Below are 70,648 nucleotides of genomic sequence, written 5' to 3'. Positions count from 1 at the left end.
GCAGCAGACAGGGAGAAGCAGGCTCCCCGTTGAGCAAGGAGCCCAGTGCTTTGTTCAATCCCAGGATCCTGGGACTATGACCAGAGCTGAAGGCAGCCGCTTAACAGACTGAGCCACCCAGGCGCCTGCGCACCTGTTTTTTTAAGTGTTTTTAGCTCAGAAACAGTGGTTACACCAAAGTGGTGTATTCTGGGGTGGCATATTGTTCCCTTGTTCCCTTGTTCACCTTGTTCCCTTCTCTTAGTGATTAGCATGTGACTTAAAACTAGTGAGACTGTAGTGTCTATCATTTCCTTATGGACTTCTTAAACTTATAAACTTGGTGTTTAAAAGTATAATTTGCCTAAAGGCAGAGTGAATTCTGTCAGGTGAACTTCGGCATTGTTAGTTGTAGGAAACTGTTTACATCAGTCATTTTTCCTGTGTGAATAATTGAAATATTCTGACCCATAAACATACCATATGCATGTCACTTAAAAAAAATTGAAAACCAGTTTCCTCTTCATCCCTAGGAGCAACCATTTTAATTGTCTTGTGGTGATTGCATTTTTTTCCTTTTTTTTTTTTTTAAATTTTTATTTGACAGAGAGAGGGATCACAAGTAGGCAGAGAGGCAGGCAGAGAGAGGGGGAAGCAGGCTCCCTGCTGAGCAGAGAGCCCAATGCGGGGCTCGATCCCAGGACCCTGAGATCATGACCCGAGCTGAAGGCAGAGGCTTTAACCCACTGAGCCACCCAGGCGCCCCTCCCTTATTTTTAAAGTAATATGCTATACAGCTGTTTCTTGATAAATTAATTTTAGATATTTCCTATTGCCCATTTTGTCACTGGCCTGACCCCCTGAACTCAGGACTGACCTCCTGAACTCAAGAACTAATAGAAACTTTGAGTTTTAGAATGCATAATTTTTACAAGCACTTGCCTTTAAACTTAATAGAGTTCTTTAATAAATGACTTTTTGCATACCATCCAAATGTCAAAAATACCACCTAGACAGACACGCACACACACAAAACACCTTATTGTTATGATTTGTACTTATCCTTGACAACAAGTAACTTTATGGAAGCTGAAGGCCAGGTTTTGAACAGGGGTGTTTAATCTTGGCCCATTTCACAGGTCAAAGGCTCCAGAAATCATTTGGTCTCTTCTTTTCCTGAGACTCCCTTATGTTACATTTCTACTGGAAAGGCTACCATTCTGGGTGTTCCATAGAGGAAAGGTGGTTCCTGTCTCAAGGAGATTCAACTGGCTCTTCTCCTACTGCTAAGGCCACAGGGGCTCCTCAGGGGAGATGAGGATCTGGTTTTCTACAAGGGGCACTGGAGTGATTTGGTTTTGCCACCCCACTTCCCTTTCCCAGGCAGTCAGAGCAATCTGATTTCCAGTGCCCCTTTTGCTTACAGTATGTGAACTGATTGTAACCCAGTTTTGTGTCCAGTCTCTTGGTCCCAGAATTGGGGCTGGGGACACTTACCCATGGGGACTTCCTTTCTTCCCCTGGATTACCTCATGCAGACTAGAGCTACTGTCAGAAGGGCCGCCTGCCTTTTCATTTTCTTGTCTTCTTTTTCATCCTCTGTCCCATCTGTTATTGAATACCCTAAAAGCTGTCTTTGCTGAGTGGAGTTAGTGTTGGGACCTGTTGCTAATTTTTGAAGCTTTCTGCGGATATCTGGAGCACTTTGAGATATGATATAGGTATTAAGGACCATTTGACTAACTTGGGCCTTGGGGTCCCAATTTGTATGCCTTTTCAGACAGTCCCACAGGCTTTCTGGGAAGGCTGATGGGTTTGTTTTTTTTTTAAGATTTTTTATTTTATTTATTTGACAGACAGAGATCACAAGGGGGCAGAGAGAGAGGAGAAAGCAGGCTCCCCCCTGAGCAGAGAGCCCGATGTAGGGCTCGATCCTAGGACCCTGAGATCATGATCTGAGCTGAAGTCAGAGGCTTTAACCCACTGAGCCACCCAGGTGCCCCCAAGGCTGATGGGTTTTTAAACAACACAACATCAGGTGCCCCTGACAAGTGGACCAAACAACCAGGTACCCAGGCTCTACTCAATTAAGTCCTTTGCCGGTGGAGGTGGAGGGTGTCCCTGCTCAGCAGGGAGTCTGTTTCTCCCTCTCCTTCTGCCCCTCCCCCTCTCATGTTCTTTCTCTCTCTCTCTCTCTCTCTCTCAAATCGATAAAATCTTTTTAAAAAGAAAAAAATAAATTAAGATCTCTAAGCATTAAGAATTCTAATGTAATTAGGACTACTGGGAATAATATAGGAAACAGCTGTATATGCAAGGAAAGAAAGATGGGTGTTTTTGGTAAGCAAGGTATGAGAAATAGAAATACGCTTTTGTTGGGGGAAAAGAAAGTAACTTTGTCCTAAAATGAGACTGGTTGTATGGGATATGGGAAACTTAGGACAAAATCTGAATGTAAAAAGAGAGCTGTAGAAAGTAAGAAAAAGGAATCTCTGGAAAGGAGTTTTATATTTTATATGTAATTGAGACTGAGATGGGAATGAATGAGCTTTTTTTTTTTAATATATTTATTTATTTGACAGAGGGAGGGACTACAATTAGGCAGAGAGGCAGACAGAGAGAGGGGGAAAGCAGGCTCCCTGGTGGGCAGTGAGCCCGATACAGGGCTCGATCCTAGGACCCTGAGATCATGAGCTGAGCTGAAGGCAGAGGCCTAATTCACTGAGCCACCCAGGTGCCCTGGGAATGAATGAGTTTTAAGAGTACACTGCTAAAGGGACCCCTGGCTGGCTCAGTCAGAGGAGCATGTGACTCTTGATCTTGGGGTCATGAGTTCAAGCCCCATCTTAGGTATAAAGTTTACTAAAAAAATAAACTTAAAAAAACACACTGGTATAGGTTGGAATTTGGTTTACTTTTGATAAGAAATTGTAAACCAAGTTTTTTCTTTATCTGCCCAGGAAAAATAGTTTCTGTGCTTTATCAGGTCTTTGATTACTTAAGAAAATCCAATCTTCTTACTATTAAAAGAGCTAAGTTTGTTTAGCAACAATAAACCCCTATAGAATCTCTTATTGCCAACTTGGTTAAAAGTTTTGTAATGATCCGCAATCCCACTTAGATGTGTACTTTAAAAGCTTCTGATATTTTTGACAACTTCTCCAAAAAATGAAAACTTTTTGACTAGTTAGGCTTATTTATTTGGTATGGAATGCATTATCAACTAAGCGATGATAAATCTTCTTAGGTTATATTGTGTGGGTAAATGCTCTGGCTGTTCCAGAAATTATCTAAAATCCCTGAAGTTCTAGTATGTCCCGGTATAATGTCATCACTTGTAATTCTGATTATGAGGTGTTGTGTGTCACAAAAATACTATAGCTAGCAAGGGCTACATAAGGTATCAAAAGAAAAGGAAGGTGTAAAATACTTGGAGTTTATTATGTCTGAGGGGCAATGAGGTAGGTCTTCTTCAGAAAGGAAGATAGCAGTATGTCAGCTCGCCCCACCAAGGACCCACAAATAGTTGTGTAGGTTTTGGGGAGTGACCGATTTTTGTCACATCTGGATTCCTAACTTTGCCAATTACAAAACCCTCTAAGATAAGCTTTGTGGACCTGAGACAGACCTGTTTGAGTGAGATTAAAGCATGTGATCCAGTTTACTGCAGTCACAAAGATCTTGGAAGTGAACCCCTGTTTGATGCAGAAGTATGGATAAATATGTTTCCATTTTAGGCGGGGGGGTGAAGTGGGGGGTGGGCAGGCCTCACTGAAAAGATAATACTTGAGTGAAAGTTGTAAAGGAAGTGAGGGAGCTGGCCATATGGATATTCGAGGCAAGAACATTTTAAGCTGAAGGCAGTGGTAAATAGGAAAACCAGGAGGTGGGCCATGCCTGGCCTGTTAACATATGAGAAGTGGCCTCCCTGATAGCCCCCAAGGATTCTCACCCCGGGTAGTCTCACCTGTGTATCATGTGCCCTCATGCTGAGTTCATGCTGGCCGGGTGTGATGAAGGAACACAACAGAAGTGACTGTGTGCAGTGTCGGAGGCCAAGGCATCAAGGGCACTATGGCTTCCCCTCTCCTGCTTGGATAGCTCGCTCTGAGGGAAACCAGCTCCTAATAAGGACCCCCTGGTGGCTGGAAGGAAGGTCCCAGGCCCTAGCCAGGGCTGACTTGCCAGCCTGTTAGTAGGCCACCTCGAACATGGGTCCCCAGCCCCAGGGTTGCCTTCAGAGATACCTGCAGCCCCAGAGGATGTCTTGACTGCACGTCTCTTGAATAACTCTGAGTGGGAAGTGCTTCTCAATCCCTTTCTGAATTCTTGACCAACGGAAAGCATGGCTTTGGTTGTGTTAAGCTGTCAGATTTGGGGATGCTTAGTGATGTGGCCCTGGAGTCCTAATGCCTTAGGAAACACTGAAGAGCACAAATAATAAGGGAGTGAGTGTGGGGCAAGGAGCAGGGGATAAATTCAGAGACAGAGAGAGGGCCCAGATTATGTGGGACTTTGTAGGTTCGTGTCCAATGGGACGTCATTAGAGACATGAACAAAGGGGTGAACTTGATCTGGCTTAGGTTTTGTGGGCTCTCAGGCTGCTGTGCTGAGGCGCCGACAGCAGAGGGGTGGAAGCAGAGGAAGCAGGTGAGGAGGTCCTTGCCATAATCAGGTCAGAGGTGGTGAGGGCGGCGACCCGGGCAGAGGAGTGGCAGTGAGTGTGGTGAGAAGGGGTAGAATTTTAGAAGTATTTTGAAGGGAGAAATGATAAGATTTGCTGAAAACAGTTTAAAAGATTGGATAGAACATAAAAAGCCACCTCTTCAAGGCATCCTAGAGCCAACATGTAGTGAAGAATCACCTAGGCAAGACCCGGGAAAGGCATAGAGCTCCGAAGGAGAAGCGGGAGGCGCTCTGTCCCAGAGGTCATTGTGGAACTCAGAGTGGGCAGCTGAGAGCGAGAGGGGACCTTCAAATGGGGCTAAGAAGGGTCAGTCGGGTGCTGCCACATGCTTCCAGGAGCTACCCTGAAGGACAGAAGGGGCTCACCGAACCCCGAAAAAGACCCATGAAACCCAGACTATTACCAGGAGCTCCCACTAGGATAGGAGCTGCCCCAAAGCCTTAAACTAAAACTCAACTCCTTTGAGATGACCCAGGGGAGGTCTTTCCTCCAGGCTCTACTCCCCACCGCCCAACGCAGAGGTTTCTCGGGTTTGAAGCACACAGTGGACCTTGACCAGGTGGTGGAGCTGTCTGCCTACCTCCCACACCCCTCACTGAAATCAGTCTCCACCATGCGAACCTGGGGTGGGGTGTACCTCAAGACGGGGGAAAACCGGTCGCCACAGGCCCAGTTACACCCAGTATAGACAGGACCCCACCTCTTGCAGTGAGCCACACATCTCTAAAATTAGAGGGGGTCCCGCCCCGGACCCACCGCTGCGGGGTGGAAAGGCCACTGCCCCTCCCCAGAACCTCAGGATGCAGTGCTCCCACGACGGAGGACGACAAACACGCCCACGAGCCACCGGCACGGTGGACACTTCTGTCCGTCTCATCCTCGAGGTAAGTGAAGCCCCCAGGGGTAGAGGCGCTCAGTCTAAAGGATCCTGGCCCTGCTGCTCTGGTTTCTGCAGTCCTGTCTGCCGCCAGCCCCTGAGTGGCCTGCAGCGTTTTCTCGGACTGTTCAGTCATGAGCGGCACAGGTCATTGCTAGCACCTGGTAGAACGGAGAGTTTTCTGGCTGCCTTCGCTTTGCTCCTCAGCTTCTAGAGATGGGCTATGATGCTCTGAGCCTTCTGATCTTGAAATGAACCCTGTCCTGATAGGAGTCGTTGTCCCCGTTGTTCTAGGATATCTGAAACTAGCAAACTCCAGACACCGGAGTGCCCTGGGGAGTGCAGTTCCCTGGGGAATATAAGTAGGCGATGATAGACTGGCTCTGCACCACCTGCTAGTGGGAGGGGGTCCGGGCAGTACTTAATACTTCGTGTTGTGCCTGTAGTCAAAGTCAATATTAAGAAAATCTTTGATGGGACGCCTGGGTGGCTCAGTCAGTTAGGCGTTCACCTTGGGCTCAGGTCATGATCCCAGAGCCTTTGGGATCAAGTCCGGCATGGGGCCTCTTGCTCAGCGGAGAGCCTTCCTCTCCTTCTGCCCCTCCCCCTGCTCATGCTTGTGTGAGTGCACTCCCTCGCTCTCCCTCTGACAAGAAAATTAATAAATAAAATATTTTTTTAAAGATTTTTATTTATTTATTTATTTGACAGAGATCACAAGTAGACAGAGAGGCAGGCAGAGGGAGAGAGGGAAGCAGGCTCCCTGCCGAGCAGAGAGCTCGGTTACGGGGCTCCATCCCAGGACCCTGAGATCATGACCTGAGCAGAAGGCAGAGGTTTTAACCCACTGAGCCACCCAGGAGCTACAATAAATAAAATCTTTTTAAAAAATAAAAGGAAATCTTTGATCAGGCAGCTTGGCTGCCTACCCTCGAACAAAGAGGAGGAGGCTTTCCTGAGGGGGACAGGGAGGCCGTCAGAAGGGCCCTACCCAGCGTCATGTGGTTCCTCTCCTTCCTGGGTCCCCTGGTAATCCTGCTCGGCTTACTACTCTTTGGAACCTGTATACTCAACTATTCGGTGCAGTCTGTGGCCAAGCGTAGAGAGGGTTGGGAGTAACACGAGGGGGGGAACAGCTAGGGGTAAAATCTGGTGACACACAGATCTCACACGAGGGGGCAAACAGTTCTGCTCCTTTCTGAATCCCTGTGAGGACACGCCATGTCTGACAGGAAGTAGCTACAGAAGATGGCCCTCCACCCTCGGCCCCTCCAGAAGGAGGAGCAGAATAAAACCAGAGGAGGGATTTTGTCACCAGCCTGACCTCCTGAACTCAGGAAGCTCCTAGAAGCTTCCATCTGTCAGCGTTACCTTTAGAAACTAACAAACTGATGGAACAGAAAAAGAAATATTTGAGGAAAAGCCCTGAGCAGATGAATCAAAGTGCCAGAAATGTCTCAGCCTCATGATAATGTTAAGATGACCCTCTGAAAATTCGTCCCAAGTCCTAATAAAAGGGAGCCTTCGGTCTCTTGTTCAGGGAGGCATGGCTTTGGGAATTATTCCCTGTGAGAGCGGGAGAGGGAGAAGCGGGCTTCCCACTGAGCAGGGAGGCCAATGTGGGCCTCGATCCCAGGACCCTGGGATCATGACCTGAGCTGAAGGCAGTCGCTTAACGACTGAGCCTCCCAGGCACCCACTTGTTTGACCTTTTACCCTACAAACATGTGAGCTCTATGCTGGGATTGTGCTCAGTGTTTTTCAATCAAATCCACAATGCTTGGCCCATAGTAGGCGTTTAGTATTAGAATAAATTAATGAATAAGTGAGTGAATTCCAATGTATAATCTTGGCTTTTTGAAGGCAATTATGATCTAGAAAAGGAGCCAAGACAGGTAAAGAACTATTTCGTACAACATTAAGGGTCCTGCGGAGGAATATAAGAGTATTGTGAGGTTGTGGGGAGAGTGCTGGGAATCCAGGGAAGGAAAGCACCTGGCTGAGACCCAGGGAACATTCTGAGCTACTCTGAAAGGTGGGTACAAGCAAAGCACATGAATCAGTGCAACTGAAGCAGGAGAGCTTTTGGTCTTTAGAGAGCTGCAGATGAGGCAGAAGTCCTCAAAGTCTTATCTTTGGAAAATGACAAAATACATCATCGGAAAGTATAATATTTGTAATATATTTGGGACTCTGACTTTACTTTTGGCTTAGGATTAGTACCTTGCTGAAATGTAAGTTCAGTAAATGACATCTTCTCATCAAGGCTGTGTAATTCTATCTGTCGATGAAGTGTCTGTCTGCATTTTCCGCCCTGCACCCCTTACCCTGGATTTGTGAAAGCGGGAATATGGACAGAATGGTTGGGAAAGTACATAGAACAGAGCTTCTCCGACATTGGTGAGTGCACACATCATCTGGAAAATGCACATTCTGATTCGGTAGGTCTGGAGTGGGGCTTGAGAATTTCCATCTCTCGCTGACTCTCAAATGATGCCGAAGCTGCTGAACCCCGAGTATACTTGAAGTAGCAGAAGCTGGGGTGGAGGTCTCGCTCTGGACTAAAGAGACCCCCCACAGGTAGAGTTGAAGCAGGCTGGAGAAGGTAGTTTGGTTTAATGATTTTGCCCCCACCACACCCCACCCTGCCACCATGTGCCTTCATGCTTAATCCATTTACAGGTATTTGGTTTTAAGACTCCTTTCTTTTTATAATCCAGTCTAGAAGCATCCGGGTCAAGTTGTCAATCCACCCTGTGAACTGAAGGTGGCGCCACAATCTTAGTTATAAACCACACTTCCCTCTGAGGCTGTTGTGAGAGAGAAAAGCACACTCTGGGCCTCTCTAAATGTTACTTTTTTTTCTTTCTTTCTTTCTTTTTAAGATTTTATTTATTATTTATTTGACAGACAGAGATCACAAGTAGTCAGAGAGGCAGGCAGAGAGAGAGGAAGGGAAGCAGGCTCCCTGCTGAGCAAAGAGCCCAATGCGGGGTTCTATCCCAGGACCCCAGGACCATGACCCGAGCCGAAGGCAGAGGCTTTAACCCACTGAGCCACCCAGGCACCCTTAAATGTTACTTTTTTAATTCTCTAGTTTGGTGTATGCTCAGGGAACAAAAGTTACATTGCAGATGGAGCAGACTTTTTTGGTAGTTTTTGAAAAATCACATTGGAGAGACAATGTTATGTCAAGAACCTTTTCCTTAAAGCTTTTTTCTTAGAACCCTATTTAAAAGTTTATTAAATTTTGCACATTCAATGTGAGTTGCAATTTCTCACTTTCAAAATTCCTGGATTTTCTTTTCTTTTTTTTTTAGTATTTCTATTTCCCCACAGGAAAAGTGTTATTTTTAATTGTTCATTATTGAGGCTCTATTTAATGGTAATCATGTAACTGAGGCTAAAATGAGCTGAAGAGCTTTGGGCCAATTAGTGTACTTGACAAAAGAGAAACAGGCTTCCCAATTTCACTGAAGTTCTCTTGAGAGAGTTTCTGTTCCTTGCAATGGGAAAAGTACTGACAGACTCATCTGTGACAAACGTTCTCCTGGGCAGGGCACAGCCTGCGGAGGGAGGATCTTACCTGTGCTTTATTATTTTGATTTTGGCCTCACAGCAGGCTGCATTCTGACCTCTTCAAGGGCTAGACCATGTGGGTCTCTAGCTACTCTTATTGTAGTAAAAACGAAATTAAACCAGTGGTTCTCAAAATTTATTGGGCATTAAAATTACTTGGCTTCTCAGTGCAGCACGGATGGCTGAACCCTATCTTACACCACTCAGAAAAATTGACTCAGAATGGATTAAAAACTTCCATGTAAGATCTGAAACCATAAACCTCCTAGAAGAAAACAGGAATAAAGCTCCTTAGTCATGACTTTTTGGCAATCATACCCAAAGCACAAGCAACAAAATAAAAAATAAACAACTGGGACTACATCAAAATGTAAAGTTTCTCCACAACAAGGGAAACCATCAACAAGATGAAAAGAATGGGAAAAAATATTTTCAAACCATGTATCTGATGAGGGGTTAATATCCAAAATATATATAGAACTCATACAGAGCAACAGCAAACAAACAAACAAAAAACAACCCTGAAAAAAAAAATCCCAAAACAACAACAAAAACCCAAAACCAAAAACTAAAAAAATGGACAAAGAACCTGAATAGACATTCTTCCAAAGACATACAGATAATCAACAAGTACATGAAAAGATGCTCAACATGGCTAGTCATCAGGGAAATGCAAATTAAAATCACGATGGGATCTCCCCTCACACCTGTTAGAATGGCCATCATCAAGAAGACAAGGGATAGGAGCGCCTGCGTGGCTCAGTGGGTTAAGCCTCTGCCTTTGGCTCAGGTCATGATCTCAGGGTCCCGGATCGAGCCCCACGTCAGGCTCTCTGCTCAGCATGGAGCCTGCTTCTCCCCCCTCCTCTCTGCCTGCCTCTCTGCCTACTTGTGATCTCTGTCTGTCAAATAAATAAATAAAATCTTTAAAAAAAAAAAAAAAGAAGAAGACAAGGGATAAGAAATGCTGGCGTGCATGTGGAGAAAAGGGAGCCCTCGTGCACTGTTGATGGAAATGTAAATTGGTGCAGCTGCTATGGAAAGCAGTATGGAGGATTCTCCAAAGATTAAAAAAAAAAGGGATACCATATGATCCAGCAATTCCACTTCTGGGAATGTATCTAAAGGAAATAAAAGCAGTAACTCGAAAAAGATGTCTGCACCCCCCACATTCAGAGCAGGATTATTGACAATAGCCAAGACATAGAAACAAATTGTCCATTGACCACTGGTAGATGGGTAAAGAGGTTGTGGCACGATGAAATACTATTCAGCCATAAAAAAATAAAATTCTACCATTTGCAACAACATGGATATACCTTGAAAGCATTATGCTCAGTGGAGTAAGTCAGAGAAACACTAATACTGTATGATCTCATGTATATGTGAAATCTAACACCAGCACCATGGCCAGTATCGTAGAAAAAGAGGTCAGACTTGTGGTTACTTGAGGGTTGTTGGAGAGGGAGGGGGAATTGACAGAAGGTGGTCAAAAGGCACAGACTCCCAGTAAGTCAGAGGCAGCACTAGGCAGGGTGGGATTCATGACAGGTTGACTAGCTAGCACTCCGCATGATACACAAGAACCCTGTTAGGAGGGTCAGTCCTAAGAGTTCTCAGCACAAGGGGAAATTTCTTTTCTTTTTAAAAATATTTTTATTATTTATTTGAGAGAGAGAGAGAGGAGAGCAAACATGAGCAGTGGGGAGGGGTAGAGGGAGAAGCAGGCTCCCCACTGAGCAGGGAGCCCGATGTGGGGCTCGATCCCAGGACCCTGGGTTCATGACCTGAGCCGAAGGTGAATGCTTAAACTACTGAGACACCCAGGTGCCTCACTTCCATATACTCTTAACCCATATTCATCTATTGTGAAGCAGTCCTTTTAAATTGTTAACTTTCTCCTTGATAAGTATTTTTGAGCTTCTGTGTATATCTCATATACACTCAAATATGTGATATTTCATTAAATTTAATATTTTTAAACATTGTGAATTCATAATATGGAACAGTTTTATTTGAAAGACAACACATTGCTCTAACTTGCTACTAAAGTTTACATTATAAATTGATTGTGCTTTTTCCTTTTTGCTTCTTCAAAAGAGGTTTAGATTCATCTATTTCTGCTTTTAAAAAAGTCTGAAAGAGACTCATTCTGGTCCTTAATGTACATTTTAGTATCCTTTACGTCTTTTTGGCTTATTTGTTAGCAGTGGCTAAAGACTTTGGAGTATGGGCAAATTTTAATAGGACAGACTTCTTCTTCAAGGTAGACACTGGAAATTCCATGATATGAAGGCAAATCCTTCCTACCTTGTTACTGTTATAATGTAATTATAAAGGTATATTTTATTTCCAGCCTTCTGCCAACAGGCATTTTAAAATCATTTTAAAATCACGAAATCATCTTTTATAAAGATCCTTACGTGTTTTAGAAGTAATATGATATAAACTGTAAAATTACTCTTTATTATTATTTTTCTTTTGCAGCAGAATAATAAGCAGAAATAAGGCTTTATTCAAGAAACCATTTTTTAAATTTATAGCTGCCACTCCAATGGTAAACCGTTGCTGAATGATAGCATGTGCTTCACCAAGCTTTATAATCTTGTGTGTTTCACAGCTTGGGCAGCACTAAAGCACTTTGGTTTTATGTGAAGTTTGGTTCAAACAATTTTAATCTAAACGTCTAAACTTTTTGTACTGTCTTAAGTGCTCTTGTTTTTAATATTCTGATTTCTAGAAACATCATTTTTATGTGGTTCAGTTTTAGTTTTCTTTTTAAGCTCAACTTAAACTTTAAAAACAATGTTTAGCAGTTCTATCAAAATTGGACTACAAATTTTTCTGTCTAAAGTAGCATTTTCCAAAGTATGTTCCAAGGAATGCCAGCCATGACAGAGGAAATGATACCTGCTATAAAGCCCTTTCAGAGAGTTTGAATGCACAGGTTTTATGTTATGTTAAGATCTTTGAGGTCTTTGAAAAAGACATTTGTTAGTTTTGTTTAGCCCAGGTTTTCTCAAATTTATTTGACCATGCACCTTTTTCGCTCTAAAACACCAGCTAACATTACTTGGCATTATTCCCCTACTCCCTCATAAAAATCAGATTATTTCTATCATATACCATATCATTTTTTTTCTATGTAGAGCTAGGTTTAAATCATTTAGCGCAGTATTTTTCAAAATACATTTTACTACATTTGGGGATATTAGTAAACATTCATTGAAAAAAGAGTACGTGATCGGGGTGCCTGGGTGGCTCAGTAGGTTAAGCCTCTGCCTTTGGCTCAGGTCATAATCTCAGGGTCCTGGGATCGAGCCCCGCATCGGGGCTCTCTGCTCAGCAGGGAGCCTGCTTCCCCCTCTCTTTCTGCCTGCCTCTCTGCCTACTTGTGATCTCGATCTCTCTCTGTGTCAAATAAATGAATAAATAAATAAATAAATAAATAAAATTTTCTTAAAAAAGAGTATGTGATCAAGTAAGTTGTATCTTTTTAAAGATCCTGGATATATGGTACTCAGAGATCCTTATATTATATAATGGTTTTCAAAAAGTAGGATTCTTACTTTAAATAAGTTCTTTTTTAAAAGATTTTATTTACTTATTTGTCAGAGAGAGAGAACACAAGCAGGGGGAGCAACAGGCAGAGGGAGAAGCAGGCTTCCCTCTGAGCAAGGAGCCTGATGTGGGATTCGATCTCAGGACACCAGGATCATTACCAGAGCTGAAAGCAGCTGCTTAACCAGGCATCCTTTAAATAAGTTCCTAATGGATATTTTTAGAACAGGTAAATATGTAAAATACATTTAAAAAGTGAAAGAGGAGTTGGTCTAGTTGAAGTGTGTTAACAGATCTGAAGCCACTAAAGAACCATTCTGAGGCTCTGGGGACCCCACTAGTCTACTCTCTGACCTATGATTAGTTCTAGTGTCAGCAGATAAGGCTCCATGGGTCTAATCCCACTGCCATCTGTTTGGGAAAATTTTATTAGGATGCAGCCAGTCTCATTCTTGGCTGTTTTTCTTCTGCCATAGCAGAACACAGTAACTGGAACAGAGCTCTTGTGGCCCACAGGAGCTTAAAATATTTACTCTTGATCTTTTACAGTGAGAGTTTGCTGATCTGTCACTGGGCTATCTCTGCCATTAGTTCATACAAATGAGAATCAGGGTATTAAAATATTTGAAAACAAATACTAGTTTATTTCATCCGTAATAACCCATTGCTGGCTCTATAAAGTTGTCAGTTGTTTCGCCATCTAAATCCCTTTTGTGGCAGCATGAGCCTTTCTTTAAATTACCATTTTTTATGAAGGAAAAGAATTAAGGAAATCATTGTTAGTTAATTTTGCCGTTCATAGAGTGATATTCAAGAAGCCTGTTTCAAATGTCAAATTTCAAAAGTTGGAAACCTGTTTCTGCAAGAAAATGCTTTTTGGCATCTTTTTTTTCTTACTGAATCTTTTGAGTCAATAAAAACTTCCAAGAGTAATTTTAGAGCTTTACAGCTTTTCTTAGAGTTCGATATTGCTTCTTTTGCAACTAATGCATTGCATGTGGTGGTTTGCAGTGGTATCATTGGTCGTAGCAGGAAAGATTTCAAGAGATACTTATTCAACTTCATCGCCGCCATGCCTCTCGTAAGTGTAATTCTTTAAAAATCTTTACATAGGGAAAACTTGGATCTTCCTAAAATCTTCAGAGATTTTTGCTTCTTAAGTTTACTTTAAAGATTTATGATACTAAATTCCTATCTCAAGTTTCGTTTTATAACTTAGAGCAGAATTTTGCAATGTAAACCTTTATACTAGATAGTAAAAAAGGAATAAGGTTGGGTTCAGTTTCATTGTATACATATGTGGATGTGTCCATATGTGTTGTTTTGTTCTAACCTTTAGGCCAGGATTTCTGTGATGTTTAGTAGCATCCCACTTGATGGCAGTAGTGCCCCTCCCCCCAGTTTTAACAACCCCAAATGTCCCCAGGACATTGGTGAATGTCCTGAGGAGGCTAGGGCTTGGGTAGGCGTGGTGGCAAAATCTCCCTGACTGGGAACCATTGCTTTAGGCCCTAAACTATTAGAGTAACTTGAACCACTGATGTCGTTTAAGTGAAATTAGAATTTAGTATCTGAATTCATTAAAAATAAAGGTCAGTGTTTGTTTAAATCTTAAGTGATATTCTCAGCTTGGTTCTTTCTCTTATTGCTACTACAAGAATTTTAGTGTTATAAATATGGGAGTAAAAAAAAAAAGCTTGATTTTAAACTCCAGCTAATTAGAGAATCTGTTAGGAAATAAATAAAGCTTGAGGATACATGTACATGGCTTTTAGACTTTAGAAAAAGTTGAGATAAGAATTGTAGATGTCACTAAGAGATGGAGATTCAGTGGACAACCATTTTCTTAAGAAAATGTTTATGTAAATCTGAGTTTGAAACTATGGAAGACTTAATTTCAATATAATGATGGGAACAAGAAGTAAAGATGACTCTAGAAATTATGGTATTAGTTGGTATGAAATGTATAGGTTTTTTAAAATAAATGCAAATAGAATTCATTGTCTAGGATCATAGTGCTTGTAGAAGGAAACAGAAGATAACAAACAAAAATGTCAGGACTCCTTTACACTGAATCCAAAGGGTACAGATTTGGCTTTTTGTTTGTTGACGAAAGAAGTGTCAAGATGCTTCTCATAATTAGTGTTATTAACATATTAAAAAACTGAGTTTCAAGTAGAGTTTTAATATATCAGCATAGTAGAGCCAATTGCATTTGCTTTGGGATGTTCTCTTTGTATCTTTGCACACTCTGAGTTAAACAGAAGAGAATCATTATCAATTTGGACGATCCATTATAAAAATCATAGGATTTGGGGACAGAGCCAATGCTAGAGCAATAAATTATAATTTTGTGAATGGAAATGTAGTAAAACCAGTAATACGTGTTTGTTTCAGATCTCTGTAGTTAATAACTTCTTGAAGTTTGGGTTAAATGAGCTCAAACTATGTTTCCAAGTAAGACTAACTAAATATCTCTATGAGGAGTATTCCCAGTAAGTGTAACCTATTTTTATATTAAACATACTTGAATTGAATAGAAATGGTGATGATATTGAGATCTAGAAGCTTTACTTTTGTATTGGATATGTTTTCAAGGAAATTCTCTTAGACCCAGAAGCCCATAGGCAAAGACCTCAGCAATTTAGACTCTAATCCTGATTTAAAGGATTACATCTGCTTACACAAGAAGTAGAAAAGTTTTGTAATAGTGCAGTTGATCTGTATTCAAGTCTTAGTATGGCAAGGTTCTTAATTCTCTTTTTACAAATTATGTGTTGATTTGTTGACTTTTGAATCTTAGCATATTTATATAGAATTGTTTTGATGGACATAACAGCATATAACTACTAAGTGCTTTTTGAGAAAATTAGAGTTGTTATAATAGCTTTAACTACAGTTGTTTAATTTTCTCTATTATTTTTGTGAGGTGCTTTGGCCAATTTAGTGTGTCTTATAAAGATTTTGTATGAATTTTGCAGGCTGATTTCAGGAAAAGAACAGAAATTTGAATTTTTGTCACTTGATCTGTGGACTTGTGGCAGTTGTTAGAAATTGACCATCAGTTTATGTTTCTAGTTCCACATGTGTAACACTAGGCTGGACTTCTTCCTGTTCATTTCCGTGCTTCAGTATCTCTAATTCTAATAGATCGTTTGAATAATGGTCAAAAATCTTCACAAGATACTAGTTGATTTCTGTTTTCTAATTACTGTCTCCCCCCACCCCCGCCATCCCAGAATATTGCCAGAGCTCTTGGGACTGAGGATAGGCCCTAGCCAGGTTTCTTCCTGCCAGTTTCCTCAGTTCTGATTTGTACTATCTTGTCTCACCACCCTTTACAGCTTTTGCTGTTGTCTTCTCATTAAGTCGTCGTCTTTGCCATTACCTCCTGCCTTGTCTGGGACATGTACAGGGTACCTACGAGATCATCTACCCAGCATTTCCTCCTGTCTTCATCCCAGAGGCCCTATTTCCTACCACTATCCACATGGCTGCTCTTGGTCAGGGGTGAGAGCTTGTCTCAAAGTGGATCAATTATAGTATCTTTGTCCCTGGCCACAGTTGATCCAGATACCCTGTCTGAGACAAAAGAACCCTCCACAGGGGTCTGGGTCACACTGTAAGAAGAGGAATGCTCCTGCTTCAACCATGTGGCTGGATGGATCCTTTCAGCCTTGACCCTTCTTCCCACTTAGTCCGAAGTTGTATGATCAGTGTTCAGGGGGGAGATGGAAGCAGAAAGCAGAGGGACATGAAGTTTGCTCTGGTTCAGGGCAGCCTGGACAGACAGGACTAGTGCACAGCCAGCAGATGTACTGAGGACAGGCAGCAAGTAGGAGTGAGGCTCCCCCAACCTCCAGCCCAGCCATCTCCACCTAGCATAGATTTCCCAGGCTGGAGGGAAAGGCTAACCGGAGGGAAGTGGAGGGACCTGGAGGCAGGAACCCTGGCAGTGGGGGTGGCAGACTGGACACAGGGAAAAAGCGGATGTTCCAGGGAATTGCCAAATCACTCAGGAGGGTTTCTACCAGCTGGTGGAAAGGGAGCCTAAATTAAAATTATATCAAGGGTAAAAAAAGTGAAGAAAGTTACAACTGCTGCATCCATGGGCCTTGTCCCGCTGTCTGTACCAACCACCGCAGGGCCCTGGGGCTCCAGAGCAGGGAGCAAGGCCAGGGGTGGGGGTGGGGGACGGGGTTGGGGCAGGGGTGGGGGGTTGGAGCAGGGTTGGAACAGGGGTGGAGGGGTGGGCCGGGGATGGGCTGGGCAGGCGCCCCTGTGCCTGAGCTCAACGGCCCTTTGGGCTTCTTGCTGCCAGGACAACCCCCCGGGAAATGGGGGAAAAGGAGGAGCCCCGGGGAGACGGGGTGGGAGGGGGGTGAGACCCCTGCCAGCTCCCACCTGCCTCTTCCTTGAGGCCTTTGTGGATCCCCACAAAAGACCGTGCCCATTTTCTCTTTGAACTCCCAGAGAGACCTGGTAGAGAACCCCCGGGGAAAATTGTTCCCTCTGCATCTGGGGCAGGGCCCAGGGCCCCTGGGCAGCAGGGGGAGAAGTCGGGGAAAAAAAGCCAGTTAGAGTAGGAGAGGGTGAGGATCGAGGGGAACCTGCAGCATCCGGCTTGCACCCCCTCTCTAAGTGCGCTAGCCTTCACGCCAACCTTCACACCGGCCTTCACACAACCTTCAGTGCGCCTGTTCACACCTTGTGAGCACTTCCCCTTGAGTAACTCTAATCTGGGATCGTTCCAACTCCCCCACCCCAGAGTCCTTCTTCCTCTCTGTTTATACTCCATGGTCAGTGCTTTCCCAGCTTCAGTTCAGGTGCTTTTGACAAAAAAAAAACCTGAGCCAAAGCTTACTTAGACAATTAAGTGGCTTATATCCTGTGAAAAGTCCATGGGTAGGGAGAACTTCAGGCAAGGTTTGATCCAGTAGCTTGGTGACTTAGTTTCTTTCCTTCACCCTGCACTGCTCTCCAGTGTGTTATCCCCAGCTGAAGCTGGCTCCCTTTGTGGTCTTGAGGTAACTGCCCACAGCTCTGGGGGCTACAGCTTTCTTCATTATATTTCCCAAGAAAGAGCGTGCCCACAGTCCCAGAAAAAGCCCTGAGATTCATCTTTCCTAGATGAGGTTAGATCCTGTGCTTAAACCAATGTCTGCAGTAACAAGGAAGGAATGTATTGAATGGCAAAGCCAGAATCACCTAGATCCCCAGATGAAAAGCAGGGGCTATGGGACGGGGAACAAGTGCCCACTATAAGCTTCTGAACTAAAGTTACATGGTAACAGTAACAAACATCAGGCAACCATTGGAGAAGAAATAACACCTGCTAAATACTCATGTCTTAGAACAAGTAAGAATTGCATTTGGGAATGAGTCTATCTCCTATTTCATGGGCAGGGATAATTGTTCCTTATTTTACTGAAGAGACAGGTACTTCAATTATAGGTCATCAGCTGTAACTAGGGTAAAATGTCTTTGGATTTCACAAGTACTGACTACTTATATGTAAGTCAAACTTATAATTTGAGATCGTAAAGGTCTATTTTCAAAGCCTGAATGTTTGTTTACTAACAGTTAGCTTTATGATACATGGAGGGCCAGGATAAGTAATGAAGTAAAATTTGGCCCACAGGAGGGCAGCAGTTTCTGGATACCAGGAAAAAATTAATAGGCTTTTCTGCTCCAAGTACTACGGACAGTATGGATTTTAGCAGCAGGTGTTCAGTCTCAGCAATAAGGACAGGTGGAGAAACACGAGACTGGGGACTCTGAAAATACAATCTGAGGGTTTTGGAGGGCAGGGGGGTGGGAGGTTGGGTGAACCTGGTGGTGGGTATTATGTAGGGCACGTATTGCATGGAGCACTGGGTATGGTGCATAAACAATGAATTCCGGAACACTGAAAAGAAATTTAAAAAATAAATAATTTTTTTAAAAGTGCAATCAGGAAGCCTCCTGATCATCGCAGTGTGGTCTCATTCAGATCTGGAATGCATTCCTTCCCTGTGAACAGCCAGACACCTCGTTACTACCCAGACTGGCTTTCCATTCTTTAGTGGATCCATTCAAATTCCTTAGATTATGAGGCCTCGGAATCACATGATGACGTAGTTGTTCCTGGCAGGGTAGGAGCAGCCTGATGGAAACAGGCAGTCAGATGCCCTCTCTGGGACTTGTTCCATCACCCCCCTCCCCCACATGGTGGACTAAGCTCTTTGTCCCAGGGAGCCCCGCGGGAGCAGGAATTCAAGGTAATGGCCAAAGCACACTTTACTGCAGGACACGCCCCCACGCCAAGCTCTCTTCTGTTGACTAGGGTGTAAAGGCACGCCTTCTTTCTCTGGCATAATGAAACACTGCCAAGTGTACGACAGCCTCTCCCATACTGATACCGATTGTTCGTGGCAAGCAAACCAATAAAATGAACCCAATACACTATGGGTCTGTTTTCCTTTATTTCTCTGAAGTTTCTACCACTTTTTTTCCTTTCAGGCTACTATTTTTCGGGGGACAGCAAAGGTTTGCTTTTTCTATCCTTCCAGAGAATATGATGTTATATCAAACATGTCATGTTTAGAGTTTTGTTGATAACCCTTGGAATTCTTTGGAGCAAAGGAACAGAGGGACTTGAAATTCATGAACAACTGGACAGTGACCTGCTTCTTCCCTTATTTTAATGCTTGCTCAGGGTGTCTGTGGGGGACCTCTTCCAGGAGGGTGGGCCATCTGGGTGCTCTTTCTAGCCTGCACTGGCCCAGCCTTTCGCAGCAGGGAGCAAACACAGCTGTGGCCATACTAGGCACCGGGAACCTCATTTCTGTCTCTAGCTAGAATCCTCTTTCAAAACTCTTGTGAGATCAAGACTGTTCTGCCGTGTTTATATTGGGTTTGAATGGTGGACTCCCTATTTCTATACTCTAAAGGGAGGTAACGTGGTCAGTTGGACTCAGCCATGACTGAGAGCCTACCGTCACTGCCTCTTTCAAGGGGCCGTGAACACGAGCCAGACCCAGTCCTAGCCACAAAGAGCTCTAAATTTAGTTTGCTTTTCACGAACTCCAGAGACTCTACTTCTCTCTCTGCCTATCTTCTATTGCCCTTTCATCCAGTTTTCTTTCAAGACAATAGTCCAAAGAATTGGTCCTTTCTCCTCTCTAGCCTTCATCTGCAACTCCACCCAATGCCCACAAAAAGAAGTCACCCCCTCTAATCTGCAGTCTGCTGGGTGATTTTCTCCCTTTCCGGTACATCGTGTGCCCCTGCCATTGCTGTGTGACCGGTGGTGCCCCCCAGTAGGCAGTGTTGTCAGGTGTGATCAGATGTTGCCTGGCCAGTGACAGGTGAGCAGAAGTTCTAAGAGGTGGCTCAAAGCTTGAAGACATGGCTGCTGTTACTACTCGTTTTTTGTTTTCCCTCTGCCCTGACCCAAATAGAGTCTTCCCCTTGGGTTCGGGTCCTAGAATGAGAATGTAATTAAGAAGAGCTGCAGTCAACTTGCAGCCACCAAACTAATGTAAGTGAGAATTCAAGATAGCGTTGTTGTTATTGTTGCTGTTATTTTGTTGTTTTAAGATAGCATTGTTGTGAGCTACCGAGAATTTTCAGGTCATTTGTTCCTGCAGCAGAGCCAACTCATACAAAGTCCAAATCATAAATAATAAAATGGAAGATATAATAAATACAATAGTCACAATTCCCAGCCACCTTTATTTGTATAAAAGTATATTAAATAAATTATTTCAATATATACAAATAGAACCATATTACTTCTATAAATAGAATATCCCCATGTATAAAACCTTTTAGAAAATTATATAAATATATACAATATTGACCATAAAAGCTTGCAGTACCTTAAATCATCACCTCTATGTGGTCTGTATAGTAGTCTTATAAAAATATATATATAGTCGGCTGTCAAGTGCTTAACCTACAGCATCTGAGTCAATTAAAGTGCTAAACTGTAAGGTGCTTTAGGAATGTGCCCCAAAACAGAAGTCTTCTGCATTTAACACATTCATATAAAAGTTGCCAATTGTTTTGGAACTCTAAAAAACTCAGAAAAGAAGAACCTAAACACCATATATCACAAAAGAATTCTCTATGTTAGAAAATTTCACCCAATTTCCATTTCACTCTCCCCTATGATTTGAAGTCAGCTTCTCAAAAGTTTTCCAAAAATCTACCCAAGTTTTTTTTTTTAAGGTTTTTGTTCATTTGTTTTGATTACGTGATCTGGTTTCATTTGGGGTATAGAATGTATATTCTAACACATGATATGTGCAAAAGGTGCCATAGTGTTAAAATAGAAATTTTTAAATCTTAGAATTGGTTGTACCGTTCGTTACATTCCAAAGTGTCTAATGCTGTCGTTGAAACCAGAATCCTAATCGTGAGAGCTGGTCAGATCAAGAGCTATCTCTGAGCCCGAGTCTCTTTGCTCCAAGATACTCATTTGTGTTTCCATATATATATATTCTGTTGTCTTACAAGTTCTTGGTTGCAGTGCAGCCTACACTCCGTCGCGGACGGCAGCTCCCAGGACACATGCCTTATGCAGCATTGAGTGGGGAGCTTTCCTTCCCACTCTGCCGCGCATGCACCTTCCTGCACTTGTACAGGGTCACAGACAGGATGATGGTGAGGATGAGGACCACGAGCACCACAATTACAATGATGAGGAGCACTTCTGAAAAACAAAGGATACCAATCAACTTCAACTTCAAGAGCTTGCATCCCATTCATCAGTAGGCAGAACGGAGGGCAATAACCCCAAATGGCACCAAATTAATGTTTTGTGTAATTTGAAATTTTTTTCCTCCGCTCTTTCCACGGCAACACATTTTGATTAGGAAAGAATGGGTCAAGCCCTCACTGTTTTAGGGCTGTTGATGGTGGTGAACATAATTTAATGGGCTGTTTAATAAACCAGATAATGTTGACAGCCTAGAAAGGGTACATATAAGTGGGAGCAGGAACCACTGTTAGAAACAAGTGGCTAAAACTAATGCTGGCTTTGGTGGCCAGGATTATAATCGTAGAAGATGAAGGTCAGTGCAAAAAGTGAGACACAGAGTGCTAGCAGGGTTCAGGTGAAGGACAGTAGATACTTGGTTGGGGCAATAGGGAGGCTTCCTGGTGGAGGTGGCATTTGAAATGGTTCTAAAGGACACATTTCAGTAGAAGAAAAAGAGGCAGGGAAGAAGTGATCTGGGTGTGTATGAGGACAGAGAGGCAGCAGAACCCCAGCCGGCTTGAGGGAAATGGACGTGAGGACTGGGGGTCTGATGGCACAGAGGGGTGCAGGACCAGACGGAAGGAGAGCCCTCTTCTTCCCCACTTCCATCGTGGTCAATCAATAGGAGAGAATTTACTTTAAAGTGTTTTTAGGGCGCCTGGGTGGCTCAGTTGGTTAAGCGACTGCCTTCCGCTCAGGTCGTGATCCCAGAGTCCTGGGATCAAGTCCCGCATCAGGCTCCCTGCTTGGTGGTGAGTCTGCTTCTCCCTCTGACCTTCTCTTTCATGCTCTCTCTCTCTCTCAAATAAATAAATAAAATCTTTTTTTAAAAAAGTGTTTTTAAATATTCAAATCTCTCCTTAGCAAGGAGCTATCCTATGACTCTTTTGTTCCCTGAATGTCCTCAGAGTCCTCTCCCTATGAAGCCTGGAGGGAGACTCAGGATTTCAGCTTCACTGGACAAGTGTGAATGCCCCGTGGCACTTCCAGCTAGGAGCCACTCCTCACAAGGGGTCTGGGCCCCGGGTGTGCACGCACCTGCACGAGGGACTATCTGGTAGATTCAGTCTCTTCCTTTTCGGGTTAGACTTTCAGACCCTGTGACAACAGCCCATGGCGCATGCTCACAAATGTCTAGTGGGTGCTGCTGCAGCTGGTTCAGACACTCCCCCATAACTCCCAGGATCAGAATTTAAGCATGAAAAAATAACGCGGAGAAATCTGTGCTTTGATGTTAAATTGTAAACTTGCATCGAGTGTCCAGTGCTCGGGAGAGCTTGGCACATGGCAAGGGCTCAAGCACCCATTAATACAAGGGGACAACACAGCAGCATTTCTAAATGCCTAAAATTGTAAGGGAACCCTCAGAACAACACAAACAAACAACAACAACAACAAGGCTGTTTTTCCCAGAACAAAAGTCCACCCTGGTTCTGAGGGTGGAACCAGTCCTCTGGAAGGCATCCGTGCCTCCCAGACGAATGCTGGGCAGAGCCACTCACCTCTGAACATACCTTTCTCATGGCTAGTGCACTCAATAGGACTTTCTGGACTCCTCTGGTTAGCCTTCCGTGATGGAATCGCTGCTTGAACACTGAAACAGTAGCTTTGTCCTTCATCCACATCAATCAAAAACTCATTAGTGTCCGTCTTGGCTGTTTTCTGTTAAAAGATGAAGAGTTCTGAATTCGTCTGGGCTCAGAGTGAATTCTTTCCCCATTACTAAGTCACTGTGGAAGGAAAAGTCTGCAGGGACACACCTGACATAGAAAGGATTAGAAATGACTTGGCTGCTCTGTTCCCCCTGGTAACTGCTAAGGACGTTTCTTCCAAGACCAAAAATATCCAATGTAGGTACATCCAACCCAATTTAGCTCCTCTGGAAGAGATGTGCCATAAAGGAAAAAAGGAATGAAGCATTCATCGTTGAATGGAAAACCGATTTTGTCTCTGGGATCCTCCAGAGAGAAAGAAATGGGAGAGCTGGCAGGAGCCTCAGAGATGAGCCCGCCCGATCCTTGGCTGAGGAGCCTGCAGATCTGAGGGGTCCTGCCCGGAGTCCCTGGCCGAACCGGGACAGCAGGCCCCCCGCCCCCTCGACCACGCTGCTCTCTCACTGATCCCACTATGGCATTTTTGAACTGAGGGAAGAAGTGGGCTGTAAAGTCAAGGAGCCATAATTTAAAACAAGTCATAAACACAGATGAAAGAATCCTCACCTTTCCTGTACTTGAAGCTTTCCAGTAATAAAGTGTGTAAATTAAGTTCTTGCCAAAAACATCCCGGAGGCTGAGGAAGGTGCCATTCCTCCTGACTAACGTGCGTGTATCTCGTATGGTCACATTCAGCTTTGTCCCGACTTGTTTGAAACTCTGGATTGTTGGCCGTCCAAGCTTGGCTGAAACATAGAAAATGAGCTCCGCTGGAACCAAAGAATTCTCTACCAAGCAGAAGCCCATTCAGTTATCACGGTTAATAACAGCCCAGCCATCCCTCGTGGAGCGGCTGTACAGAATGGGCTCCCCAGCGGTCGGGAGCTAAGTGGCTCCGCAGCCGAACCCTGAGACTTCCCCGGGCACTGCCATCTCTGTGCAAATATAATGGAGGCACAGACATCACTTTAAATTTCCTTGCTGTCACAGCAGGAAATGCAAAAAGGAATAACTGAAATTACTTTTAATAATACATTTTGTTTAAATCCCCATAGCTAAAATATTATCATTTAACATGTAATCGATATAAAAAAATTTTGGAGATATTTTTCAAAATCCAGGATGTATGGCATTATCTGTATTTCAAGCGCTCCATAGCCATCTGTGGCTAGTGGCTGTTGTAGTAAATGATGCAGTTGTGTAAGATTCCATATTTTAGATACAGTAAATTAGGGGCTGAGGGAAAGAGCAGGATAAGTCCTCAGGACCTCAGGGAGCCAGTGTCAACCACAGGGTCTCTGCAATGGCTCAGTCTTCTGCTGTGCTTAGGCTGTGTGACTGCAGAAATCCCAGTAATTCAACACAAATTACCAGCAAGTGTGTGTGTGTGTGCGCGTGCGCACGCGCACATGCAAAATTAATACATAAAATATTTTCTTTTTTTCTTTCTTTCTTTAAAGATTTTATTTATTTATTTGATAGAGAGAGAGCAAGCACACGAGCAGTGGGAGAGGCAGAGGGAGAGGGAGAACTTGAGCCGAAGGCAGACACTTAACCGACTGAGCCACCCAGGCACCCCTATAAAATATTTTCTCTCTTATACCAAAAAAGGATTTGAAGTGGCTTACAAAAAAACTCAAGAACTATAAAAGGAAATCATGAGGATCTGACCAAAGGGGGAATGAGTGACATGGACCCTGCATGGTCCCTGATGGGTGGCTGTGGCTGAGCCCCTGTGAGAGACACACCAGTGAGGGCCACACAGGAGTCTGAAGACAGGCTCTGGCAAACGGGGGCTCAGGGAGGGCAGACAGATTCACTCGGGGTTTAGGTTACTTTCTATTTCCACTCTCACTGTAGACAGCTGAGGGGAAAGGTGGTGGACCGTCCCTCAGCCTCTCACCGTCCCTGCTGGGAGAGAGCATTCTCCCTCACTGGGCAGTCAGAGGGTAATACAAAAACCACCGGATAAAAAACATAACACCCGCGGTGCTGGGGTGGCTCAGTTAAGCGTCTATCTTCGGCTCCGGTCATGATCCCAGGGTCTTGGAATCGAGCCCCACATCTGTCTCCCTGCTCAGTGGGAGTCTGTTTCTCCCTCCCCCTCTGCAGCTCCCTGTACTTGTGCTCTCTCTTTCTCTTCTCTCAAATAAATAAATAAAACTTTAAACAAACAAACAAAAAAATTAGAACCTTTTGTTCTAATTCCTCTTGAAAGAGCAGCTGATTTCACTCTCCTCAATGTGCTACATCTGTTAATTAAAAATACCTAGCTCAGAACTATAGCCCTGACAAAAAAAAAAAAATCTAAATCTCCTGCTTGGCTGGAATCCTCTGCATTCCCTTGTTAGGTGCTAAGGTCAGCTTACTGGGGCAAAGGCTGGGGAGGGAAGCATTCCTCATTTTCCAAGCCGGCATGAAGGAGGCAGGCTGGGGTGGGCCTGGCAAGGGCCGGCACACCACCGCATCCCAGGACTCCAAGCCTGCTCAGGTTATTTAAAAGGTCAGCAAGCCTGATTGTGGGCTCAGAGGGGAACTAGACCTACAGAGATCTGTGACTGTTCGTGAAAACCCTAACCTGGGACTTCTGGTCTCAGGATGGAAGAGAATATTCCGGAGATTCATGCGATTCCGTCTTTTATAATCTCCTAAATATCCATGGGGAAATGCTCAATCTCCAGCTTTGGTGGGTTTCCTCCTCCCCGACCCATTCCCGGCCCCTCCCGGGCCCCTCCCCAGCCCCTCCACTGGGTCTGGGGATAGGGAGCGGGGGAGGGTAGTTACATGATGACACTGTTAACAAGTGCAGAGTTTACGTTTCTGTGAACCTCCCACCACACCAGGAATGAGCCAAGAGGGCCGTGGCACTTACCAGTTCCAGAGAAAGAGGATCTGTGTATGGATACATAGTCTTTTATGTGATAGCCCCTAAGAGTCACAAGCTCACAGAATATTCAGCTCAAGCATGAAAGGTTATTACAAAGAGTACTTACTCTCCACGTAAGGTGTGAACTCTGGGGAGTTTGTAAATGGAGGCTCCCCAGAGTAATCGGTGGCATCAGCCGGGTAGGAGAGGACCCGTGCCTGGTATGTCTGATTCACGTCATTCCCAATCTCATCGGTGAGGTCACACTCCGTGTCTGTGGTGTAGAAGCATTTGCTCTTCCAATTTCCAAGTCTAGGGCTAAAGGGAGGAAAAGAGGCAGAGAAATGAAACAGCAGGACGTGCGGCGGAGGCAGCTTGCTTTTTGGCTGGGGTTGGGTGTTAAACTACCAGCCCCCACACGGGGTCCAAGCAGGCAGTGGTCCTTGCAGTGGGGATGGCTCTGTAATGACTCACTTTTCACAGATAAGGCTATGGGGCAAGGTGAGAACAGGTGTCCGGCTCGAAGTCACACAGCAGTTTGCCTGCTGGGTCTGTGCTCTCAACCATTTGTGAAGTAGCTTTCTTTCTTTCTTTTTAAGATTTTATTTATTTGAGAGAGAGGGAGAGAGAGAGCACAGTGGGGTGGGGGGAAGGGGAAGGGCAGAGGAAGAAGCAGACTCCCTGCTGAACAGGGAGCCTAACCTGGGACCCCAACACTGTGACCTGAACCGAAGACAGATGTTCAACTGACTGAGCCAGCGAGGTGCTGGCTTTCTTTCTTAAGAAAGAAAGAAATTTCTTTCTTAAAATGCAGACAATTTCTTATGGTTACATGGGAGAGAGAACAATTTCCCATCAAGACCCAATTATTTGTTATAGTCTACTTATAATATCATTCTATAACACACTTTTTTAAAAAAAAATTTATTTACTTTAAAGGGAGAGTGAGAGCATGAGCAGGGGGAGGGAAAAAAGGAGAGGGAGAGAATCCCAAGGAGGCTCCGCACAGAATGTAGAGCCTCATGACCCTGAGATGATGACCTGAGCAAAAATCAAGAGTCAGACACCCTACTGACTGAGCCACCAGAAGTCCCTACTGCACACTTATTTTATCACATTCTATATTCTATGTGAAATATAGTCAGTGTACTAATAATAGGATCTACAAAACCATATATTCTATAAATTACATTTGATTGTGACCACTGTTGGTGTGGCTATTTATCATTGAATCTACCATATGCTAGGAATCATACAGGGCCTTTTACTCAGATTACTTCATTTGATAAAATCCTTCCAAGAAGGTATTGGATCTTTTTCACATATAAGGACACAAGCTCAGAGCCACTAAGTACCTTGTACAAGGTAACCTGGCTAATGCAGTGAGAACGGATGTGTCCATCTCATTATACTACATGCCTCCCTCACTTCTATGTGAGTACAGCCCATCAAAGATTACCACATTACAATACAGGTAGGATCTAACAGTCTGAGAGACAAAGAGGCTAAGATAGAGCTTTCCTTTGCAAGACATCATTGAAGAGGAAATAATTTAAGGGACTGCTAAACATGACATTCTTCTAAAGGACGGAAACATTTGTAGATGAGTGTCCCTGCCACTGGATCCACACACCTGTGCCACGTACATTGACAGCCACACTGCTTTTCCCTTCAGCATCACAGACCGCCAGAGAGCCCTGCCCAGCATTCAAGACCATGCTCCAATCCTGGTTTCTCCAAGAATCTCCGTATCTCCTTTCTCACAATTTCTCCCTTCTCTGTACCCCAGCACTGACATGTCCAATGAAGCACTTACTGCAAACCTGGTACCAGGGTCCAAGTCCTCGTGGCCCATGCACCCTGAAGCAGCACGGCTAAACGGAGGGCTCACGTAGCTAGGCCTTGCTGAGTGTTAGGTGGTTTGCACTTGTGGGCTGAATCAGGGGAAAACAAGCTGCCAAATGGATTCAACTCTCTCAGTTCACGCGTAAGAGCCCTAAGTATATATTTTTTTAAAAAAATCTGAACTAACTCTCGGGGCTAAGAGGGCATGGACAAACACACGCTTTGTCCTAAGATCCACAAACTGAGATGGATACAGAAATATTTTGGTTTCTTACATTTCTCTAACTTTCTGTGATAAAAGTAGAGAGGCTGTCTTAATTCCAGAATGACCAAAATGCATTTTTAATCATAGTATCGCTTCTATTCTAAAAAGTGAGAGAGAACATGGCGATTCTTCCCCATCGCTATGGCACACCTACTGTCTGGATTAACAGGAGAAAGCCTGCTGCGCTCTGTGGCCTCCTCCTGTCTGAGAGACAGGTATTCCATTCGTCCCAGCTCACACACAGAAATCATAGTACTCATCTGGTGAAATTAGCACAAGCGCCTAGATCCCCGAAAGCAGTAAAGTCTTGTGAAAAGGTAATGAAGGGGTTCTGTACTAAGTTCCTCTAAATGCTATTGTCAGCAATAACACTTTAAAAGGCTTCAAGCTTCCTTTAGGTATTGCAAAACCTCCCGGTTTGGAAATAATAAATGTCCCACTTGAATTACTAAGAAATTCCAACAGAAGCCAGATTCAACAATTTAAAAGCAGGTTGTTCTCTAGAAGCTTTGGAAGTTTAGTCTTAGCATTCAGAACATTTTCACAGAATCAATATTATAGGTGATGGTTGGGCACAACGGCTTGAGCCAACAGCACTTCCCAGCCACCACTGAAAACTTTTGGGGGGGGGAACAAATGCTGCTGGAGCCCCAAGTAGGGGCTCCAGGCACAGCAGGGGTGCTCTGGGAGTGGGGACAGGCTGGTGGTGAGGGCGGGTGGGTGAAGAAGAGCAGCAGGTTAAAATGCTTTCTCTAGGGGCAGAAAGCCAGGAAGGAGGAAAACCCACAGACGGCCTTCCTTCCTCCTCCCAGCTTTGGGGGCTCCCATCTGACTATGGCCAACCCACCTAGGTAGCTGGTGGTCTGAGGTACTGGGGAGATCCTGGTTCCAGAAGTGCCTGGGTACTCACTATAGGGGCAGTCAGAATCAATCCCTCCCCTTCCCCAGGCAAGTTTCCCCTTCCTGGACTGCCATAGTCCTTTTCACCCAGGAATTGTATTTACCCACAGGGAGGCTGAAGAAGAGTGTGGGGGTGGGGGACGGCCCCCAGGGCCTCTAGTGCAGCGGCAGGAGTGTGGGGAGGTCACTGTCTTGGCAGGAACCCCTCATCCCTGGCTGCAGGAACCTGCGAGCCACAGCTCTGCTAGGATGTATTACTGAAATAGCAGCAGCGGGGCGCCTGGGTGGCTCAGTGGGTTAAAGCCTCTGCCTTTGGCTCAGGTCATGGCCCTGGGGTCCTGGGATCGAGCTCCCCCTCCCGCCCCCCGCATCAGGCTCTCTGCTCCGGGTGGAGCCTGCTTCCCCCTCTCTCTCTGCCTGCCTCTCTGCCTACTTGTGATCTCTGTCTGTCAAATAAATAAATAAAATATTTAAAAAAAAAAAAAAAAAGAAATAGCAGCAGCCTTGGAAAGTCTGAGAACTTAGAGCCCATCAAGGCTTCTGTTTAAAAATCAGGTCGGTCGTAACAGTTGCCACATATTCACCAAACCCAAGACTGAATATATGTAGGAGTAAGCATTCCTCCTAAAATCCTATTTTCGTTATCCAGAAGGAAGATGTTTTACTAAGGTAAACCTCAGTGCTGTATTCAGAGGAATTAATTACCGATTCTCAATCAGTGGACGCTGAATGGACTAGTTGGACCATAACCATAATTATTACCTGGGGTTCTGAAACTTCTGTCGTTCTCTCTCTATATCCATACCCACAGCACGCACATACACAAGTTCTCTTCCCTGTTTAGCAAGAGTCGTCATGAAGTTCATTTTGAAAAACAAGAACATCTACCTCATAGACGCACTCTGTCCTTAGGAGCTGTGTTCCTAATACCATATAAAAGGTTTGACACGAGCTAAAACAAAACAGCAAAACACCCTGAATTTGAACCAGTGATTCCATTGTGCCTTTTTTCAATTAGCTCTCCTCTACTTAATAAGAACTCTATTGAGCCTCCTAGAACATATCAGAAACCAAAAACTCCCCCAAGAAAATGGTGAAAACCGTCAAGGAAGATGGGCAGCATGCGTCTGACACTCAGATTGAAAATGCCAACCTACCAGCTCTTGGAGGGAGCTGTCAGTCAGAGAGGACAGTGGCTAAGCAGCGGGGCTCCAACAACCCAGAGTATAGACAGAGGAGCATTTCTTCCAGGCTTTAGTGAGTCACGACTTTGACCTCCTCCGAGTACATGTATGCAACCGAATTTTCAATCAGTGTCCAAAGATGAGTGAATCAAACACTGCTTTAGGGCAATGTCTACATTTGGACTCCTCCCTGCCCCCTCCACAACATGTTAGATCCGGCTCACCGTCTAGACAGGGAGGAAAAAACTGTGTGCTTAAATGGGATTAGTATCCATTCAGGACAACATGTTCCCATGCTACCATAGCAGCTCAAGAAGGTTCACCTACCTCCAGCTTAGACTCCATTTAAGAATATTCCCATAGTGTCCAAAAACAAGTGAAACAGTCTATCAGTTTAAGCTGTGGCAATGTTGCAGGCTTCATGGAGTATAGCTCCCGCCTGCAAATGACCAGGAATGCCCTTTGTCATCTGTTAAATACTCTCATCCATTCATCAGTGTTAAAGACATTTGTATTCAGCACAGGGAAGTGGAAACAACAAAAACTTTAATTTTCTTTTTCTTTCTTTCTTTCTTTCTTTCTTTTTTTTTTAACCTAGCTTACCTTATCTGAACCGTGTAGACATGATTGATGGGTTTGGGTTCCCACTCCAAAATTGTCTTGAAATTAGTTGATTTCCAAGTTAAGTTATATGCTACCACTACCTCTGTAGTGCCTTTAAACAATAGAGAAACAACTATTATTACATGAACTCATTATATGATTTCACGTTGATGGCATAAAACCTCTTCCCACCCCTCCAAAATCACCATTAACTTCATATCAATTTTTTTCCAACCACAAAAGCTTCATTACTGAATTATCAAGACAAAAAAGATTTTCAAGTTTTTATTTTCTTAATTAAAGTCTCTGAAGTTCCTCATGGCAAGATCTACCTTGTAATCTAAGAAAACAGGTAAGGATCTCAAAATCCTTGTTTGAAATTACAGGAGGGGGGGTGGGGGGGGTACAGGAGTGGGGGGGTTAGGGTGGCGGGAAGCCCTGAGATAACTTGACCTAGAAACACAGGGCAGGAGCCTTCAGCCTCTTGCTATGTCTAAGACCCAGCCCAGGAAGAACAGGACTCAGAGGTTCAACTCACCAGGGAAGGCCAGGTAAGAAGGGTTTGGGGTAACTTATGGAAAAGGGCAGATCCCGTGCGTGTGAGAGAGGTTAGGGCTGAATACCATAAGAAAGCCAAATCTTGACTTTTCCCATTTTTATCTAACATGTCTCTATATAGAAACTTCCGGACAGCTAGTCAGAGGTGTGGCCTGTCACACCATGGCATGGGCTCCGTTAGCATGCGTTATTATTAAGGTCTGTTTTGCCAATACTCGGCAGGTCAGTCTCTGCCATGCCGCGCACATGGAATAAGCATATGGGGCATGCACAATGTGGTGTCTGCTCCAATCTAAGCGACTTTTTGCAGCAAGATTGCCTCTAACTCAATCTAAAACAAAGATGTCCAAGAAAAGACCGCAGGGGCGGATCTTTATCAAGGCAAGTGCACGTGCAATGAAGGATAATATACCAACACGGTACCCTGATCAGGCCAAGTGCGGATCCGTGTCCACCACCTTCAAGGTGGAGATCACTGGAAAACACTTTCCCTAAACTCAAAGTGGGAGCCACAAATCCCTGTATGCCCTAATGACGGACTCGGGAGCGAGCTTCTCCAGCAGAAGGGCAGCCAACTACTACCCTCCATCACCCGCCCGCGTGCCTCGGGGGCCGGCTTCGGCTACGTTCAGACTCCGCTGCTTGAGAGAGGACTCGGCCGCGTCAAGGGGGTGCGGGGCACCTCCGGGCAGCAGGGCGAGCCCCCTCCTCCCGCCGCGCGCCGCTGGGTTTCGGGAGTGGGTGCCACTCACCTGACGTTCTGGCCACCTGCAGGAGGACCCAGCTGAGCAGGAGCATCCGAGCGACCGCGGCCTCGGAGCTGGGCACCCGGGGCCAGGTGGGGGTCTCCATGTCCACGAGCTGGCGGCGAGGTCGGGAGGATTCCGTTGCGCCCCGAAGACTAGGGAGGTTGCGCTGGAGGCGCCGATGGCAGCGTGCTAGAGCGGGAAGGGGTGCGGGGAACCCTGAATCTGGGGGAGCCCGCGCTCGGGCGCGCTTTAAGGAGCAGCGCGACCGCCCCCTCCTCGTGTGCCCCCGGCCCGCCCCCGCCGCTCCTCCCCCACTCCCGTCTCCCGCCGGGCTACTGGCTGTTGCGGTGGGCGGCCCCAGGCCAGTCCCCACCCCTGTCCCGCCTCCTCCGGGGAGGAAACTCCCAGGGGTGATTCACCCGTGATTCAACCGCGCGGCAGAGAGCGATGCTTCCCTTCGGCCCCGGCGGCTCCAGGTGCGGCGGGGGACTGGGTCCCCCGGCCTCCCGGCCCCGTGACCCCCGGGCCACCCAGGCCGGCAACCGTAACGTCCGACCTGAGTGGGCAGGTCTGTGGGGAAGAAAGCGGGGGCGCTTCGGGAGTTCTCGAGGTGGAGGCAAGGATTCTCCCCTATTCTTTGGTCCCAATGCTGTCCCCGGCGGCGGGAGCGGCAGCACTTACAAGTTGAACCGCACGTAGCGGCTCCGGGCTCGCTGGGGTGGCGGGGAGCATTCGCCCGGCGCGCCGAGCACGTGGGGCCGAGCCTCGGAATCTGCCGCCAAGTAGCGGCTGAGGGCGAGCTGGGCTCTCTCCCACCTGAGGTTCGGCCTCAGCCGGGAAAGCAAGACCACCCAGCCTTCCCACCTCACCGGGCCCATAGCGTGGGTCGCGTCCTGTTAAGGTGGTGCAAATGCAGGTGTCTGCCCACAGGTCCGGAGGTCAGTTAGCCCAGGCTCAGCCCAGCCCAGCTGGGGTAGTGACCGAGGAAGAGCTGCCGTAGTCTGGCGGTTTGCCCTTGGGAGAATTCCAGCATGACATCTGCAGCTTGGTGGTTCCAGAAAGGATTGTTCTCACACTGAAGAAGACATTCGTGGGACTGAGTTCCGCCCAAGTGTAGAGAAATCAAAAATGAAATTAAAAAATAGCATCAGACTTTTTTTTTTTTTTTTTTTTTTTTTGCCGGTCTTAAGCATTGGTTTTTTTGGAATCTATTTCTGGCTTCCTCTTCTGGGCTTTCCTGTAAAATTCTCAGCAAGAGAACGTTCACTCCTATTCTAAGTGGCATTGTAAGAGGTGTTGTCAAAGTACTTGACATCATTCTGTTTTATTACTATGTAGTTGCCTCCAAGACAGACTGGAGAAATTTTAGGGAGCAAGCAGAGTCTCCCACTTTTTTCTAGGGAATTTAGCCTTGCCTTTTAGTACATACTACATACACATTTCCATAATGCCTGTTGAGCCATAGCAATACACTCATTTTAAAAGAAATAAAACCCTGCAAAATTTTTTTTTCTCCCTCTGCCTGAACTGAAATAGCACCTCCAGGTTTAGCTCTTGTCCATCTTTCCTGGAAGCCAAAAGCTGCACTTGATGGTTTCCTCTTTGAGACCTCTTCCAGGCCTAAAACCCACAGAATTTATATTTGCAAAATGAGACCATGCAAGCTTCTTTTTTGTAGTCTCCAGGCCTGAGTCATTTTCCCTAACAGAGCTTTAGCCCAGCCTAGGATGTGATTCTTTGCACTGGAGTTGAAGGTACCTACAAGAAAATGTTATACTTGCTTCCCAAGACCCAGGGAATTGTTGCTCTATCTATAGAGTAATTGGTTCCATTTGGAGCCACTGACTGTCCTGAAATTATAAAGGGCTTTAAGTTATGTCAAGATCAGCATTTTGGCAAGGAAAATATGTTTAATGTTAGATGGTGACACAAAAAGGGCTGTAAAGGTTGATAAATTAGATAAATTTTTATTTTGCATATTCACTAAAATTACCAGATAAGGAAGAGAAGAAATCGTTGAGTTTCTGGGGGGCGGGTTGAGTAAATGTGGAGTTAACATTCTTTAAAGTTTGAAAAATGTTAAAAAAATTTATTGATATTTTCAAGAAAAAGAGGAAGCAGACTGGCTATAGTAAATAATATCTCTGTGATATCACCGTCGATCAGACTGTGGCCAGACAACTTCTAGATCTCTGTTGCTTGGCACTGTTAAAAGAGTACATTCCTAAAGTTTTACTATTGATATTTATTACACAGAAACAAATTAATTGTTAAAATTATTCCCTACTCTTACATTTTTTTTAAACCTCCTTCGGTGAACTTGAACTTAGCAGTTACCAAAACTCCCTCCTACCTGATGTATCTTGAAGATTCTGAGAAGAGTGAAACATGCCTAAACTATAATGATAATCAGGCTGGCCTGACCAGTCCCTTTATGATTAGATCTTAGAGTACCAGAGGGCTGGAGGGGACCTCACAGACATCCTTCTAAGGATGAGAAGCCTACGACCAGCCTCACAGAGCAGATCTGGTCTTCTGGCCTCCCAGACTTTTTTTTTCCACAACCATGCTTTCTTCTACTCCAAATACCTGAAAGTAAGATTGGGTCATAAACCCAAGCTTACTTGATTAATTTACTCGTCCATAGACATTCAACAGTGTTCTACGTAGGCGTAGAAAACTCTGGCAGTTTGGGAAGCGCACCGTTCTCCAGTGGAAATATCCTGATGGTTATTCCCTGATGCGTGCATGTACGGATCCATGTAGGAGAGGTCATGTTCCTTTTGCATAAACAGTGATGCACTGTGCTTGATGAGGAGTCTAGGAATGACTGGGCAGCTGCAAGCGCTGCAAGCGCTTCCTCGGTAGCCCCCACTAACTGCACTGACTTGGTTTTATCGAGTTCTTCACTTGATTTCAACTGCATTTGTCGTCTTTCTTCCACCCTAGAGCTCCTTGGGGCACTAGGGACTGGATTTTTTCCTTTACGTGTCTCAACCCTTTGCACAATTACCAGCACATGGTAGGCTTTTATTTTAATACATTTGAATCAATGAACATTTTTCTGGGAACTGTGCATGCAGCCAAATATTTTCATTGGCATTCAAGAGGCGAAATTTTTTTGTCATTGAAATTTTTCTGTCTAGTGCTGGGCCGTGAGTGTTCCATAATGCTCAGATGGGTAAGAAAATGCAAATCCATCGTGGGTTGCGTGGTATTACTTGACAGCAAGCTCCAGCTGGCTAAATAGTAAATAATGATTCTTGCTACTGCCAGAAAATGTGAGCAGGAGGAGAGGTAGCTGGATAGCAGAAAAACAAATGTGGAAGTTTGGGAACTGGTTAGCGTTTTTCTAATAGCCTCGGTTCTAGGACGATTCAGAAGATTTTCAGTCATATGATGAGGCTGTTGTTGCATGGCAAGGCTCCCTGACTTTTTAGAGTAAATTGTACAAAAGGTATATCTCCCCAGGAAGGGGATAGGTTAAGCTTTGTGATCTGTGAACTTGAGAGTAATTTACATAAAACTATTATATTCATGTAAAAGTGGTAAAAAGAGCAGTGAATCCATTTTACCCCAAATCCAGGTAAAAGGCAAACTATGACAAAAGGCCAGAGGGACTTAGGGAGTGGGGAACACAGAGTTCTGGAAAAAGAAAATATGACTTAGCAAAACTTAAAAAACATCTGGCAGGGTATAGTTAGTCATGGAAAAATTGGCAGTCATGAGTGTGCATTTTATGAAAATAATTATGTACTAGTCCAACAGTTAACATTTAGATGGAAATTAAATAGTGGAGAGCCTGTACAATGAAATCTATTATCTTCATCATTTGAAAATACTTCTATTAGCTGTCTAAAATAGTTTGCAAGAAGCTTTACCAAGTAAGTTATCACAAAGCATGTATTTCAAAAAGCAAAATTTTAGAGAAAAAGCTTCCAGTTCAAGCCTTAGATAGGATTGATATTTAAAGCACAAAAGTATCTTTATAAACCTAAGGCTTTTCAAACAGTCTGTCAACTTCCATTTTGGTGGGCAGTAAATATTATTCTTACTCTGTACATACAATTTTGACAAAATAGGTAAATCATAAATGTAAGTTGTGGATATTGTTTTAGTAACAAAAAGTCATTCAAATGAAAACGTATAATGTATGATCTCATGAATATAACACATTTAATTTTAAAGTTTTAATATGGTATAATTTTATGTAAGCATCCTTTAACTCCTAATTTCTGTTGCTCCTTAACTTGATGAGCAGAAACCCATTCATTCAGTAAATACTTGAATTATCTACCTGATGTTGAGTTCTCTCTAGACTTTGGGCATACAGAATAAAACGAGTCCCTTTCCTATTGAATATATCAGCACTCCTACTTACTGTCCTGATTTTAATTGTTTGAATGATTTGTCAGCATTTTGGATCGGATATAAAATGATACTATTTATTTAAAAATTTTGTTGCATGCCAAAAAACCCCCCAAAACAAGGCTAGGCATGTAATGGTCAGTCCATCAGACAGGAATCTTCAACTCAGAAAATTAGGCTTGAAATACGTGTACGTTATCCATTTGAAAGTACAAGTGAATTTTCAAAGTTTAGCATATGGGAAAAAAAGTGAATCCCAGTATAGAAAGCCAACTCTAGAAAAAGGCAAACGATAGCTAGGTTGGTGGTGGCGGGGGAGGGGGGAGGGGTGGTTCCCTAGATGAAGAGAAAAAAAAAAGAAAAGAAAAGGGAAATAAACAGTTTAAGAGTATTTGCACCTGGAGGCTTTATTCTTTTTTCAAGAATTCAGTTGTTGACATTTTATAAACCAGCATGATTCACAGATGCTCTAACATCTTAGCCCGTAAACCATCCAGCCACTTGCAGCTCTTAATGGTCCATTCTCCATCCTGTGACACCAATGCCTCTTTCAAACAGAGCTTGCTGGCTGGGAAGTCACTGCTGAATGAGGGAAGTTGTGTCCACACTGGAGGCATGTGTATGTTTGGTTAGTGGTGAAGTGGTGACTGCCACCCTAAACCACTACCTCTGATTTCTGTATGGCAGCAACTCATGGGTCTAAATCAGCCATGGACCAGCCATGAAATGCCTCCTATTCCCTGTCATGAGGAGCTGGACAGGATATATGCTCTAGAGAGGGCTTGTGGCACCATGACAGGGACTGGGTTTTCAGAATTTGGTAAACCTTACAGACAGTTGTTAAAATGACCAAATTGAATGGATCTCAAGCCTGGCCCTTGATTTTTTTTTTTTTTAAGGTCTTATTCATTTGTCAGAGAGAGAGGGAGAGCACAAGCAGGGGGAGCAGCAGGCAGAGAGAGAAGCAGGTTCCCCGCTGAGCAAGGAGCCCAATGTGGGACTCATTCCTAGGACCCTGGGATCATGACTGGAGCCAAAGGCAGACGCTTAGTGGACTGGGCCATCCAGGCGAGTCCCCTGGCCCTTGATTTTAAGAATAATATGTGTCTTACATCTTCTTTATGGATTTGTCAACCAAAATCTTGCCTTCTGCAGGCTAATAAATACTTACTGAGGGATTACCCTGTGCCGGGCAATGTACCAGGAACTGTCTTAGGCATCCTTTTGCGAAAATATCTTGCAAGCTAGTCAGAGAGCTGAGGCCAAAGTGTAAGCTTCCACAGGAGAAGGCGGGATAAGTGAGGTAGGATATGTTGCCATGTCTCTCACTAGTAGATGGAGAGCTCTGTGCCAGAGGCTGCTTTATCTTTACTAATATCCCCAGGGCCTGGCACAGTACCTGGCATGTGGTGTGTCCTCCACACCCATAAAGCTTTGTTTAAAGATAGAAAAGGGATTTGGGACCTCCGAAGAGAGAATTCACATTTCACTGGGGTGATAAGAGAAGGTTCCCTGGAGGAAAGCACTGTCTGAGCTGGACCACAGGGGAGTGGCTGAGGGGAGAAAGGATGAGCCAAGAGCTGAGGCCTGTCCTCACATAATGGGTTTAGGCATCCTGCAGGTGACAGGTGTTGTTGGAAGCTGGAACGTTGGCTCATGGACATCTCTGCAGGCTTCATCAAGTCTGGACTTGATTCAGCTGTCTGTACCTTAAGAAACTCACTCTTCTGGTTTGTCAGAAGAATTGAGTCAGGGGGTGCAGGAGGAAACTAGGCCCCTAACCCGCATGGCAGCCGAGGAATAGAAAGGACGGACAGTATGAAGGAAGAAACTGTGGGACTCAGTGACAGATCGTGGCTGGAGGGCAGAAAGGAGACAGCGTGGTAAGGTCTTGGGGCAGAGAAAGGTGGCAGCACAGGTCAAGAGAGAGCCTGGAAGAGAAGGTTGACAGCTCAGAAACTGTCAATTTTACATATGTTGAGGGTGAGGGGGTAGTGGACCCCTAAGAAAGCTGCCCAGCACGAAGAGTTGGAAACGGGGCACCAACACTTGGGAAGAGATTGAGGCTAGCGTTGGGAACTGGGAAACATTTGCCTAGGTTTGGTGAAAGATGTAAAAGTAGATAAGGTCTCCAAAGGAGGGTCTATAGTAACAGCAAATCCCATAGCTCCAACCAAAGGGGCGTGTATAAGTTCATGGGACTGGGAAGCTCAGAGTCTAGTGGAAGGACTGCAGAAACCAGGGCTTCTGAGCCTGGGTCTCTCTCCTGCCCTTGCCTGCTCTTTCTCCCATGTCTCAGTGCAGCTGGTCTCCATTTGTGTCTGCACGTGGACTCCCACGTGGTAGGGCCTGGTTATGGCCAATAGCACAGAGTGACGTTTTCTCTGCTCCATCACATCAGGGTCCGACCATTGTGCCAGGGAAGGACTTTGAGTATTTGTCTTTGGGACACTTGCCCACCCTTTGGCCAATCACCATTGCCAGAGGAATACCAGGTCTGGCCATGTGTCTGCTCCTGGGGCCGGGGAGTGGGTCCTTCCAGGAGCAGACTGAGAAAGTCAGCAGTCGGATGGAAACAGTAGCTACCAGTGAGCCTAGGACTGAGACTGGAGGAGGAAGATGACATGGAAAAAAAGTAAAGGAAAGTCCAGAGAGATGGGGGAAGACAGATGGACCCTAACACTAAAGGAGCAGAGTTTTCATAAGAAAGAAGAGGTCATGACAGCCTAGAGTGAGCAGAAAGCCAGTTATGTATGGAATTTTAATGGGTGCTAAAACACCTAACTCCTAAAATTAACTTGGCTACTGATCTTGTCAAGTTTCTCACTTCTTCGGGTGGAAACTAGAAAGATCTGCGCAGTTGAGGAGGGGAGACACACATCAGGTTTTCTCAGTCATTCAGATCAATTCAACAAACATTTGTTGCTGTTCCCTCCCTCCCACCCCCAATGTGTGGGGCATGAATTTAGGTGCTGGGGACACCAAAATAAAGGAGATATATTCTTGCTCTGAAGATTATGAGATGAAGGACAACATGAGACAAACAATAAAGCACGGTACGTGCCGTGTCCATCAATCCCAGGAATGCTTATGGAGCACCTACTGTGTACTTGACTTGTGCTGGGTACCCAGGGAGTCCAGCCTTTCACCTGGTCAGTGGCCAGAATCCTGTACTCATCCTCCTACCACATTCATTGCCGTATTATGAAGTTAATCATGGGGTCATTGTCTCCTGCTTTGGTCTAAGCATCATGTGGGCGGGAATGCGTCTGCCTTGGCCCTTCACTGAAGGCTAGTACCTCTAACCCCTAGATGCTACCACCAGATAGTTGCCAAATGAGGGAACAGCAAACTATGCATAGCCCTGACACGTTGCCATTTTCTGAGCATCCAGGAAATCTACAAAATAACATGTTCTCTCTACATTGAGCCTTTTATTTATTCTTAGCTGATGTCATGCTCCCAGTGGAAAAGCAAATGATCATTAAGAAGCTTTCAGCAGCTTTCAGGAGCCATTTCTGTTATTTGTGGCCACTAAAAACAACCTGAAAATACTGGTCTAGCATCCTCTGGGAATTAGCTTATTTAATCCTCACAGCAATCCTCTGAGAGGTAGCACAGGTCAAGATTTAACCCAGAGCCCAGAGAGGTTAATTCACTCACCCAGCGTTACACAGCGGGGAGGTGGCAGAGCTGGGATTTGAACACAGGCAGTTAGCTTCAGGGTGCACCTCCACAGCCAGTATAAGACCATGCCACCTTTCACAGTGAAATTTTTCACACAGCATTAAGGTGTGCGCGTTTCCCACTGCATGGATTCAAGCCCCTTTTTCCTTTTCCCCTTTTTCTGTTTTCAGCCTTGGGAAGCTGGCCCTCTCTGGGGTTCCTGGCTTTGAAATAAGGGGAATTTCCAATAGAAAGCCAAGCCAAAGCCAGCCCTTAGTTGAGAATAAAGGGTTCCTTCTTTTGCTTTGTTTCCAACTCATTTAGTCCTTAATGTTTTTTGACAACCAAATTTTTTTTCTCTCCAGAGCAGAAAAGAAAGGAGACCCTAGCCTAAAAATGCCTTATTTTCCCCCTGACAACATGAAACAAATGCTCTTCCCTATTTCTGTTACCCATTAAGAAATAGGGGACATGATTATAATGAATAAATGAGTTGCGTTTAGGAGAGCCCTTCTGACTCACTTCTTGCTTATGCCATAATTGAGCTGATGAGCTACTTTAACCTAGAATCACTTCCACTGATCTATTTACCTTCCACATGCCTTTCCTCATGTGTGATTTCTATGACATCCTATTTGTCATCGGAATACGTGTGTCCAGGCTCGAGATGAAACTTATCACAGAGTCACTTATATTTCCGCCAGTCTACGTGTCTGATGAGCCCTGGGAGCCCAGAAGGGATGCTCAGGCAGTTGAGCTCCCTCCCACAGGATAGAGGGGTCATCCCCACCATGGACCTGACTCCTCTGTGGTCCCTCACTTCCCCAGCCCAACTGCAGGTTGCCTCATGCTAACCTGTGAGCCTGAGGCAGGTCAGGTGGCATCAGTGCTGAGGTAATCAGACCCTTTCTTAGCTGAACAGCTACTGTCTTTGTGCCTTTCCTATGTAGTCATTTCCACGTCACCTTTAAAGCATCTTGGAAAAATGTTGATGTTATCTGAGGACATATCCCGGAAGCTGATTCCAGGAGAAAACCACCATGGACTCTTCTCCCTTTCATTGGACACATTGTATCACTTGGCAGTCAGGTTCCAATGATCATTAAGGGCATCCACAAGATGCCCTTGTGGGCTGCAGGATTTGAGTGAGACAGAGTGTGTGATGTTAGGGACTCATGTGGGAAGATAGGGAGAACTCTGTTGTTTTTTTTTTTTTAAAGATTTTTATTTATTTATTTGACAGAGATCACAAATAGGCAGAGAGGCAGGCAGAGAGGGAGGGTGGAAGCAGGCTCCCTGCTGAGCAGAGAGCCCGATGTGGGGCTCGATCCCAGGACCTGAGATCATGACCCGAGCCGAAGGCAGAGGCTTTAACCCACCGAGCCACCCAGGCGCCCCGAGAACTGTGTTTTGTAATAGGGAGGGGTCTGGATCTGACCATGTGACACAGACCCCAGGTTCCCTGGAGCCACTGCAGAACCCTCCAAGAGGTACTTCAAGGTATATGAGCCCCTTGTCCCAAACCTGAGGAAGTCACTTGGCCTCTTTTTACGTGGGGCAGAAAGGTCGGGTTATAAATGGCTATATGACTCTAATGCTACCAGGAAGTCCTCACAGACTCTGATTTGCAGTTGCTGCTTAGCCCAGAGGGGTAGGGATGGTTACCATGCCGTCACACAGTGATGGGCACCAAGAACACCAGGAGTAGGGAAGATGCCATTTCTGCGGGTCTCCTGTCGAGAGTTCCACCCATGCTGACTTACCCCAGAGATCGGCTTCCTACAGTGTAGCCTCGTCTGGGGCCACCCTGCTCTCTCCTGATAGTATCTGGTGCCTCTCCAGATAGCCTCCACTTATCTCCGCCTCTGCTTTGGTCTCTAACCATGGTATGCGGGATTTGACATGGGGTCCAAGAAAATCTGGTCACAGATCTCTGACCAGGAACCTTGTGGCACTAAAGGAGGGTGCATGCGGGCTCCCTGCTTCTTTCTGGGCCAGTGACCTGTTGGGCGAGGCACTAATTCTTTAAGTCAGCATTTCAGAGAAGATTACGAGCAAGTTAAGCCCTGAGTTCAAATAGTTCAGTTAATCCAAGAGCAAAGTGTACTGGGTTTTGAGGTCATGTGAAGTAACCAAGTCTTAAAATCAAAAATGGTCGTGGAAAAGGGGCACCTGCACCTTCCACTAAGAAGAAGTTTATGTGGTGAGTGTGTGTGTGTGTGTGTATGTGCCGCGTGCCTGATTTCTCAGGCTTTTCATTTTCCTATCTGTAAAAGGGGCACAATGAATCAGTGGTCCAGATCTTATAATCTTTGTTTTGCTATCTTAGAGATGGACATGTGGACCAGAGCTGATTTTCATGGCAGCTCTATGCTTGTTCTATCAAACAGTTACTATTTCTGATTTTTAAAAGAGTTTTAAGTGGGCATTTATCTTCTTCTAAGGATAATAGTTTATAGTTTTTGTGAACATACCTCCTATAAATTGATTTGGTTCAAAGCAGCCAAAAGTGGTTGTGGGAGTTTGAAACCAAATTCAGACCCACCATTTCTTTGTCACTGGAAATCATCAGATATTAAGGACCATTTTCTTGCGGGTCTGAGTGTTTTATTTTAGCACCAGCATATGCAGTAGTATGGTTAGCACAGTCTTCGACATGCAGTTGGTACATAATGGATGCACAACTCTTGGAGCAAAAAAAATTACCCTGGTACACCTATAGGGTACATTACCCATAGGGGATTGGATAGGTGATGCCCTGGAGGAAGGCTTGGTGGCAGCTGATTACATGACAAGCTCTGTACCTGCTTCTTCGTGTCCATCTCTTCCAAGGTCAGCGGGGAGGTGCCTTCTGAGAAGGGCTTTCTGGGGAAGAGAACTTGAGAGTGAGACCCAGAACAATTTTCTGAGGTTTTCCTACTTGTCCGTAAGACTCTTCTGGGCAGACTCACTGGATTCTCCCTTCAACTGAGAGCTCCTGAGACCTGAATCTTCAAACCTTCCTGATGACACTGGATAAGTCGGTGGTTTCTCCCCAGTACCCACCTCTGAACACTCCCATCTTCATGAAGGGCCATCCAAATCAGTAGGTTTCCTTTTGCCCAAACACTTGTAAATAAGAAATTGTTTTACTAGCATGAATGAACTTTTCTGTCTAGATCATCATGATTTAGTCACAATCACCATGTACTAGGATGATCTTGATTTTCTTCTGATGAAAATCCTGGAACACAGGTACTGTAAGTTCCCCCTGGAGAAAAGGGAGGTGTAACCCATCTAAAGTAATTTGGTTAGGATCACACACTGGGATGGGGCAGAGCTGGGAGCTCAAATCCGGTTGTTGAGTTCCAGAGCGTGTACACTTAATCATGACCCAGCCTGCTGGCATCCCAGCCTGAGCACTCACTGTGCCCCAGCTCGGGGCACTAGGAAGGTCACAATGTTCCCCCTGCCCTCAAGGGGGCCCAGGGAGGTGAAGACTCTAAGGTAGAAGACACTGTGCTGGGTCCGTGACCCAGGAAGAGCAAAAAGTGCTAAAGGGCCTGAGAAAGAAGTCCTTGGTTCTCCATGGGGAACTATTTTATCTTTTTTATCTCACCTGGCCAATTTGAATTTTTGTGTATTAAGAATATGACTCAGACTTTGAAAATTAGGAAGAGTTCTTTTACTCAAAAACAGAAAAAAGATAAGATTTTATGGCTTTAAATAAAATTTCTCCTTATTTGCATCCCCTGGTGAGTGGCAGGCAGTTTTGGATGTCCTTCTGTTTATTTATTTATTTATTATCATCATCATTATTATTATTTATTGTGTGTGTGTGTGTGTGTGTGTGTGTGTGTATGTGTGTGTGTTATCTATTCTGCCCAAGGGTGAATTCTGCTTCCTTCAACAGCTAACTTCATTGCTTCCCAAGGCATTAACCTTGATATAAAATTTTCTAATTAACATTGAGGAGGAAGGCAAGCTCTGAAGCCGTTCCTGCCTGCCCATACCTGTTAAACTACTCGAGCAGCTTCTATCAGCAAGCCAGAGAAGCAAACAAACCGAAAATCCACTCAGCTTTAGGTTAATCCCAAAACAGTTGCTGGATGAATGTACAATGTGGACTTGGTGCTCTAGCCAATGACAGCAGTGGCGCTGTGTTGAGCTTGGAGACAAAGCCCAAAACTTCAGTGATGTCTCCAGGTGTTGAAAGGAACAAAACCCCTTAGTTGCGCGTCATGGTTAAGATGCAAAGTAGAAACGGGGCTGAGTGGACGAACTTTGTCTCCTAGACAGATTCACCGAGAATGAGGCAGCAGCAAGCCACGGGTGGGATGGGTGAGCAGGTCTGCCCTGGGTCACAAGAGAGGAGAGGTGCTTCGTGGGCAGTCTGGCTGAGCTCCAGACTGCAAGTCTGGGTGAGGGTGGGGGTAGGGAAGCCCCCCCACCCCGCCAGCAGGCCTCCAACGGCCCTTATCCTTTCTGGAAAACAAAGGGGTTGAGGGCACAGTACAAATTTCTATATGACATCCAATGTCCTGTGGCTGAGTAAAAGGATATGGCTAGCTAAAGCCTTGATTATGCTTAAAAATTTAACTTCTTGGGGTGCCTGGGTGGCTCAGTGGGTTAAGCCTCTGCCTTCGGCTCAGGTCATGATCCCAGGGTCCTGGGATCGAGCCCCACGTCGGGCTCTCTGCTCAGCAGGGAGCCTGCTTCCCTCCCTCTCTGCCTGCCTCTCTGTCAACTTGTGATCTCTGTCTGTCAAATAAATAAATAAATAAAATCTTAAAAAAAAAATTTAACTTCTCACTCAAGGCAAACAGATACTCAGGGAAGCAGAGATTCTACACCCAGGATGTCCAAGTTCGGACATGACTTATTCTTGCTCTTCTTCTTCTTCTTTTTTTTTTTTTTTAATTAATTCATTTGAGAGAGAGAGGGTGGGAGTGAGAGAGAGAGAGATTGAGAGAGAGCGAGCTTGAACAGGAGGGAGGGGCAAAGGGATCGGGAGAAGCAGACTCCCCAGGGAGCCCGATGTGGGGCTTGTTCCCAGGACCCTGGGATCATGACCTGAGCCAAAGACAGACACTTAACCAACTGCACCACCCAGGTGCCCGAATTACTCTCTTATGAAACAGAAACTTTTAAGATAACAACAGTATTGTCCCAGGAGAGCATAATACCAGGAGAGACAAGAATCTTAAATAAGGAATGGAGTCTTTGTTTTTCCTTGTCAGAGGAACAGACTAAAAAAAATCAGAGGAACACATTAAAAAAAAAAAAAAAAGATTTGCAATGTAAGAAATCTTGTTCAGATGTATTTTTTCTTCCTAATTATTAATAAATCAAAAAATAAATTGTAGTACTGGACTAGTTAAATTACTTAGGGTTTTTTTTTTTTTTTTGCCAGGCATTAATATAAAAGGAGGAAATTGGACTCGGATACACCAGTGTCCACTCCTTACCCCCCTCCAGATGGGAAGAGAAGGACTCTGAGGCCTCCCTGGCCCCTCGGGACTGTTGGAACTTCCTCAGGCCCCAGCAGAACAGCTCAGGCGTCTGTCTCATGTGTGTCTGGCTGGTCCAGGGTTTACTCAGCTGCTTTCTTGCCTGAACTTCTTTCTTCTTTTTAGTCATTTTTAAAAAATTCAGACTTTATTATTTTTTAAAGATTTTATCTATTTATTTGACAGAGAGTACAAGCACAGGGAACAGCAGAGGGAGAAGAAAAAGCAGACTTTCTGTTGAGCGGGGAGCCCAACACAGGGCTCGATCCCAGGACCCCAGGATCATGACCTGAGCTGAAGGCAGCCGCTTACCTGACTGAACCTCCCAGGTGTCCTAAGACTTTATTTTTTATAAGAGCAGTTTTAGGTTCACAGCAAAATTGAAGAGAAGGTGCAGAGATTTCCCAAATACCCCAGATCTCCCCCACCCCCACCCCTTCAGCCCCCCTCCACCCCCACATAGCCTGCTCCCTCATCAGTACCCCCCACCACGGTGGTACCTTTCTTACCACCAACACATCATTGCCATCCCAGGTCCAGAGCTGACGTTTTGGTCCACTGCTGGTGGTATATATCATATGGGTTCAGACAAATGTGTCATGACACGTATCCCATATTATGGTTTCATAAAGAGAATTTCATTACCTTAAATCTCCTCTGTGTTCAACCTAGTCACAAAAAGAGGAGATGCTTCATGAATGTGCATGTCATCCTTGCCCAGGGGCCGTGCTGATCTCCTCTCTATGCTTCTAGCTTCAGTATATGTGCAGCTGAGGAGAGCACCGAACATCTCAAGAGGTAAAATCCAAAAGGCTCTCCCTCGTGGAAAATCAGCCCTCGGTGACAGGAGGTCTGCAGAGCTGGTTTGGGTCAGCTTTGCGTTACCCTGCTCAGCATCACCACCACTTTGCCCTGGTGGCAAAACCAATCTCCACCCTCCACATGAATCTGTAGAGGACTCAGGTCCCCAGCAGCAGTTTCTGCATTGGACATCGCACAGATGTGCCAATCTTACTCTACAGAGGGCAGGGGCAGTACTTTTCTAATAAACTTCATCTCTGTGGCTCCTGTTCCAGGCAGACAATGGGCACCCCATTGTTTGCTGTGTTGAACTGAACAAACTAGGATCCAGGGGAGGAAGTCTCATTGTTCTTTATAGTAAAATCTCTATTAATGACACAGATGTGTCCCCTACTGCATGTGTGACTGCTGTAAATCTGTCCCGCGGAGCCAGGAATAACAGAGGAAGTAGGAGTTTCGGATTCTCTTTGACCATATCCTGCCGGGACACCCCCCTTCCCTCTGCTCCAGATGTAGTGCATGGTATCGCTCAGGCTCACTGGAAGGGTTGGGACGCCCCCATTAGTCTGCTTTTTCACTGCAGTGTGCAGAATAGTGCCTGGTATCCTGCAGGGGTTCAGTTTTTCGGAATGACGGAATAAATCATGGGTCCTGGCCCCAGGGAAGTGAGGGCCCTGCCCCTGTGATCCTGGCCAGAGATGCCAGATGTGCAGCTGTCCATCATCTGCCAGAGCTGGGGCTGATTCTCTCCAGTGGTGGCTCCTTAGTCAGCTGCTGCTTTCAATCTCTATCCTTCAAGAGCAACTTTATTATAATGAGCTGTGTCTAAAGGAAGTTAGCTCTGTGCTGCTTCTAAATCTTCTATTTTGCAACACAAGCATGCATTATTTTTTAATACTCCCTTCGAGGTCATGCTTCCTGGATTTCAGCCTGTTCTTATGGCCCCGTTCCTCACTTTACTGAAAATGCTTTAAGATACTGGATAATCAGGCTTGCCAGGAACCAGAAGGAAAAAGTCCTTAGGTGCTACCTAATCCTCTTTAATCAGTGGCCTATGGTAATACTTTCAATCTCTCCTTTCCCCAGCCCATCCCACCCATTGCCATATCTGCAGCCTATCTACCACCTCATTATTGATTTCTGCATAGCATGTACTTGCCATTAGATTTGGGATTGGTCCTTCTCTGTCCAGCCCTGTATGGTAGGGACATATGTTTCTCAAGCTTGCTTCTAGCGCCTTAGCTCAGTCATTGGGAGGAGCTCGTAGAAGACCAGAGGACAAGCGAGGAGCCAGGGTGTTTCTCTCCATCCCCAGCCCCCACTTCAGTCAGCGTGCCCCTGTTGGCTGCATCCCCTTCCAGGACCCAGCAAGGCAGTCCTACCCCCGGGATCTGGTAGCACTACCTATTGTCCCTCTATCCCCAGGGAGAGTAGCAGATGTCTGCTCTTGGGCCTCTTGAGATTGCTTCCCTATGTCCTCTTTGGTTTCTCAGCTCTTCCCTGACCTTTTTAACCAATATCCTGTATTAAATCCACTCTGCAAAACCTAGGGTAGTTCCTGATTTTTTACTAGACTTGAATAGACACAGTGTGCAAATACTCCTGCTGACTTCATGTGGGCTCCTCACTTTTCCTCTGACTGTTCTGTGGAATGAAGCACTTACCTCAATAAGATAGTGTCATAATAAGTTGTTTGTGGAAGAGCTCTGAGATCCTAGAGTGGCTTGTAAGTTATAAGTAAGTGCAATCGATCATGAATTAGCATTCATCCAAATACTCTCTGCTTGCTAAAGTAGGTTTAATTTCTGTTCTTACAAGAGAAACTATTTGAAAGGTCCCCAGCTGAAGAGGTGGGAGTGCTCCCTTGACAATGGTCTTGCTTGGCTTCTAAGCCTGGGGGCAGCTGTGGTACCTGACTTATCACTCATTCAATGCTGGGTCACCTTGTATGTGTCCCAAAGCCATTTATCCTTTCAGCTTTGGATGCGAGTGAGCAGCCAAACCTATACTTAGGGTAGCTAACCCAAGGTATCTGGCAAATGGCTCAGGGTTACGGGTTTGGGCTGAACATGGGTTTGGGGCCAGTCACACTTGGGTTTGAATCTCAGCTTTGTATCTCCAGAGCTGTGTAAGTTTGGAAAAATTACTAAACTTCCATAAAACCCATTTTTTGTCCCTAATGTTTAATGAAGAGAAGAAAGTTTTACATCAGGCTTTACATTAGATGGTTGTCTCAAAGAGAAAGATCTGCCTTAAGGCCCCAATCAGAGTTTACAAATCATGAGACTTGGCTACTGAGAGCCGATTCTTCTCCTCTCCCATCAACGCTCTATGTAAAGTAGTACATGTTCTGTAGGGTCTATCAAGAACCCAAAGCCTGCGTCTATCCCTATCCAGATGGGCTCAGAAGTAACCTGGAACCAAAGCCTTTTTAATGAATATGGGAATTCCGTTTCTATGAAAACATCAGCCTCCTTAATTTATTTCTTTTCTCTGTTTGTTCGCCTTGCCTATTTATTAAACACATTCAGTGGCTTATCCTTTCAAATAGGATATGAAAAGGAAGAGATAAGGAATGTTTAACTTTGTGTAGCTCTGATTTCAGACCTGGTAAATATTGGATGGTATTGACAGGAATCCAGGTCCCAAATATCTGACCTGGAAGGACTGGACAGGACTCTTGGGTTATAAGAGATAGTCTAAGTTCTGGCTTGATCAAACTCAAAACTGAAGAGCATCCTATGACGGTTATGCTTCTGTTTTGAGCTCCCTTGAAAGGAATCGATTTCTGCCATTTGGGGGGATGGGCAAAATGCACTGTTAACTTAATTTTATGTAATAACTGTCAAATGTTGTAAGCCAGTGCTTTCACTATTTAAAAGGGGAAATGTAAGCCAGTCAACCTACATCCTGATCTAAAAAGCAAACCCAGGTAGATGAATGGGAACGTGGAGAAGGAGGAATCCCATGTAGCAAACCATCCTTCTGAGTGAGTGTTGATTTGCGTAGATTTGAAAGGCGTGGCCGGGAAAGAATCTGGGCCACAGCATTGTCAAAGAGGTATCACAGATCTAAGGACTGAGATGTTCTCAGATGAAGTGGCACAGAGCTTCAGCCTTTGCCAAGGAGGGACTTTTGCCAAAGGTCCAGGGACTTTTGGGGCAGCTGAAAGAAACCTTTCCGGGGAGGGGGGAGAAAAGTGAGCCAGGGGATGTGAGGAGTTGCTGGTTTGTGGGAATGCATATTGATAAACAGCAGAGAGCCAAAGTGCTTCTGATTCCAAAACAATCATTCAACAAGCAACACATATGTGGGGATGGGTCCTAAGGGAACTCCAAAGGAGAACACAGTGAAAGTCCAAGGGAAAGGGCCCTTATGTGGCGTAAATGTGGTGAATACCCTCAGCTTCTCTTTTCAGCTTTCTTCCTCGGGCTACAGGTTTTGCGAAGGAACCTCGGAAGAACATGTGCGGTCACGTGTTCACTCTCATGAGCCTAAACCAGACAGCACTCGATGGAGCCTTTTTAGTTCTGCAGTCCGACAACTAAGCACTCTGGATTCTCCTTTCCCTTTTCTACTGTTATTTTTAAAAATTGAAATAATACTTATCTCTTTCCAAATACTACATATATATTTTTTAAATTTTGTTAACTGATGGTCTCTTCCCTGCCCACCCTCCTGAACTATAATTTCTTTGATAATTGATATCTTTTTGTGTTTTATTTGCTGACACATGTCCCCAGCACTTAGAACAGGGCTTGAACCATAGCAGATCTTCAATAAATATTTGTTGGTTGCATGAGTAAATAAACTGCAATCCTGGTTTTATATTTTTAATGTATCCCAAGGATAATAACAGAGCCTTATACTTAAAAAACATTCAAGAATTGCCTCTGGGTAAGTAAAAATTCAGCTCAGTGTCTGTTCCCTCTCTAAACCTATGGTCAATACAGCTGTCCATAATGTAGGGCTATGGTTGGCTGCTTGGACTTGCAGAGTCTTGGATGCCCAAGTTGGGCATCTTAGCCAGATTGGAACATGATTCTTTGTGCTCACTGCTGAAGATTGTACTGGAAGGCAGTGGAAATCAGGAACGCAGAGGGCTCTCAATAGGAGGGATATGCTAGCTGGATTTGGTGAATTTGCCACTTGAGTAAGTTGTATAGATTGGGAAACAATTCATTTATGTGCTTCATTATATAAGTGAACTCCATGCTTAAAAATTCATAAGAGGGGCGCCTGGGTGGCTCAGTGGGTTAGGGCCTCTGCCTTCGGCTGGGGTCATGGTCCCGGAGTCCTGGGATCGGGCCCCGCATTGGGCTCTCTGCTCGGAGGGGAGCCTGCTTCCTCCTCTCTCTCTGCCTGCCTCTCTGCCTACTTGTGATCTCTGTCTGTCAAATAAATAAAATCTAAAAAAAAAAAAAAAAAATTCATAAGAGACTGCTATCTCCAATCATAAAGTCAATTAACTTACCAGGCTGGAAAAACATAACTCAGGCAGACAAGATAATGAAGCCAAGCTCACGAGCATGGTCCCATTGAAAACCTGCCCAGAAAGACGATGATCAGCTTAGGGATGCTGGATTCAGAACCAGGGAACTTAGTTATAGAACTCAGATGTTGGATAGCCCACACTCTGACAACCAACGTGTCTTTCACCATTCCACCTCCAGCCAGGAACCCTCCTGGCCTCTTGGGTTGGTGTGAATGGGCCAGGCAAATTTGTTTCTGAAACTCCCCCCCTTCTGTGCTTCTGTGGGTGATTAACACATTCCTCCATGAAATATGTTAATGCTCCAGTCAAGTCTTGTTCTGGCCTAGGAATCATTCTGTCTCATTAACTCTTATATTGAACATGCATGAGTGTTCACTCCCAGCTAACCAGTCCTAATGGCTCTTCTCTGAACCATTGGGTGATTTGACTTTATAGTTTAACTCTTCAGAGAGTATTGATTTCTGTCATTTCCAAATGTTTGGGCTGCCCTTCTATCTCCCCTACTCACAGTCTTTGCCTATCAGGTAAGCTCCAAATATTAATGGATTTGTCCTCCTGAGCAGCCTCTCCCACAGAGAGTGGAACAAAGTGACTCTCTGACCCAAATGTTTTGATCCCTGATGATTAGTTACTTCCTATAAGTCATAAGTCATCTTTTTATTTTTTATTTATTTTTCTAGATATATTCATTTATTTTAGAGAGAAAGAAACAGAGCGAGTTGGGAGAGGGGCAGAGGGAGAGTGAGAGAGTGTCTTAAGCAGACTCTGCACTGAGCGCAGAGTCAAATATGGGGCTGGATCTCTCAACTCTGGGATCGTGACCTGAGCCAAAGCCAAGGATGCTTAATTGACTGTGCCCCCTAGGCGACCCCAGTAAGTTGTCTTTCGAGGGTGTATGGGCATCTTCCGTGAGGCAGACTCCCCTCTAGTGAGTTCAGATTGTTCCTCTGGAGCAGGATCATTCCTGGGACATTAGAAAGTCACTGTAGGATTGAGAGAGATGTGGCCTAAGGGTGGTTCACATTAGTGGCTGTTTCTGCAAGGATTCCCCACCCCATTCCCAAACCACAGCCCCTCTTGCGTAAATCCTCCCACCTTAAGAACCTCTAAGCCCCCGTACAGTGGATCCACCCTGTAGTTTTCATTGCCCTGCCTGAGTTTGGGGCCCAACCCATGACATATATACCTTTGGGAGGTGAAAAGCTGAATTAGCAAGATGACAGAATGATCCAGAAAAGCTTGTCCTTCTGGGAAGTAACAGTTCTCACACCAACTCTTGAGAAATATGTCCCTATGTTCTCAGCCAAGAAACCTATTAAGTTCATGTTCTGAACCTGCAAAGTGAAGGACCCCAAGCCAGGGGCCTCTCCAAGGGCAGAGCCAATGTGGAGGAGCCATTTTTAACATCTTCACAACGATACAGCCCCTGAGTCATGTTTAGAATAAACCTTTGATGATGCAAGAGAACTGACACACTCACCACATAAATGAAAGTAAATTTAAATCACATTAGTTATACTTTGCATGATTTTGTTTATTAAAACTAGGAAACAGACAATACATTTAGAAACATTTTCATCAAGTCTTGAAATAACAAAGGATTTGTTTGGATAGTGCTGTCCAATAGAAATATAATGTGAGGGGTGCCTGGGTGGCTCAGTGGGTGGGCCTCTGCCTTCGGCTCGGGTCATGATCCCAGGGTCCTGGGATCAAGCCCCACAACGGGCTCTCTGCTCAGCAGGGAGCCTGCTTCCTCCTCTCTCTGCCTACTTGTGATCTCTGTCAAATAAATAAATAAAAAACCTTCAAAAAAAAAAAGAAAGAAAGAAATATAATGTGAGCCAAAAATGTGACTTAAAATTTTCTAGTGGTCACATTAAAAAAAAAATAAAAAAGGAAAAAAAAAATTTCCTACCTACTTTTGTTAGATGTAGTAAAAGATAAAATATGAAAAAAGGAAAAAGAAACAGGCAAAGTTAATTTCAAGAGTATGATTTTCCAGTCCTGAGCAGAACTTTCCTCTTCCCTGTTGTGGAGGTAAACCTTAGTCTTAATATCTGGATTCGATGGGACAAAGGCAGGTCTTGTCTACGTTCATCACTGACAGCAGGGGAAATTCAGGACTGAATTCTGGCACAAGGAATGAATAGCAGGCCGTGGGGACCAGAGGTAGAAGAAAAAAAGTCTGTAATCAAAACTTCTGACTTCATTTGGAAAATGTGGTCCTAACTTACCAGGGAGATTACTTTCCTTTATCATTGCTTTGTCAAATTGACTCCTTTGAGAAGAGAAGCCACATTATTCTTTTTATTGCAACTTGTCTAGATGTTGCTGTGGGAATGCCCATACATAGTAAGACTAACTGGATCCTGAGAATTCTACGAGCAGCTTGCCAACAGCTTGGCGATCACGGCCTTCCTTTTGTCCTAAGATCAAGCATTTCCAGAAACACAAAGGTGTGCTGGGCCCTGTGATGTCTAAAAAAGAAGACAACCCTTGTCATTTTGCTGAGTTAGGTTTTTGTTAGAAAACAATAGGGGTGGGGCGCCTGGGTGGCTCAGTGGGTTAATGCCTTCAGCTCAGGTGGTGATCTGGAGTCCAGGAATTGAGCCCTGCATCTGGCTCCCTGCTCAGTGGGGAGTCTGCTTCTCCCTCTGCTCCTGCTCATGCTCGCTCTCTCTCTCTCTCTCTCTCTCAAATAAATAAATAAAACCTTTAAAAAAGGAAACAATATAATATCTAATAAAATGCTAATTATGCGACATTTACACTAAATGTAATAAGGGTTTTGGGGAGAGAAGAAAAAGTATGTTTTACTTAACCCAGTATAACTAAAACATTATCATTTCAATAGGTGGTCATAAAAAAATTATTAATGGGATCTCTTACATTCTGGTTTTTGGGTTTCTTTTTTTTTTATAGCAAGTCTTTGAAACTCAGTGTAATTTATGCTTCTAGAATGTCTCCATTCAGACCAGCTGCATTGCAAATTCTCGATAGCCACATGTGGCTGATGGCTGCTACTTGGACAGTCTGATAATAAGACTATTCCATCCCACAAACGTCCTGATTCATTGAAGTTCCATGGTTTTGAATTCCAGCTCAAGGAAAGCTTTATTAACTCACCTTGACCAGGGCTTCCTGGTATGGTTGATGAAGCTCATGTTCATAATGTGTTAATTATCTACCACCCTAGCCTCGTCCCTGGAGTATTCTGCTTCTCTCTATGTGGCACGCACAGCCAGAGTGATCCCCCTAAAGTCTAAGTTAGATACTTCACTCCTCTGGTCAAAACCTTTCCACAGCTTCCCATCTCAGTCTTTTCATAGCCTACAAGGCTGGCCCCTGCCTCCATTTCTGTCTCATTTCTTACCATTCTGTCCCTCATTTGCGCAGCCAAATGACTTTGTTGCTGTTCCCTGACCACACCAAGCACACTGCTGCCCCAAGGCTTTGTGCTTGCCTCTTCCCTTCTGCCTGGAATGCGTTCCCCCGCATCTTCCCAGGGTTCACCACGAAATGGCACTTATCAGAGGAGCCTTCCTTGACCATTCTATATAATACCCCTTAAAGAGGGTTTCTCTTGAGGCTTTTCTTATCACTCTGCATCCTCACCCACTTATGACCTGCCTTATTTCCTAGCTCTTGATTGTTGCTTAGTTCATTTTCTGTCTTCCCCCGCCTCACCCTACTAGACTTCCTCTGTTTTCATTGGAGGTGCTGAAGTCCCAGCAGCAATAGTATCTGGCACGTAGTAAGTGTTTATCAAACACTGGTGAATGGATAAAAGAAGGAATCCAACTGGGTAAGAAATGCTTATAGGAATTATAGGCTCTTATAACAATAACAGATTTATATTTAAGATCTTTATTTGAGTTTAGTCTTGGAACCAAGCCTTTCCCCCAGTGGTAAAGAACTCCTCTGAACAGAAACGGGATGGGCCTCTCATCCAAGGTCACCTCGCCCCACTCGGGCTCTCTCCCTACTCCAGTATTGCTCTTCTTATCACTTCTCAGCTGTTACAGGCCCAGATTAGACACCCTGTGTTTTTATTTGATGAATCACAAACTGACAGTCACCGAACTCTTGGATGTGCTGTGTTGCCGGGGTGTCCGCTCACAGCACCTCAGATTGCTTAAAACCAGATCAGTAATCTCGGTCAAAGAATTCCCGTCCCGTGATAGCTGGTCCTTCTCTTTATTAATTAGAATTTGCATACATTCCCTTCTGGAATGCAGGGTTGGGGGATGGGAAAGCCTCCATATTTGTTTTTCAGGTCCCTGGAATTCACACTTCGTTTCCGGTCCGGCTGGGGCATGCGCAGACACAGCCAGCCTCCGCCGCTTCACGGCCCTTCAGCTGCTGCGTGTCCTTTGTCCCGCTTCTGAGCAGATTGCGGGAGCTGCTTACTAATGAACCGTGCAGCCGGCTTTATAAAAGCCCTCCGGCATTACCTCTGTGAGGTTGTGGAGTATCTACCTTAATTAGGCTACGCTCTGGCAGGGCCTTTTCCAGGGCCCACAGCACGGAGCCGCGAAGTTGCGGGTCAGGGGTGGAACGAGATCCGTGGCCCTGGGACTCACAAGGTCACACCAGCATCTAACCTGAACGCCCCCCATGCGTGCCCCAGACATCGGGTTCTCACCAGGTGAACCGCGTAACCTAACGGGTGGATGTGTTGGCTGTGGGACTGGCCCAGTGTGAGCCCACAGAGATCTGCATGCTTGGAGCCACTCGAAGGAACACCGTCGTTAGGTAACACAGCCACAGGTGCAGCTCCTCAGCCCGCGGCGCTCTGTGAGTAGGCACGTGTTCCCCGGGAGGCGGAGAAGAGCGCGTCATCTCCCTGGTAGGCGTTCTTACTTTCCATTGACAGGACACAGTGAACGCACAGAGAATTCTCACTTGTGGAGGACAAACCTCGAACACCTTTTTTTAATAAGGACGTAGAAAAGTTTAATGGCCACAGGACATTGGAAACTGCCTGTCAGAATTAAGAAAGTATTTAGAATTTATTAGAAGCTGTAAGATTTCTTGCACAGCTGAGTCACGGTTTAAATGTCAGGCATTCTGTACCACACTATGCAAAATTGTCCCTGTTATTCTCGCTCCTGTATGCTGTTTGTTTCTTGAATAGTAGGAGTTATTATCCATTGGGTTTTTTGTTTCTTACCTGTATCCCTGACTAGACTATAAAGCCCATAAGAGCAACAGAACGTATGTATTTTATTCATCCTTATATACCCAGGAACAAGTATATACCTAGCATGTAGAAAGATGTAAAATCACATTGACTACTAATAACACTAGTTGGATGAATAGATCAATGACAGTCTTTCAACAACATCTTTAAGCAAAACTACTAAATCAAGCTAAAACATTGATTTATATCAATTTCAAAAGTTTGAACTATTTTTGAAAGAGATCATCAACTAATTCAATCCAGGAATTAAACCATGTTAATTCTTGAGAAGAAAGTGATTCTAACCAGACAAACAATAATTTGTGTTCCAGAATTTTATATTCATGTAATGCAGGTATCCTTCGCTATTAGAAAGTTGAGTGTTCCTATGAAATTTTCGTAAGCTCAAATGGCATAAAGCCAAGGGTATCCTCCACTAATATAGGTCTTTCCTAAAACAACAACAACAACAAAACCAGAGTGGCGGAAAGCAGGCTTTTTTAGAAGGCAGGGGATACCTGTATCAGGCTTTACCCACAGAGAACGAGGGTGTGAGGACACTGGCTTACAAAGAGCCAGGAATGTGAGTGAAGACTGGACAGGAGCTCAGTAATGCATGGCTTTACCTGCCACGCTAGGACCCTAAGCTCCATTTACTTCATGTGCGTAGATGTTTATCAGTGACATACAGTGCTCCAGAGAGCATAATATGAATTAGATATGCTATTTATAGTCAATGGCCCCAGAGCCTATCAGAGGAATCAAACTTGACTATGTTGACAGGCACATAAATAGAAATATGGTCACTGTGTTTAGTCACTCAGAGGAGAGGTAGCTTGTTTCCCTAGTGTGCTGGGGACACTTCCCACAGGAGGTGCCCTAACCCTTCCCCCAGAAGGGCCCATGTTAGAGCCTTGGCACCTGCTCTTCCCACTCCCAGAAAGACCCTGGCCCCAGATTTTCCAAACCACCTCAGACCACCTCAGACTACCCACTTGGTCGCTATTTCTCTGGGTGTTTTTCTTGACACTTAACATTATCTGAATTTATCCTGATGTTTATTGGTGTATTTGTTTGGTGTCTGTCTTATCCTTCAAGCACATAAGCTCTGTGAGAGCAGGAACCTGGTTTTGATTGTGCATTAATGTATGCACAGTGGCTAGAAAAGTGTCTGAGATATAGTAGGAAACCAGTACGTGCTTGTGGAGGAGCTGAAGGGCTCAACAGCACTAAGAAGCCATTGCAACTTCTTGATTGTGTGGAGACATGATGAAATTGTTCTGGAAAACCAATTCTGGCAGTGGGTTTAGGATGAGTTGTGTGGGACACAGACTTGGGGCAAGAACAATGAGAAGGTTCCTGAAGTCAGTTAAATGTGAGTGCCACGGGTCAGGATAGGGGCCGTGGCAGGAGGTGTGGAAGGGTGCTGTGAATCCAAGGCATATATTGAGAGAGGAGACTCCAAGGACACTGGCCTCCCTACTCATCTCGCAGGCTTTCTGCAACTCTCCTTCCCCAGATCTTTGCATTTCATTTAGGTTTCTGTTCATCTGTCAGAAGTTCTTTCTTTAGAGAGGTCTTTCCTGACTCCATTATCTAGAAGCATTCCACCCTATACCCTGTTTTCTTTTTCTTCCCAGCACACTCACCCCCCAACCCCCACCCTGCGATTACCTTATATATACTATACGTTATATAATACGTTACATGTAAATTTCCTGAGGCCAGGAGGACACAAACTCTGTCCATCTTGTTTACCACTGTATCTCCAATGGGTGACACATAACAGGATCTCAACACATATTTGCTGAGTGAATAAATAGATTAGATTGAGTGTGGTGGTGATTAACGAGACAGCTGATCAAGAGAGATCTGAGTCATTAGGAAATTAAAATAACAAAAATAGAGAGCTTTTCATTAAGACAGACTCCACTAAGCCTCTACTTTACAGCATCAAACAGAACCTGACACATAATAGGCCCACACAATAGATTGATTTAAAGTGAATGAAAGGACACTTTGTTTGCTCTTCTAGTCACCGTGTGTTGAGAAATCAATAAAAATGATGTCCTCAGTGAAGAACTTCCTTTCTTCAGAGATTTTACTAATTCATACTGGCTCTAGCATTGTTTTATATATACCAGTACAACTTTGCTGGATATAAGTAAACCATCTGCACCGTGGATTCTTTCAAGTTATTTTCTTAATGATTGCCCTGGGAGTTACAACTGACGTCTTGTAAAATTTTCATGTGAATGAATAACAACATACTTTTAAAAGTATATAAAAATTTTGCTCTTTTATAGCTTCATTCTCTTCCACTCCTTCACTATTATCATCATAAAAATTACATCTTCATACATTATATGCCTATCAGCAAAGATTTATGGTTATTGTTTTATGCAGTTGTCTTTTAAATCAAATAGGAGAAGGGGCACCTGGGTGGCTCAGTTGGTTAAGCATCTGACTCTTGGTTTTGGCTCAGGTTATGATCTCAAGGTTGTGATATTGAGCCCTGTGCCGGGCTCAGTGGAAAGTCTGCTTGGGATTCTCTCTTTCCCTCTCTCTCTGCCCCTGCCCCCCTCCACACACTCTCTTTCTCAAATAAATAAATAAATAAATAAATCTTTTTTAAAAAAATCAAATAGGAGAAAATGAGTTACAAAAAAAAAATACATTTATACTGTCTTTTGTATTTACAATGCAGTTATCTTTATGGGTGCTTTTTTTTCTCCATATGGATTCGAGTTATTGTCTAGAGTACTTTCACCTAAGCCTGAAGGAAGGACTGTGTTTTGTAGGTCAGGTTTACTAGTGACACATTCTCTCAGTTTTTATCTGGGAATGTCCTAATTTCTGTATAGTTTGCTAGATATAGAATTCTTGTGACGGTTTTTCTCTCAGTACTCTGAATATGTCATCCCTGAATATGGCATCCTTCACTGCCTTCTGGCCTCCATAGTCGTGGATGAGATATCAGCTGTTAATGTTACCAAGACTCTCTTGCTGACTTCAAGCTTCTCTCTTTGTCTTTAGAGTTTAGCAGTTTGATTATGATTTAAGTGTTAATCATTTTCAGCTTATTCTACTTGGACAATTTTTTTTCCTTCCTTCCTTCCTTCCTTCTTTCCTTCCTTCCTTCTTTCCTTCCTTCCTTTTTAGCTTCTTGAATGTGTAGATTATGTCTTTCATGAAACTTGGAAAGTTTTCAGTAAATATTTCTTCAAAATTTTTCCCTATCCCTTTCAGTCCTCTTCCTCAGACCTGTCATTATGCATATCTTGGTATGTTTGATGGTGTCCCATAGGTCTCGGGGGCCTCTGTTAATCTTTCTTCATTATTTTTGTTTTTTCTTTTCCTCAGACTGTATAACCTCAGTTAACCTATATTAAAATTCATTCTTTCTTCTTTCTTCTGCCAACCTAAATTGCTTCTTTCTTCTGCCAATCTAAATATGCCTTTGAACTCCTGTGGTGAATTTTTACATTTCAGTTATTGCACTTTTTAACTTTGGAGTTCATATTCGGTTCTTTTTTATAGTTCTTATCTATTTGGTGAGACATCCTTCTCTTACTTGTCTTTAGTTCTTTAGACATGGTTTTCTTTAGTTCTTTGAACATGTTTAAAGTAGCTGATTTGAAGTCTTTGTCTAGTAAGTCCAGCATCTGGGCTTCCTCAGAGATGGTTTCTACTGACTGCATTTTTCCCCTGAAAAAAAGGCCATATAGGCCATATGGTCTTGTTTCTTTGCATGTTTCATATTTTTATTGAAAATTGTATGTTTAAATAATATAATGTTGTGAGGCTGAGAATCATTCTGTCCTCTCCCAGCATGTGCTGTTGCTGTTGATTTGTTTAGGTGGCTTTTCTGAACTGAGTCTGCAGTTTAATTCTGTATATTTTGTCATGTGCGGCCACTGAATTCTCTGCTCATTTAGCTTAGTGACCAGTTTGTGATTCAATAGAAATTTCACTAAATGTGTGGGATATTGCTGAGGAGCTCTGTATAAGTATTTGGGGGCACACCTTCAACATTCAGATAGGCAATTTCCAAATCTTTTTTTATTTGGGGGGTGCAGAGAGAGAGAGGAAGAGAATCTTAAGCAATCTCCATGATCAGCACAGAACCTGACATGGGGCTTGATCTCATGACCCTGACAGCATGATCTGAGCTGAAATCAAGAGTTGGACACTTAGCCAACTGAGCCACCCATGCACCCCGGCAGTTTCCAATTCTTAGCCTTCACTTCCTGCTTATGTAAAGCCTGAGGGTCAGTCAGAGGTGAGAATTTAGACCCCTTCTCGGGTCTTTTTTGAGCATGTTCATGACTTTGGCCATGCATGAAGCCTTCTAGATTCCCACAGATATACGAAAGCTTTTCAAAGCTCCCTATAGATATCTCAGTTCCCACCTTTTTCTTTTAAGCTTTTTGGTTAGGCTGTTGTTTGACCCAACTCTTATCTGCCACCCTAGGCAGCTGTAATGTTTTCAACTAATGATTCTGGGAAAAGATTCTTCATAGTGGGTAAGTTCCAAGTCAATCCAAGTAAAGACAGCTTTGTAAGCAGAGTCTTCTAAGAATGACCAGATAGACCAAATACTGCCAATTCTCTGAAAATAGAATTTTGAAGGAACCCCAACCCCATTCTGCCCCCTCCTGTGGTTGCCACACTGTTGGTTTCCACTGTGCTTGAGGGCCACTGATTTTCAAGTCTACTTTTGGGTTGCAGAGGAGTAATGGAGATAGAGCAAGTTAAAATGTCACAAAGCTTGCTGGTCTTACTGAGATCGAGCCTTTCTTCCTGAATAGACTCTTCCCAGATTGCCATAAGCCTTTGATTAATTTTAAGAGTTCTGAAAAAGTTAATTCTGACAATTTTTACAAATGTTCTCACTGCTTTTATGGAGATTTTCAGAAGTCCATTCTCTGGCTAATGTTCCTCCACAGATTCTTTCAGTGGAATTTATCTTTTCCTTGGCATAAACATTTTCTAAACATTGACCATCTAAAGTCTCAAATAGTTTACATTTGTTCTAAATTGTCAGGAAATGAGTTTTCTGAAACAAATGTTTGTTCTTATAAAACTACCAAGGAAACAAGGCAATTAAAGGATGAAAGACAGATAAGCCACAGAAAAAAAGAAATTGTTCATGTCCGTCTACAACTTTCACTGTTATTTATGTCCTTTTGCTTTTTGTTTTAGCATGGACCTGCTTACCTTGAAACTACCTGGTTACAGTTCAACTGTGCACCAGTTCCACATCTTCTCCCTGGGCCCAGGTAAGCATGGAACAGAGTGAGACTGAGGTAGTCTTCAGCAGCCCCTTCACTTTGGCCATCTTTATTGTATGAGGTCAGGTTGCCATAACAAAATACCACAGACTGGGTGGCTTAAATAACAAATTTATTTTCTCACAGTTCTGGAAGTTTGAAGTTCAAGATTAATGTGCCAACAGGTTTGGTTTCTCCTGAGTTCTCTCTTTGGCCTGTCAATGGCCCATTTAATCTTAATTATCTCCTTAAGACCCTGTCTGCAAATATAGTCACATTGGGGGTTAGGGTTTCAACATATGAATGGTTGGGAGGGCAGATGCAGTTCAGTTTGTGACAAGTTTCTAACACAATAAGTAGGTTCTCCATAAACATATCTATTGATGATATGCATTCTTTTTTGTCCCTTGTTGTTTATGTTTGTGTACCATCCTTTATTCCTCTGTAACACCTCAAACTAGGCACTGTGGTTTCTGGTCTATTGGGAGAGCAGCCCTGTGTGGAGCTTCCAGAGTAATCTCAGTGCCAGAGTTCAAATTCCCACTCTGGTACCTGCTACTTTGTGTGACCTTGAGCAAGTCAGTTAACTCACGGATTTTTCTCTAGCTTTTGTATTCTTTCACTTCTCTTTCATGTCTCTCTACCCTCTAGGCCCTGGATTTGTCACTGACCCCTCCTACTAAAACATCCACCTTCAGCTCTATGTGGCACATGTAGGGGCCCACTAGGAAAATGTATCCTGGTTAATGTACCGACTAAATAGTTCTGAGTGTTCTCCATCTCTGCCTGCGTAATATGTGTATTTCCAGAAATGCTGTCCCTGCTATTTCTGCTCAGGCAAGAATAGTAGTAGCATTGTTGGGCAGCGTGGTTCAGGAAGGAAGGGAAGAGCAAGTGCAGGACAGGCCTAGTGGGGAGATAACAAGCGGTATACCAGAAGCTGAGAGACCCTTCACATGTATTTACTTAACCAGCTTTCACCAAGAATCTGAGAATTGTGCCAAGTGATGGGCCAGAGCTCCTATCAGAAACTTCTCTGACCAAAGGTTGTGGCATGCACTAAAGCATTGTAGGGGGGAAAAGGCCTGAATTTAAGTCTGAGGTTTATTGTTTATTTCCCTCTGACCATAGACAAGCTACTTAGCTTCTCAGAGTCTTAGTTATTCCATTTTTAAAAGAAAGGACAGATCAGGTGCTCTATATGGTTAGTTCCACGATTTTGTCTCCCATCTTCTGGATGAGATTTAATGCTGATATCAGCACAAGGTGCTCTAGTTGGGAAGATGGGAGCAGAGAGATACATACATGGGATAAAAGTTTGGGGGAGAAAACTTGGAAATGAGCCTTTAAAGGAACAAAATATGTGCACTCTGAGGCTGTCTTTTGATGGTGTTATTCATGAATTCCTCACATACAGTAAGAAAGAACTCAGTTTAGCAGTTTAGACAAAGAAGGATCCATTGTGGGTTATTAATCCCTGATAGTCATGGACAGGAAGTAAATTCAGAGTCAAGAGACAGAACCTTCATTTGCCCAGTGTCACAGGTACAGTAGTCTCATGTTACTGTATTTTGATGCAGGAGGCACATTTTGTAAATTTCTCTATTCCTAGCAACACAGCACAGAAAACAGACATTCAGTGGATATCATAGTCCTTGTTCTCCAAATGGAATTTTCTTGATGTTACCTGATGAAAAAGAGAGACAAAATCAAGACCCAATTTTCATACTGACTTTGTCCCTTTAATTGTTGGAGAGCTAGATCTCATGATTTTCAATAAATTCAGTGGAAATTTTACTCACCTTGGGAGTTAACAGTTCAAGCCTTTGCCTCCCCAGAGCGTGGTATTCAGGCTAACTGCCTTGGCGTCAGCCTTCACGGACAGCTTGTAGGTACGAGGGCGGCAGCAGCTAACAAGAGGGGGAAGGCTCAGGCTGCAGCCAGAGCTGGATTTAAGCTCTGCCTCTGTCACTCACAATCTTATAACCTTGGCGAGCTGTTCACCTCTTGAAGTCCAGTTTTCTCAAACCTCAGAGTCATTGTGAAGATCAGTCTTTATTTTTATTTTATTTTTTTTTTAAAGATTTTTATTTGACAGACAGAGACCACAAGTAGGCAGAGAGGCAGGCAGAGAGAGAGAGGAAGGGAAGCAGGCTCCTCGCTGAGCAGAGAGCCCGATGCAGGGCTCGATCCCAAGACCCTGGGATCATGACCTGAGCTGAAGGCAGAGGCTTTAACCCACTGAGCCACCCAAGTGCCCCATGAAGATCAGTTTTTAAAAGGCGTGAAAGTACACAGGATGGGCACAAAAGTGGAAAGCACAGAAAATGTTAGCTTGAAGAACTGATAGTCATGGGCAGGAAGAACTTTGTATTTCTTTTACTTTTTTAAGATTTATACATTCTACTATAACAATGATATTTATTACATTTTTATAATAACTTATAATATTATTATAATAATGATTTTAAATATTATTATCATATCCACATACTTTAACCCTTTGTACTTTAACATCATCAGGAGATTTAGGTGCTTATGAATCATGGGTACTTGAGCAACCCAAGAAATCATTAATTTGTCTTTTAGATGTCCTTTTAGAAAGTCCCATAAACCAGCATCCCTCATCATTGAGGGCTTAGAAAGTTTGGGAAAAAACAAGTCAAAAGATGGATGCGTCAAGGGAGGTCAAGAAGAAAAAAGATCATTAAAAGTCATAATTCTTTTAAAAAATATTTGCTCTCATCTCATACATTTGTATTTATAAACAGTAGCACATTCTTTATGAAATAATGCTTAAAATCCTTGAGGATTTACATGTAATATCTCCAAAGCCTTCTCAAGAAATAAAACATAAATAAGTTCTTGATACTGATATAAATATTTTAAAAGTCTTTCCAAACCAGTGAGTCTAAACACTTTACTTCCTTCTATTTTCCCAGCCTTCCTCCTTCAAATGAGGACTCTTGTTATCTTTAGATCCCAAAGGCACTTTGGATTTATGTACTGGTGATTAGAGGGTCAAATATTAAGAGTCTCCTCTCTTAAGTATTTAGGAATACAGTAGTTTCCCATTTCCACAGGGGATATGTCCCAGGACCCTCAGTGGATGTCTGAAAGCACAGAAAGTGAGAGTACTGAACCCCAGATAGACTATGCTTCTTCCTCTACATACATACCTCTGATAAAGTTTAATTTATAAGTTATTAGGCCCAGTGAGAGATTCACAATGTTGAACAGTAATAAAGGAGAATAATTATAACATAACTCTAACAAAAGTTATGTGAATGTGGGGTCTGTCTCTCTTTCTCTCAAAATACCTTATTGTATTACATTCACCTCCTTCTTGAGGTGACGTGAGATGATAAAATGCCTACGTGAGGAAATGAAGCAAGGTGAATGACATCGGTGTGACACAGTGTTAGGCGACTACTGACCTTCTGATGATACATTGGGAGGATCTTCTAGTTCCAGACCATGGGTGACTGAAACCTCCAATGAGGGCAAACTGGTGTATTTTAAAGATTTTATTTATTTATTTAACAGAGATCACAGGTAGGCAGAGAGAGAGAGGAGGAAGCAGGCTCCCCACTGAGCAGAGAACCCGATGCGGGGCTCGATCCCAGGACCCTGGGATCATGACCTGAGCTGAAGGCAGAGGCTTTAACCCACTGAGCCACCCAGGTGCCCCAAACTGGTGTATTTTAAACCAGTGCACCCAGATAAAGAGAGACTATCTGAAAATACACTAGCTTTGCCTCAAATTGTTGGAAACCTAGTGAGCAGTTAGTATTTTAGAAGCCCTGAAGATCTGAAGCAGGGTAGTTGTGATCTTAGAGAAGGGAGAAAACAGCTGAGCTATGTGCTGGAGAAAGCTTTTGGTCAAATCGTTATTAAAAATAGGAAGGTTAGTCTGATGGGGCCTGATTTAAGCCTCATTAGATCAAATAAACAGTTCATGATCTCATTTTTTCTTTTTTGTTCTTTTTTTCTGCTCAATTTTTAAAAAAAATTTTAAAATTTCTTTTCAGTGTACCAGAATTTATTGTTTATGTACCACACCCAGTGCTCCATGCAATACATGCCCTCTATAATACCCACCACTAGGCTCACCCAACCTCCCACCTCCCACCCCTTCAAAACCCTCAGATTGTTTTTCAGAGTCCACAGTCTCTCATGGTTCATCTCCCCCTCCAATTTCCCCCAACTCCCTTCTCATCTCCATCTCCCCATGTCTTCTGTGTTATTCCTTATGCTCCACAAATAAGCGAAACCATATGATAATTGACTCTCTGCTTGACTTATTTCACTCAGCTGGGGAGTAAGAAATGATCCGACATCCACACTTGCTGAAATGCCAGAGACTGAAGTCACAATAGCCTGGGGTTGACTGAGGCATCCTAGCTGCTCTGAGATATTTGGGGAGGATTTTTGCAGTGACCAGAGGCGTCTCCACAGTTGACGTACACGCACACCTTCCCATGTCCTCCCCCTGCAGACCCCAGGCTCTCCCTCATTTTCTGGGACTCCACATCTCACCCTCCTTGTAGCAGTTACACTCACAATTTTTCCTGAGCCAGGGCACAGGGGTAAGTGAAAGCAGCACAGAACAGAGCCAGAGGTCTCAGCAAATGAAATGGCCATCTATTTTCTTCCCTTGTGCTGCCACAAAATCTCCTGAGTGTCTCACTCAAACATGGGGTTATTTTTTTCTTCCCCCGTGGTGTTATTTTTTAAAAACTTCCCAAGCCAGACAGTAAACTTTGGGTCACAGTGTATGGACCAAATGCCCATCAGTAATAGAATGAATAATCAAGCCACGTTCAACACAGTGGAAGGCACTGCGGCGGTTCGAAGGAGGCATCTGCTGCAAATACCGCCATATGGGTGGCTCTCAGAAACATAGTATTAAGTGAGAGAAGCCGGGCACTGCAGGGTGGACACTGTTTACTTTCTTTTACATAAAACACAGAAACAGGCAAACTAATCAGGTAGTGTCCCTCTGGGGAAGGAGGTCTAAGAGGGAGTCCTGGGAGGGGGGGCTACTGGTGATACTCTGGTTTTGTTGTTGTCGTTGTTGTAGTTCAGAGTGCTGGTCACCTAGCTGTGTTCTTTGTGAAAATTCATTAACTGTATGCTAATAATATGTACCCTTTCTGTATATTTCATTTCATTAAGAAGCTTTTAAAAATGATTAATGGAAAGCAAGTACGCCTCCATTCCTTGGCCAAAATCTTTTCTGATTTCAGGCCGACATCCCTCACCCCATCTCCGGCCTTTACCGCACAGACAACCTCTGTCTGGAGAAAGCCCTTCCAGACTTCTTAAAACCTTCCCTGAGGGCATCCCTGGTAAACACAATCAGGGGTCTGTGATTTTTGGAGACTTAATGGTTTGCAGATTTCTGTATCAGGGATTTTGGACATTGCTGACAGGCAAGGAATGATGAACTTTCGAAATCAGCTCTGCGGGAGCCATGTGAACGGTCCGCTAAATGATTTCTTTAGTTCACAAAGATTTCAGGAAGATACTGATTATTTTATGGTGAGCTGGCAGTGGTGATTATCAGCCAGCATGGCTTTTGTGTACTTTACTTAGCGATGTGTGGTTTCATAGGGTCACTTAATTTACAGGGCAACAGGAGTAGCTCAGATGTGAGGATGCTAGGACACAGGTCACAAAAAGGCCTTTTGAGCATTGAAATGCTGGTGGTTCTTTAAATGTTTTATTTGCTCTTTATTTTTATACTGATGGGTTGATGATCAGTGTTGTCCCACAATTATTAATAAGCAAGAAAGAAGAGCAAATCAATTCATTGATTTGCTTTGATATTTGTTCAATGAAAGAACAAATTGGTGCAAAAAGTTTTCTGCCACTTGTGATGTGGGAATACGGACATATCTTGAGTTCATCAGAAGGAATATCTTGAGGCAGTTTTAAAATACTTGAGTCTTGAAAAAATGTGAAAAGGAAGTTCAATGTATATTTTTTTTTTCTGGATTAAAAATTGTGTTTAAAGAGGGCTGCTTTGGTGACTCAGTCAGTTAAGCATCTGATTCTTGATTTTGTCTCAGGTGGTGATCTCAGGGTCGTGAGACTGAGCCCAGCCGACAAGTTCCGTGCATGAAGCCTGCCTGGTACTCTCTCCCTTCTCCCACTGCTCTTCCCTCCGTTCTCCCCACTCACATGTGCTCTTTCTTTCTCTCTCTCAAAAAAAAAAAAAAAAAAGATTATGTTTAAAGGAAAAAATGAATCCCTCTGTTTTAGTTACTAACGTTGAAAGTTACTGAAACATAATTTGAGACACTTCCTTAGGAAAGCTTTTAAAGAATGCCTTTTCAAAATCCCCTCAAAAAAAGAAACTCTATTTTGACAAGAAGGCATTTGAGTATAATCGTAAATTCTTAAATAGATGCCTGTGGTTCAAATTCTTCATAGGGCAGATCTCATGCTCCGAAGTATAGGAGGTAAGAAGCTGCCTGATGCAAGTTTTTTCCTCTATAGCCTCATTTAATGATGGGTTAGCAGCCCAAACAGTAATCTTTTCTTCTGTATTTTAATAAAACTGTTATCAGCTTTGCCTTTGGCTTCAGCTTCTGTAATGTGCTATTAGCACCGTGTGTAATGGAGTTGGCAGAAAACAGTTGCATCACCCTGGACCTTAAATCCGGATTCAAATTCTAATTCTGCTCCATACTAGATAGGAGACATTGGGGTTCAGAGCATGCCACCCCAGAATATAATACCTTTGTTACCAGATACAACAGCATGTACTGGAGTAATTTGAAGAATTTAAGCTGAAGGAGTCTGAGAAAGTCATAGAAGTGGGGAGGTCTCTGTGACTTTCTCCTGCCTTCTTCCACCGAAGCAGGTCATAAAAACCCTCATGTGAGAGATGCTGTCCCTACACCCAGAGGAAAGGAACATCCTTATCTTCAAGATGGAGGGACACTAAGAAAAATCCGGACAAACAGGACTTGCTAAGCTCACCCCAACTTGCTACACTTATCCTGTCTTACTGTATTTCTCCACAACGGTCCACACTCATCATCAAACCCGGCATAAAAAACTCTCAGCTTGAACAGTTTCTTCAGGTTCTCAGTCCCTTATGAAGGCTCCCATGTCACGGTCAAACTTGTGTTAAATAAAGTTGTATGCGGCACAGGCAGCAACCTCTTTGACCCCAGCCACAGCAACTTCTTCCTAGGAACATTGCCAAAGGCAAGGGAAGTGAGGGCAAAAATGAACTATTGGGATTTCATCAAGATCAAAAGCTTTTGCACAGCAAAGGAAACAGTTAACAAAACCGAAAGACAACTGACAGAATGGGAGAAGATATTTGCAAATGACATATCAGATAAAGGGCTAGTGTCCAAAATCTGTAAAGAGCTTATCAAACTCAACACCCAAAGAATAAATAATCCAATCAAGAAATGGGCAGAGGCCATGAACAGACATTTCTGCAAAGAAGATATCTCCGGCCAACAGACACATGAAAAAGTGCTCCACATCACTCGGCATCAGGGAAATACAAATCAAAACCACAATGAGATACCACCTCACACCAGTCAGAATGGCTAAAATTAACAAGTCAAGAAATGACAGATGCTGAAAGGATGCAGAGAAAGGGGAACCCTCTTACACTGTTGGTGGGAATGCAAGCTGGGGCAACCACTCTGGAAAACAGCATGGAGGTTCCTCAAAAAGTTGAAAATAGAGCTACTCTATGACCTAGCAATCGCACTACTGGGTATTTACCCTAAAGATACAAATGTAGTGATCCGAAGGGGCACGTGCACCCGAATGTTTATAGCAGCAATGTCCACAATAGCCAAACTATGGAAAGAACCTAGATGTCCATCAACAGATGAATGGATAAGGAAGAAGTGGTATATATATACAATGGAATGCTATGCAACCATCAAAAGAAATGAAATCCTGCCATTTGTGATGACATGGATGGAACTAGAGGGTATTATGCTTAGTGAAATAAGTCAGTCAGAGAAAGACAACTATCATACGATCTCCCTGATATGAGGAAGTTGAGAGACAATGTGGGGGATGTGGGGGGTAGGAAAGGAATAAATGAAACAAGATGGGATTGGGAGGAGACAAACCGTAAGAGACTCATAACCTCACAAAACAAACTGAGGGTTGCCGGGGGGAGGCGGGTAGGGAGAGGGTGGTTGGGTTATGGATATTGGGGAAGGTATGTGCTATGGTGAGTGCTGTGAAGTGTGTAAACCTGGCAATTCACAGACCTGTACCCCTGGGGCTAATAATATATGTTAATAAAAAATAAAAAATTATAAAAAAATAAAGTTGTAAGCTTTTCTCCTGTGAATATGATGTTGCGAGTTGAATTTTCAAACCCAGCCAGGGAAAACACATTTTCCCTCCCCTCTAGTCTCTCTGAGCCTCAGTTTCCAAATATGCAAAACAGGGTTAATAATTCCTGCTCTGGAGGAATCACGGGGCTGTTGGATCTCTTGACCAAATGTCGTTATGAATGGTTTGAAAATTAATTTTGTTTTAAAATTGGATTTACAAGTTGTTACTGATTATTTAAAATAATAGACACGGTAAAACAGAATAATAAAGTAAGAAAACTGCTCAGGGAAAGGCTCTCAAGTTTCAGAAAGAGTTGGCTTTTCAAGGCATGGACCTTCTGGCTCCCCAACTCCCTCAGGCAGAAGCAAGGTCTTCTCTTGAGTCAGTTTGGGTCTCCTGCGAGATGGTCACTGTGGTATCAGGAACTCTCAGTCCCCCAACGGTGATGGCCCATTAAAATTTACTCCGCTCTCTCTTTTGCTAAGAAGCATGCGATACTGTGATTTATATTTTGGTCTTCATCTGCACTTTCTGGCTCCCAAATCTCTTGTCATTGCCTAACTCATTAGAGCAATAGAGGCATCTTCTGTTAAAATATTTGGCTTTTGTTCTCCGTTCTTGTAAATAGCTTCAGAGTGCTAAATGTGAAAATACATCTCTTTGGTCATTCGTAAGAAACCCTGTTAACCAATTCTGAGTTATGTACGTTAATGGTGTGACTCTTGGAAAGCCCCTAGGTCGCCACTGGATGGGGACTGGTGCCAAGAGGTTCAGTCATGATTAGAGGGTTGGAACTTTCAGTCTCCACTACACCCCACCCCCCAACTTGTGGGAAGGGGAGAGGGGCTGGAGGTTGAATTAATCATCAATGGCTAATGATTTAATCAGTCATGCCTATGGAATGAAGCCTTCCATAAACACCCCAGAGGACAGGGTTTGGAGAGCTTCTGGGTTGGTGAACGTGCAGACGTTACTAGGAGGGTGGCGCACTG

At 44.0% G+C, this 70,648-nt stretch overlaps 1 protein-coding gene across 2 annotated transcripts; it reads right to left on the bottom strand.

Annotated features, from left to right (window-relative positions):
- Positions 1 to 20,380: 20,380 nt before the first annotated feature.
- On the bottom strand, positions 20,381 to 32,333 carry F3 (coagulation factor III, tissue factor). Of its 2 annotated transcripts, none has more exons than XM_080802495.1 (6): positions 32,055 to 32,333; positions 30,745 to 30,856; positions 26,075 to 26,265; positions 23,649 to 23,827; positions 22,932 to 23,091; positions 20,381 to 21,381 (listed from the first exon to the last, which is right to left on the bottom strand). In XM_080802495.1, exons 1-6 carry the CDS (start codon positions 32,152 to 32,154, stop codon positions 21,245 to 21,247), a joined length of 879 nt encoding a protein of 292 aa, XP_080658621.1. In that variant the 5' UTR covers positions 32,155 to 32,333; the 3' UTR covers positions 20,381 to 21,244. The 2 variants fall into 2 exon arrangements, with proteins under 2 accessions (XP_080658621.1, XP_080658622.1); XM_080802496.1 differs by having other exon boundaries at positions 22,944 to 23,091; positions 32,055 to 32,269.
- Between the last annotated feature and the right edge of the window lie 38,315 nt (positions 32,334 to 70,648).

Source organism: Martes martes (assembly GCF_963455335.1).
Source record: "Martes martes genome assembly, chromosome: 4".
NCBI lineage: Eukaryota > Metazoa > Chordata > Mammalia > Carnivora > Mustelidae > Martes > Martes martes.
This window is presented reverse-complemented; position numbering and strand designations above follow the sequence as displayed.

Coding starts and splice junctions, on each gene's coding strand:
- F3 (XM_080802495.1), bottom strand. CDS start 32,154: ATGGAGACCCCCACCTGGCCCCGGGTGCCCAGCTCCGAGGCCGCGGTC. Junction 30,857..32,054: donor GCAGGTGGCCAGAACGTCAG/GTGAGTGGCACC, acceptor TATTGTTTAAAG/GCACTACAGAGGTAGTGGTA. Junction 23,092..23,648: donor AAGCTTCAAGTACAGGAAAG/GTGAGGATTCTT, acceptor ATCTTTTAACAG/AAAACAGCCAAGACGGACAC.